The sequence below is a fragment of the Chiloscyllium plagiosum genome, unplaced genomic scaffold, assembly GCF_037043375.1.
Source record: "Chiloscyllium plagiosum isolate Xiang-an unplaced genomic scaffold, Cpla_swu_hap1 HiC_scaffold_50, whole genome shotgun sequence".
NCBI classification, from domain to species: domain Eukaryota; kingdom Metazoa; phylum Chordata; class Chondrichthyes; order Orectolobiformes; family Hemiscylliidae; genus Chiloscyllium; species Chiloscyllium plagiosum.
Genome location: NW_028270188.1, coordinates 31,486,722 through 31,558,042, shown reverse-complemented (window position 1 = coordinate 31,558,042; position 71,321 = coordinate 31,486,722).

Genomic DNA, 71,321 nt, shown 5'->3' with positions numbered 1-71,321 from the left:
TTCCAGATGCGGCCGCACCAGAGTCTTATAAAACTGCATCATGACCTCAGGACTCCGGAACTCAATTCCTCTACCAATAAAAGCCAGTACGCCATATGCCTTCCTCACCGCACTATTTACCTGGGTGGCAACTTTCAAAGATCTGTGTACATGGACACCAAGATCCCTCTGCTCATCCACACTACCAAGTATCCGACCATTAGCCCAGTACCCCATCTTTTTGTTATTCTTCCCAAAGTGAATCACCTCACACTTAGCTACATTGAATTCCATTTGCCACCTTTCTGCCCAGCTCTGCAGCTTCTCTATATCCTGCTGTAACCTGCCACATCCTTCCTCACTGTCAACAACTCCTCCGACTTTCGTATCATCCGCAAACTTGCTCACCCAACCTTCTAACCCCTCTTCCAGGTCATTTATAAAAATGACAAACAGCAATGGTCCCAAAACAGATCCTTGCGGAACACCGCTAGTGACGGCACTCCATGAAGAAACTTTGCCATCAACTACTACCCTCTGTCTTCTTCCATCCAGCCAATTCCTAATCCAAACCTCCAACTCACCCTCAATGCCATATCTCCGTATTTTCTGCAGTAGCCTACCATGGGGAACCTTATCAAACGCCTTACTAAAATCCATATATACCACATCTACTGCTTTCCCCTCATCAACCTCCTTCGTCACCTTTTCAAAGAATTCAATAAGGTTTGTGAGGCACGACCTGCCCTTCACAAAACCATGCTGACTATCCTTGATCACATTATTCCTATCCAGATGTGCATAAATCCTATCCCTTACAATTCTCTCTAAGACTTTGCCCACAACAGAATTGAGACTCACCGGCCTATAGTTACTAGGGCTATCCCTACTCCCCTTTTTGAACAAGGGAACCACATTTGCTAGCCTCCAATCTTCTGGCACTACTCCTGTAGACAACGAGGATATAAAAATCAAGGCCAATGGCTCTGCAATCTTCTCCCTTGCTTCCCAGAGAATCCTAGGATAAATGCCATCAGGCCCAGGGGACTTATCTATTTTCACCTTTTCCAGGATTTCCAACACCTCTTCTCTACATACCTCAAAGCCATCCATTCTACTTATTTGTGACTCAGTATTCACATCGACGACAATGCCCTGTTCCTGAGTAAATACTGAAGAAAAGTATTCATTCAGTGTCTCCCCAATCTCTTCCGCCTCCACACGCAACTTCCCACTACTATCCTTGACTGGACCTATTCCTACCCTAGTCATTCTTTTATTCCTAACATACCTATAGAAAGCCTTAGGGTTTTCCCTAATCCTACCGACTAAGGACCTTTCATGTCCCCTCCTTGCTGCTCTTAGCTCTCTATTCAGGTCCTTCCTGGCTACCCTATAACTCTCAATCGCCCCAATTGAACCTTCACGTCTCATCTTGAGATAGGCCGCCCTCTTCCATTTAACAAGGGATTCCAATTCCTTATTAAACCACGGCTCCCTCGCACGACCCTTTCCTCCCTGCCTGACAGGTACATAATTATCAAGGACACTCAATAGTTGCTCCTTGAACAAGCTCCACATATCATTTACACTCTTGCCTTGAAGTCTACTTTTCCAAGCCACACATCCTAAGTCATGCCTCACCGCATCATAATTTCCCTGACCCCAGCTATAACTCTTGCCCTGTAGTACACACTTATCCCTCTCCATCACGAGAGTAAAAATCACCGAATTATGGTAACTATCCCCAAAGTGCTCACCTACCTCTAATTCTAACACCTGGCCTGGTTCGTTACCCAGAACCAAATCCAGTATGGCCTCACCTCTTGTTGGCCTGTCTACATATTGTGTCAGGAAACTCTCCTGCACACATTGAACAAACACTGACCCATCTAACGAACTTGAGCTATAGCTTTCCCAATCAATATCAGGAAAGTTAAAGTCCCCCATAACAAGCACCCTATTACTGTCACTCATCTCCTGAATCACCTTCCCTATCCTTTCTTCAATGATTCTAGGACTATTAGGAGGCCTGTAAAAGACTCCTAACAGGGTGACCTCACCTTTCCTATTCCTAACCTCAGCCCAAACTACCTCAGATGGCAAGTCCTCATCCATCGTCCTTTCCACCACTGTAATACTATTGTTCTGTTGAATCTCTCAATCCAGATATTCACTCTACAGACCACTACTAACTACATCAATGAACGTGTTCAATTACTGTTTCGCTCTCTGCTCTGGCAGTGTTACTCACGGGTCTCTATGTTGATCTATTCAGTTTCAGGGGAGAACCACAATGCATTGTATCATTGCCTTTGCTGTTAAGAGCATGGAGGTCACCGTCTACTGCTCTGGTTACAAACTCCACTTCCTTCCACTGTTTCCATCCCATCCCTGGCCAATATCTGCAGCTGAAGCAGACAAGTCACAACCGTGTGTGATCCCTTTGACTATGAGCTGATTCTTGACACCATTCCCTGACCATTTCTAACTTGAAATACTCACCAGTCCAGAATATATCGCACTGGTTTATTCCATCTGCTGTTTGAACCTTGAGCTATGAAATACAGTCTTAATGACGCCAATAATCTGCTGCTGATACTCCCGGCTTCAAACCTGCTGAAGCAAATCTGATTCGACCTCACACCAAACTCCCATCCATCTGTCATTCATGTGCACGCCGATATATATTGCTATTGTGTCTGGCAATGGCTTTACTTTAACATTCTCAAACACTTTACCTCATCTGTCCATGAAACTTCCCTCATTCTCTTTGTTGACTAACAAAACTTCTGCCAGTTGTTCGTATTTAAAATAATTTCCTCAATGTGCGTTCCTTCTCAAACAATGAGTTTCGCATTCAACCACGCACACGCACACAAACACACAGGGCAAATCTTCCCATTGCAGGCAGTAATCTGATGCGAGGATAGTTAGCATATGATAGTAAAGTTTGCAATGCTCTCCATGCTGGGCAGATAGTGCAGTTTACCGAGCAGCACGCTCGCATGGTCTGCACAGCTCTCCATGCTGAGCTGTCATCTTGTCCCAGTTAATATTTGTTTGTGGTGGTCGGTGAAGCAGATTCAGAATTTGATGTAACAAACCATTTCAGCTGAGCTGACAATGCTTTATTCAATGTTATCATTCCTGTGATTTTACTCACAAAGATCTCACTTCTCCAGTTATTCCCACTGCCCTGTCTTTTCCCCCATATTTCCACAGCATCTTTTCAGTTAATTAACTGTTCGCAGGAGGCTCCCAAGCACTGATGATGTCGCCTAGCCAGGGGACGAAACGTTTGCAACAAAAACTTCCAGCTCGGCGAAGAGAACCACAATAATTAACTGTCTCTTTCTTTCTTTAATGTGACTCTTTCTGTCCCTCTGTATCTTTTCCTGGCCTTGGGTTTTGTCTCCTTAGTGTATCTAGTGCTGGCATTGTGTAGCTCAGAAATACTGAAATGGTGTGTATCAAGCTGTTATTTACTTCCCGGTATGTCCCATGTGATGGTCCATGAACAGGCGTGTTTCAGAAGTTATGAGACACATTCTTGTAACTTGGTCTGTACCTGTGGTTGTCCCTCTCAGGTGACCTTGCGATCAGTAACACGAGGGAGCCCACTGAGTGAAGGACCAGGCATCTAAATTGCCTGACAATGCTGTAATTTTTTAAATAAATCATTAGTTTCTCATTTTTATTAGTAAGAGGTCTTAAAGGACAAACTGCCTAATGAAAACGTCTCAAGTAAATAACTTACGGGGCTTTTAGGGATTTTAATAAATGCTAGTAACAATGGCCAGCTCGCACAGACCACACGTTCTAGTTTGTTTTTTTCTGGAGCTGTAACAATCACCGGGTGCTTGGGGTCCCAGAGGGGTTGGAAGTTTTAGTAAATTATCCTTAGCTGCTACTCTCTCTAAAGCCTCACTTGATGGTGTTTCCTCCTGGATTGGAGAACTGTATGCAAGAATGCATGTCTGAATGTTCCTTTTAGCCAAAGGGTATGTGTAAGTGATGTTAATAGATTGAACAGTCCATTTGTAGAACGCACTGTATCCATTATTCGGTCAGGTTTTCCAATAGGCGCCTCATCTTCCGCCTAGGAACCCTCCAACCACAAGGGATGAACTCGGATTTCACCAGTTTCCTCATTTCGCCTCCCCCACCTTGTCTCAGTCAAATCCCTCGAACTCAGCACCGCCTTCCTAACCTGCAATCTTCTTCCTGACCTCTCCGCCCCCACGCCACTCTAACCTATCACCCTCACCTTGACTTCTTTCCACCTATCACATTTCCAACGCCCCTCCCCCAAGTCCCTCCTCCCTACCTTTTATCTTAGTCTGCTGGACACACTTTCCTCATTCCTGAAGAAGGGCTCATGCCCGAAACGTCGATTCTCCTGTTCCTTGGATGCTGACTGACCAGCTGTGCTTTACCAGCAACACATTTTCAGCTCAGGTTTTCCAATAGTTAAGTTATTCTAAATTCCTCTTCACTTTGTATGGATTTTCATTAGAGGATAGTGAGGTTGAGCAACTCTATGGTAGCCAAAGGCCTGATCAGGAACTGTATAAATACATCCAAGCATTACCTAAATTTGATGAGAATGATGGGGGAGCCTTTTTAATTTCATTTCAGAAAGTGGCTAAACAAGTGCAGTGGCCAGAGAACATGTGGATTTAGTTTATCCAAACAAAGCTGATAGGTATTTGCATCCCTATCGGAGGAGGTGAAGAAAGCCATCTGAAGTGCATATGAGCTTGTGCCAGAAGCCGACAGTGTTTCAGGGATCTAAAATAGCATCCCTGGTTAAACGCACCTTGTGTTTGAAAGAATCAAACAAAGTAATTTTGAAAGGTGGGGAATGGTATTAAAAACAGAGCAAAGCTATGACACTCTGAGAGAGATTCTAATTTTGGAGAAGTTCAACAATTCACTTCCTGCAGTCGTGAGAACTCGTGTGGAAGAGCAGAGAGTTAAAACGGCAAGATTAGAAGCTGAAATTGCTGATGATGGTGATTGGGTTCAGAAATCAAAATTTGGTTTCTGTGAGGGATTGAGATGAATGTGTGAGATCTTCTGAAAACATATCCGTGTAAGAGTAAGGTTTACTGGCCTAGGCCAGGAGTAGCAGGTAAAGAGGTTACAGCATTAAGGGGTACAGAAGGATGTAACTCTTTTATGCTGAGACATGAGGAGCTATGTCATTCAGAGGGAATATTGGAGAGCTGAGAAGTGCTCCATTATGTAACGTGTGGTCAGAGTGTCCAGTGGAAATATCAACAGATTTATTCCACAGTGAGGAAGGAGGCCTTGAGCTTGGTGTTGGCATTACAACATTTCAGCAGTTAAATTGCAAATAACATACCTGAGACAAATCTTTGTCACGGATCGTGACCCCTTAAAGTTTTCGGAGAAGTTTAGTGAGAAAAATACCAGCCTGTTTCAACTGAGCTTATTATTGCTGCCATTCAATTTGAAATTATACAGGTGACAGGGTGAGAAAAAGTAAGTTTTGACACGTTGTGGAGACTTGGATGAAGAAAGACAAAAGGCATTCTGTGGCAGGAGTAAAATGAATGAAATCGAATCGAGTTGTGAACATTTGTATGCTCAGAGTCAATGTAATATATGTTCATTCCAGTCTACTAATAGAGGAAGATTAGGAGGTCTAAAATGAATCCATTTTTGTATATTGATGGATCATTTGATTAAAGGTGGAGTTGTGAGAATACTATCACTGTAAAAAGGTTATTTTTTCTTGGGTTTTTTTTATGAGAGCTTTTAAAGGCAGAGGTGCAGAACTGCTGTCTGAAAACAGTTTAAGTAAATAACTGAGAAAGCCTTTATGTTTTATTAAAACGGTGGTAACGATGGAAGGGCAGTGGCCAGCTCTCCCAGACCAGGTTTCCGCGTTTTGTTTTTAGCTGCAGCATTCAGAAGCTGTTCGGGTCCCAGAATGGTTGAAAGTTTCAATACATGATCCCTAGCTGCCTTTCTCTCTGAGATCTCTGTTGATGTTGATTTCCCCTGGATCAGAAAACTTCATGAATCGATCTGTTTTTGATTATGTCTTTGTGCCAAGCGGTGTAAACCAAGAAGGTACGGGATCTATTGTTTGTGTAAGTTTTCAAACATATAAGCCATCCTGAGATGTTCTTTTCTTTGATAGTATTTTATCTAAATCATTTGAATAGATTATATTTTGCTTAATGTCGAGTGGTTTGACCAGTCACAACATATCTGGAACGCACACTTCACATCTATATTCCAAATAACGAAAGGTTTGGGTCTAAGCGGCCTTCTTAAAATATTTTGTGGGGATCTGGTCTGGTCCACAACACTTATAGAGGAGGGGTTTCTGACAGACTCCTGTTATTGAAAGGTTCGTGGAGGGGCTGGGGTTGGTTTGCTGGAAGTTGTGATGTGAGCTGCCTCAGACATTCAGGGAGACCTGAGGATTTGGTGACCCAACTTTGGATGGAGTCTGGGGACTGTAGTTACAACATCTGGGTCTGCAACATGAACAACAAATGGAGCAGAAGCTGCAGAGAGGGGAAGCTCTGAAACCACGCAGTGAGTGTGTGTGAGGAAAGGGATCTGCTGTGTCCACCCCGTATTTTCCAGGAACAGCTTCCCAAGCTCCACTTAACCCAGGAGCAGAGTGTGAAGGGACCCTGACAGAACAAGAAGCTGGTCACAGAGCGGTGTCACCTCCTTTAACACGTCCTGCAGCTTCACACCAGGGGGAAGGACGGTGCTGCCAGTGGCTGTGACGGTCACAGTTTCATTCAGCTTCTATGTTCTGGAACTTTCCAAACAGGATTGGGTGACATATCCATCATCTCAAAGTATGTTTCCATCAATGTAACCATTCGGTGACGGAAGATGGAGCAAATCTCTCATGTCTGAACTGGTCTGAGTGAACCCCCCAGTACACAGTATCATTAATCTCTGTAATCCCTCTCCATTTCAGTAACATACTGAATTCCATTATTCCTGTAAATGATATGATAGCGTATATCATGTTATATTGCAGCTGCCAAATTATTATCCATTGCCTTTACCTCTCTGTATCTATCTGTAGACCCTCCACCCTCTCTTGATAATTTAATCTCTTGTTTATCACAGCAACATGACCAAACTCAGTATCTGTATATCTGTTCCATCCTCCTGATCATTGATATAGATTGTAAATAGTTGAGGACCCAGCACTGGTCACTGTGTGACTCCTCTGGTGACGTTCTGTCAAACTGATTTAGACTGAATTATCCGGAGTGCCTGCTTCCTGTTTGATACATCATCCTCCCCCATTACTATGTAACACAGTCGTAAAGCTGAATATGAACAAGGAGCATCAGTCAGGAATCCAACCCTTCGAACCTGCTCTGCCATGGAATACAATCACGGCTGATGTCATTGCGGCCTCTGTTCCACTTTCCTGCCATCTCTCAATCCTAAAGCTGTAGTCTCTTGTTGGAGATTGCGCCACATGAAAAAATATCCACTCCACATCGATACGTTCAATTACATTTAGCATTTTACAGACCTCAATAAGCTCTCCTTTCATTCTTATAAACTCGAGAGTATAGGCCTAAACTGCTCAATTTCTCTTCATAAGACAAACACTTCAAATATGGAATCAAACTAATGAAACTCTTCTGAATTACCTCCAATGGAAATACCTAATTCTGCAGGACACCCAAACTGTACTCCAGTTACAGCCTCACTAATGCCTTGCATAGCTACACTAATACTCCCTACCTTTCTACTCTATCCTTTTACAAATAAACGCTGAAGTTATGCTTGCATTCCTCATTACTTCAAGTACCCGCAAGCAAGTTTTCTGTGATATGCAAGCAGACACCCAGATCCCTCTGTACTTAAGCACTTTGAAGTTTCTCTCCATTTAGATAATAATTTGCCTTTTTATTAGGCTGGCCAACTTGAATAACCCCATATTTATACGCTTTAATTTTCATTGCCAAATGTTTGCCCATTCACCCAACCTATACAAATAGTTTTTAAATCTGTTGTGGTTCTGTTCGCCGAGTTGGAAGTTTTTGTTGCAAACGTTTCGTCCCCTGGCTAGGCGACATCATCAGTGCTTGGGAGCCTCCTCCGAAGCGCTTCTTTGATGTTTCCTCTGGTGTTTATAGTGGTCTGTCCCTGCCACTTCCGGTTGTCAGTTTCAGCTGTCCGATGTAGTGGTTGGTATATTGGGTCCAGGTCGATGTGTTTGTTGATGGAGTTTGTGGATGAATGCCATGCCTCTAGGAATTCCCTGGCTGTTCTCTGTCTGGCTTGCCCTATGATAGTAGTGATACATCAGGAGCATCTCGGAACTGACAGCCAGACTACTGCGACCCCTAGGACTCATAACAGCACACAAACCAACAGCCACGCTCAGACAACAACTCACCAGAACGAAGGACCCGATACCCAACATGAGCAAGACGAATGTAGTGTACAAAATACCATGCAAGGACGGCACTAAATACCAAATATGACAAACAGGAAGACAGCTAACAATCCGCATACATGAACATCAACTAGCCACGAAACGACACGACCAGCTATCCTTAGTAGCCACACACGCAGACAACAAGCAACATGAATTCGACTGGGACAACACTACTATCATAGGGCAAGCCAGACAGAGAACAGCCAGGGAATTCCGAGAGGCATGGCATTCATCCACAAACTCCATCAACAAACACATCGACCTGGACCCAATATACCAACCACTACAGCAGACAGCTGAAACTGACAACCGGAAGTGGCAGGGACAGACCACGATAAACACCGGAGGAAACATCAAAGAAGCGCTTCGCAGGAGGCTCCCAAGCACTGATGATGTCGCCTAGCCAGGGGACGAAACGTTTGCAACAAAAACTTCCAACTCGGCGAACAGAACCACAACAACGAGCACCCGAGCTACAAATCTTCGCACAAACTTTGAGTTTTTAAATCTCTTGCATCATCATTCCGACGTAATTTCCCACCAATGTTAGTGTCATCTGAAAATGGAGCTATAGTACTTTCTATCCCGTCAACCGAGTAATAATGTCGATCACAAATGGTTGAAGCATGAGAACTGAAATCTATGGCACCCAACAAATTGCATTTTCCAATAGAAAATGACACAGTTAATCCATCTTACTGCATTTTGTTGGTTAACCAATCCGCCATCCAAGCCAATACATTACTCCTAAACCGATGCTGTCTGATCTTACCACTCACTCTTTGGAGAAGCGACGTATCTGAATCCTTCACGAAGACCAGATATGTTCCATTTCCAGGATTCCCACTATCCACCTTGTTTGTCACATATTTAAATAACGCAAGAAAACACTTCAATCATGGTTTATCCTTTGTAAAACCATGTTGACTCCGATGAATTGTGGTTTACGTTTGCAAATGTCCACAACAATGGATTCTAATAATTTGCCTTAAATTACAATACTTTATTGTTACATTTTACTCCCCAATGTATTCAGTTATTATAAGTTCTTCCCTTTCTAAAACCTTTACGTTTTCTTTGAATTCCTGTTTGATGGGCAAAAGGGTTTTAAGAGGTGTGCTCCACTTGCTGCATAAGCGGTATGTGTGGCTGACAGGACCCATCCTCCTGCTGGTGCACAAAATCGATGGGATGAAGTCATTCTGGCGTTCCCATGTTATCATCTCCAAGGCCAGAATGACCACCCCCTGTTGATGCGTTAGAGGAGTGGGGGATTATGGAAACTTCCCGTTGCTGTGCAACATTTTGAGAGGCTGATGGGTCTTCTCATATTTCTCCATAACAGGTGGAGATACTGAACGGTCACCTCATGTATCCCAGTAATGGAACCGAGGGATTGATTGGTCTTCTCTTGTTCCCATACAACAGTCACGTGTCTGAATTACCTCCTCCTTTCTCATGAAATAAGTCTCAGATAATTTTTATCCTTATCCAATTCTCTTGCAACAGACTCAGTGGGTCTGAATGGCCTCCTGTTATCCCAGTGTAACAAATTTCCAGTCACTGTGTGACCGCTTTCAGTTCCTATGTTACGGACTTGAGGTGGCTGAATGGGCTGATTCTGTTGCTGTGTAATAGGATACTGGTGCCGCATGGATTACCCAGGGGCCAGTGTTATAGATTCGAGGGGCTGAATGGCCTCCTCCTGTAAATATACATTCGGCTCCAAGGGCTGAACAGCCTCGTCCTATTCTGGTGTAACAGGGTCAAAGGCCTGAATATCCTTCTGTTGGTCGTGTGTAAGAGGCTGAAGAACGGAATGGATTCCTCCATTATCTGTGTAATTCTCTTCAGTTGTTGACTCCTTCCTGTCATCTATGTTGAAATATGATCTTCTTTCATTTTTATAAACTCCAATGGCTATTGGATCAACCTGATAATCCTTTTGTTATAAGTTAGCACCTTCATTTCAGGAATCAGTTGAAGGGACCATCTCTGAGCTGTTTCCAATATAACAAATCCTTTCTTCATTGAAGAGACCAAATCTGCACACACTACTCCAGATGTGATGTCACGAAGATCCTGTACAGCAGCAGCAATACTTTACCACCCTACTGTAAGGTTCCCACCCAGGTTAGAGCAGTCTCAGCTCTCTGGGGGAAATACAGAGCATTGTTGAATGATCATTGTCCTTCTCTACTTCACCAGCATAACAGGAGATCTGGAGAAAATGTCACAATGATGCTTAAGAAGATCATAAATGATGTGGCGAGATGATCTCTACCATTAATCTCTCCAAATTCCACGTCGCTCAGATTCTACAGAATCTTGTAATGTGGAGCGTAAAAACAGCAAGAAGAAGGAAACATTGATGGGAGTTATATATCAAAGTGAAAGCTGCAATACAAATGTTGGGCAGGTTATAAAACAGGAAAATGAGATATACAACTTTGTGGCTACTGCAGTAATAATGTACTGTTTACATTATATCTAAACTGTGTTAACCCAACTGAATGCTAATGCTGGGAGAAATGGATTTCATGAGCATGGTTTGTGGAGCACTGAGCTGGAGGTCAGGTTATTTAGAAATTGATGTTGGATGATCAGAAAAGCTAATTGAAAACTTTGCTGTAAAGGACCTTTTGGGAACAGTGACCACAATGCATTGTTTTTCTTTTATGCTGTTTGAGTACACGGTAGTTTTTGTTTTATTTGAAGTAACTGTTATAAATCTGAATCATGCAAGCCCTGAAGGTGTGAGGCGAAAGTGCGCACTGCAGCTGCTGGGGATCAGTGGCGCTGGAAAAGCACAGTCAGGCAGCGTACTAGGAGCAGGAGCATTGACGTTTCGGGCATAACCCTTTATCAGGAATGAGGCTTCTGGGTCAAGGGAGCTGAGAGTTAAATGAGAAGGGGGTGTGGCAGGAGGCAGGTAGCTAGGAATGCGATAGGTAGATGAAGGTGGTGTTGAAAGTGATAGGTGATGAAGGGAGACAGAACGCCTTATCTACTGCATCCTTTAAACTCAGTGTGGTCTTCTCCACATTAGCGAGACACACGTGGATCATTTCAGAGACCATCGCTGGAACAGCCACATTGACCAACTCCACCGCCTTGTGGCTGAACACTTTAACTCTCCTTTCCACTCTGCCAAGGACATGAGAGTCCTGGGCCTCCTCCATCGCCAAACCCTAACCACCCGAAGCATGGATGAAGAAAGGTTCCTCTTCTGCCTTGGGACCCTCCAACCACAGGGGATTAATGTAGATTTCACCAGTTTCCCCATTTCCCCTAACTCCACCTTATCCTAGTCCAATATTCCAACTCAGCACACTCCCCCTTTTGAACTTTCCTATGTGTTCATCTTCCTTCCCATCAATCTGGTCCACCCTCCTCTCCAACCTAAACCTTTCAGCCTCACCTTTAAGTACTTATTAGGTCAAAGGAAGCAGCTTAGGAAAATGCCAAGTGTTGTAGTAAGCCAATGGATTCGGAGAAATGTAGGACCCAGCAACGGATGACCAAGAAACTGAGAAGGAAATCAAAAAGCGAAACAGCATGCAAACAAAAGAAAACCATAAAGACTGCAAAAGAAAAAAACATAAAGACTGCTAAAAAAAAAAGACTGCTAAAAAACAAATACATCAGTGAATGAAACAAAAGTAAAAACAAAGGTCAAATGTGGAACAGTAGGTGTACGGACAGGGTAATTTATTGAAGAGAATAGAGAAATCACAGTGGAAAGAAACAGTTTCTTTGTGTCTATCTTCAAGGCAGAATATCCAGAAATTTTTCCAGAAATACCAAGTGACCATGGGACTTCTGTAAGTAAAATCTAAGATCATTCTTATCAATGTTGAGGCCATCTTTTAAAAGGAAGCTAGATTGAGTATTTGTAAATCTAACAGATCAGATGTACTTCATACAAGAATTTCAGAGGAAACAGCAATAGACGTATTGATTGCATCTCAGATTTTCATGTTATTTTCCAATACATTCTGGAAAGATATTTAGCCAATCTGGATATGGCAAAAGTTATAAATATTATCCAACAGTTTCAGAAAGGATGAAATGGAGAGTGGTGAACTACAGATCAGTAACTTGTAATCCGCGGTCGGGTGTCTCTTGGGCAGAATTACAAAGAACGTGTTGGTGGATATATAGAAGGTAATGGGAAAACTGGGGAGGATGATCATGCATCGATGAAACTAAAATCATAAGTGGCAAACATTTTTTGGAATGGTGTGAAGATGATTCTTGTGGACGTACGCAAAGAGGAGCTAATGGATAACGTATGGTTGGATATTCAGGAGAATCATTTTTTAAGAACTCTCCCACTAACATCATAAGAAAAGTTAAAGTGAAAGGAATTGGGAAGAACGCATGCAAATAGGAAACGAAAAATTAGGTGTACATTCATGTGTATGTAATTGCAACATAGAAGATGTCGTGCACCAGCTGCATATAGTGTTGCTGAGACTAAACTTAGAGTATTGTGTACCGTTTGGAGTCCCAATCTAAGATAGAGTAACTGACTATAGAGGAACTGCAAAAGATATTTTCCAGACTAATCCATAAAATGGCAAGATTGTCTGATGGGGAAACTCAGCCTGTGGTCTCGAGTTTCAAAAGATGAGAGGTGATTGTAGTGAAACTTAGAAATTTAGAAACATAGAGGGGACTGAATAACAGAGGGACATGGAGAAGTGCAAGTAGGCGAGATTAGGGAGAATCCCACGGTATTCTACATGGACAAGTAGAACAGAATAATCAGCAAACAGTTAGTGTCCATTAGAAACCAAAGGGGCAATCAGTGCGTCAACCCGGAGAACATTGATAGATTGGTACATGTAAACATCACAGCTGTTTTACTTGGGAGAAGGAGGATGCAGGTACAGAATTCAAGAAGATGGACTGGAAAGCTCTTGAAGCGATTCATGTAAAATACGAGCAGGGGTTTGAGGCTCTGTCTGATATAAAATTCGACCAATCCGCAGGTCTGGATACTGTTGGAGTCAAGGGAGGAGTCTTTAATTGTATTCTGACCATAGGGGAGTTGCCAGAGGACTGGAGAGCAGCTAATATGATTCCACGTCACAGTAAGGGTGGTAGAGATTTGCCAAGGTAACTATGGACGAGCGAGTATTCGATCACTGTTAGGGAAACTACTGGAGAAAATAGAGAAGGAGAAAATCCAACTCCAATCAGAGTCGCAAGGTTTGATCAGGCATAATCATCATGACTTTATCAGAGTGAAGTCACACCTAATGAATTTGATTGAATTAGTTTAAGGAGGTCGCTTATTTAGTTTTGCAGCAAGATCTTTGACAAAGTTCCACATTGGAAACTGAAAAAAATAAAGTAAAATCTCACAGTATCAAAGATAACTTGAAAAGGTACAACGAAAATTGTCTTTGTGTCAGGAGGCAGAGGGTGGTGGGAGAAGGCTGTTTGTGTGACTGGAGACCAGTGTCCCCTGGTGTACCACGGGGATCAGTGCTGTGTCCCTTATTGTTTGTAGCATTCATAAATGGTATAGATGTGAATCTGGAGGGGGAGGGGGGTGGGTGGAGGGGTGGGAGTTGTGATAAGTAAGTTTGTGTTTGACACAAAGATTGGCCGTGTGGTTGGCAGTGAGGAGGAAGTTCCGATTTTACAGGAAGATTCGAGTGGAATGATCAGATGGGCAGATCAATGGAAGATGGAATGTGATCTGATAAATATGGGGTGATGTACTTTGGAAGGAGGAACCAGACATGGGGTTTACACAATGATTGGCAGCACACTAGGGAGCTCAGAGGGTGTTTCTCCACACATCCCTGAATGTGACTGAACAGGGTAATGGACAAGTTAAGAATTGAACCTTGGGTATAGCTTTTATTAATCAGGGAGTAGATTATAAGTGCTATACAGGGCTTGGTTTAGTCCATGATGGAGTACTGTATGTCGTTCTGGGAGCCTCATTACAGGAAGGATGTGATTGTACTGGAGGGGCTTGCAGAGGAGATTCACCAGGATGTTCCCTGGGAAGGAGCATATCAGCTATGGAGAGAGGCTGGATAAGCTCGGGTTGTTTACTTTGGACAGAGAGGCTGAGGGGGATGTGATTCAGAAGGATAAGTTAACAAGGGGCATGGACAGGGTGGATAGACAGTAGCTGTTCCTTTAAGACAGAGGGTCAAGAACAAGGGAGCACACCTTAAAGTGAAGGGTTTGACATTCAGAGAGGATTTAAAGATTACTTTTTTTTCACCCAGAGTGTGTTGAGGTCTGGAATGTACTTCCTGAGAGGGGAGTTATCGCGGCTAATCTCTCAACCGTTAAGTGTACTTGGAAGTGTCATAACATTCAAGGCTATGTGCCTGGTGTTGGAAAGTGGGACTAATATAGATCGTGCTGTATTTCTGTTGGTACAGAGACTATGTTCCTGTGCGTGTATGATGTGGAGCTGAGCAGCTTAAGACAGGAATTGATAGGTTTCTGAAGATAATGTTCACAAAGGTTATAAGGGTGAATTGTTATAGCTTGTCAAATTATGTCAATGTGAGAAGTATGAAAAAATAGTGTGGGTTCCTTCTAGTTTGAAACTAGAGAATGGAGAATGGGAAACAGGGAAATGGCAGAACTATGAATCCACTACTTCAGTTCTGTCTTCACAGAACGTTCTGACAATACCAGGAAAACCAAGTCTGGTGTGGGAAAACGAAATAGTACATGGAACATAGAACATAGTAAGTAAATGGTTTGGGAGAAATTATTGGACTGAAAGTAATGGTCATATACAACACTAACATAGATTTGTAAAATGGGAATTATGTTTGAGAAACTGATTGGGAGACAAATGAAAGAGAAGCAATGGAGGTAAAACACGTGGATTTTCAGAAACATTTTGGTAAAGCTCCAAGCCCAGTTTGCAAAATTAAATCTTAGTGGATTGGGGCGAATATATGGACATGCTTCTAGAATGGGACAGCTGGCAGGAAACAGTGAATAGAAATAAACAGACTTGTGAAGCAACAGCCTGACATTGTCTTTAAGGTATGATTCTGTGAGTATGACCATGTCCCAGACACCCCATCACCTTCCCTGGATATCTCCTGTTTCACCAGCAGGACAGACACAGCAGAAGTGGTGGCACAGTGGGATACAGTTGGAAGGGAATTGCTCTGGGAGTCCTCAACAGTGTCTCTGTATCCCATGAAGTCTCATGGCGTTAGTTTACACATGGGAAAAGAAACCTCCTGCTGTTTACCATGTACCAGCCTCTCTCAACTGATGAATCAGTACTCCTCCATGCTGACCAACACTTGAAGGAAGCACTGAGGGTGGCAAAGGCACAAAATGTACTCTGGGTGGGGGATGTCAATGTCCACAAAAAGAGTGGTTCAGCAGCAGCATTACTGATCGAGCTGGTTGGGTCCGAAAGGATATAACTTCTCGACTTGGTCTGCGGCAGGTGCTAAAGGAACCATCAATACGGATAAGCCATATTTGACCACAGCCTTATTAATCTGACAATTGCAGAAGTATCTGTCCATGATGTATCGGGTAAGAGTGACCACCGCATAGTCGTTGTGGAGACAAAGTCACATCTTCACATAGAGAATAACCTCCACCATTTTAGGTGGTACTATCACGGTGCTAAATAGGACAGATTAGAACAGATCTAGCAGCTCAAGTCTGGGTTTCCATAAGGTGTTGTGGGTCATCAATAGCAGCAGAATTGTACTCCAGCACAACCTCACGGCCTGGCATATCCCCCTCACAACAATTACCATCAAGTCAGAGGATCAACCTTGATTCAATGGATTGTGCAGGAGGGCAGGAGCAGCACCGGGCATACCTGAAAATGAGGTGTCAGCCTGGTGAAGCCACCAACCATGGCTACCTGTGTGCCAAACAGCATAATCAATAAGTGATAGACAGAGCTAAGTGACCCCACAAGCAACGGATCAGATCTAAACTCTGCAGTCCTTCTACTTCTAGTTGAGAATAGTTATGGACAATTAAACAAGTCATTGGAGGAGGAGATCCCTATCCTTAATGATGGAAGAGCCCAGCACATCAGTACAAAAGATAACGTTCATGCATTCGCAACAATCTTCAGTCAGAAGTGCTGAGTGGATGATCCATCTCATCCTCCTCCAATGGTCCTCAGGAATTCAGTTCCCAGTCATCAGCCAATTTGGTTCACTCCATGCGATATCCAGATTCAGTTGGAGACACTGGATACCCCAGAGGGTACATACCCTGACAACATTCTGGCAATAGTACTGAAAAGTTGTCCTCCAGCCCTTGTTACTGCCCTAGCTAAGCTGTTCCAGTACTGTTTCAACAACGACATTTCCCCAATTACATCGAAAATTATCCCAAATATCTCCCATGCATAAAAAGCAGAACAAATCCAATCCGGCCAGTTACCACCCCATCAGTCTACTCTCGATCATCAGTAAAGTGGTGGAAGGTCTCAGTGCTTTTAAGCAGCACCTGCTCAGCAATAACCTGGTCAATGACGCCCAGTTTGGGCTGCCCCAAGGCCACTCAGCTCCTGATCTCAGTACCTTGATTCAAACATGGACAAAAGAGCTGAATTCCAGAGGTGGGGTGAGAGTGATAGCCCTTTAAATCAAGGTTTCCTTCGACCAAGTGTGGCATTAAGGGGCCTTAGCAAGATGAGAATCGATGGGAATCAGGGGCAAACTTCCCGCTGGTTAGAATCATACCTGACACGTAGGAAGATGGTTATGGTTGATAAAGGCCAGTCAACTCAGCTCCAGGACAAGTCTGTAGGAGTTGCTCGGGCAGTGACCTAGGCCCATGCATCTTCAGGGCTTCTTCATCAATGGCCTTGCCTCTATTATAAGGTAAGAAGTGGGGATGTTCACTAATGATTGTACAATGTTCAGCAATGTTTGTGGCTCCTCAGATACTGAAGCAGGCCATGTCCAAATGCAACAAGATCTGGACAGTATCCGGGCTGACAAGTGGCAAGTAATATTCACGCCACACAAATGCCACACCGTGACCATCACCACTAAAATACAATCTAACCACTGCTGCTTGGCATTCATTGGTGTTACTGTCACTGAATCCACAGTGGGCTGCAGCGGTTCAACAAGGCAGCTCACCACCACCTTCTCAAGGGGCAACCAGGGACAGCCAATCACACCTAGATTGAGGAAATAAATATTATTTTAAAAAGTAACAGAAGAAGGTTGCTGGGATATCATAGAGATCGGTACTCAGGCCCCAACTGTTCACAATACTCATCAAACATTTGGTTGTGGGAATCAAATGCAATATATCCCAACCTGCTGACAGAACTAAAGGATGTTGGATTGTGAGTGGGTGAGGAGGCTGTAAAAAAGCTTCAAGCCGACGAAGACAAGTGGAGTGAATGGGCAAATACGTGGCAGATGGAGAGCAATGTGGGTAGAGGTGACGGTGTGCCCTTTGTTGGGAACAATAGATTGGAAGCCTATCGTTTGTAAAGGGATTGTTTGAAACATGTTGATATACAAAGGGACATATGCTCCTTTTTGTTGTTTCCTTCTTCGCAGCCCTCCGGGGTCCCTGCAGCACAGTGAGTTCTGAAGCCAGAAGTCAATACTGGGAATGGCATTGGCACGCTGACCAGGGTACATAGACCCACAAAGTGGGGAGCTGTAACATTGCAAAGGATCTGGATCTCCCTGTACACCAGTCACTGAAAGCAAGATTGCAGGAAAGAAAGCAGTTAGGAAGATCAGTGGTGTGCTGACCTTAATTCCAAAGGGATTTGGGTCCAGGAGTAAGGGTGTCGTACTGCAGTTATACAGGGCCTTGGTGACTCCCCATCTAAAACACTGTGCAGTATTGTGTGCGGGTTTGGTCTCTGTACCTTCATAAAGGACAAACCTGACATTGAGGGAGAGCAGCGAAGGATAACCAGACTGATCTTTGTGATGACAGGCTTGTTGTGGGAGCAGAGTTTGGGGCGACTGGGCCTGCATTCCATGGGGTTTAGGAAAATGGATGGAGATCTCAGTGAGATATATAAAGCTCTGACAGGGGGAGACGGATTGGAAGCAGCGATGATAATCCCCCAGGCTATGGTGTCTAAAACAAGGGGCCACAGTATTAGGTACAGACAGGCCATTCTGCAATGAGATGAGAATAAATGTCTGCACTCAGCGACTGGTGAACCTGGGGAATGCACTCAAACCTGGAAGCCAGGACATTGAATATAAATAAGGATTTATAGACAGAAAAGGAATGGTGGGCGAGCAGGAGAATGGTGTGGAAATAAAGGGCAAGCCATCATTATATTGAATTGGGTAGCAAACTCGATGGACCAAAGGGACTATTGCACTTCCTATTTTATAGCTTCCCAAGGTTAATCACATTAACGGATATATTCATTGTGTGGGATAAGTGCATTGTGGAGATGTTTGAACAGGAAAAATAATGAGGAAGGCTCAATGTGTTGTATGGCCTACTCCATTCCTGATGCTTCTGTATAGTCTGTGGGAAAGCTCTGTAAATGTTGAAAGGGAGAGGGTACAGTCGGAAGTGACAGCATTTCTGTTGAATAAAGGGAATTATGGAGCTATGAGGGAGGAGCTGGCCAAAGTTCAATGGTGCAATACCTTAGCAGGGATGACCGTGGAGGAACAATGGCGGATATTTCTGTGTATAATGCAGAAGTTGCAGGATCAGTTCATTCCTAAAATGAAGAAAGATCCCCTTCATAAATCCATGCTGACTCTGACCTATCCTGTTACTACTATCCAGATGTGCCGTAATTTCATCCTTAATAATAGACTCCAGCATCTTTCCCAACACTGAGGTCAGACTAACCGGTCTATAATTTCCTGCTTTCTCTCTCCCACGTTTCTTAATAACATTGGCCACCCTCCAATCCGCAGGAACTGATGCCGAATCTATCGAACTCTGGAAAATAATCACCAACGCATCCACGATTTCCCGAGCCACCTCCTTCAGTACCATGGGCGGCCGTGGTTGACGAGGGATGTTAAGAAACATATAAAGTTAAAAGAGAAAAAGTATAATATAGCAAAGATAAGTGGGAAAACGGAGGATTGGGAAGCTTTTAAAGAACAACAGAGGATTACTAAGAAGGAAATAAGCAGAGAAACAATGAGGTACGAAGGTAAACTGGCCAATAATATAAAGGAGGATAGTAAAAGCTTTTTTAGGTATGTGCAAGGCAAAAAAATGGTTAGGACAAAAATTGGTCCCTTGAAGACAGAAACAGGGGAATATATTACTTGGAACAAAGAAATGGCAGAAGAATTAAATGGGTAATTCAGATCTGTGTTCACTGGGGAAGACACAAGCAATCTCCCTGAGGTAACAGTGGCTGAAGGACCTGAACCTAAGGGAATTTATATTTGCCAGGATTTGGTGGTGGAGAAACTGTTAGGTCTGAAGGTTGATAAGTCTCCGGGGCCTGATGGTCTACATGCCAGGGTAATGAAGGAGGTGGCTCGGGAAATCGTGGATGTGTTGGTGATTATTTTCCAGAGTTCGATAGATTCGGCGTCAGTTCCTGCGGATTGGAGGGTGGCCAATGTTATACCACTTTTTAAGAAAAGTGGGAGAGAGAAAGCAGGAAATTATAGACCAGTTAGTCTGACCTCAGTGGTGGGAAAGATGCTGGAGTCTATTATAAAGGATGAAATTACTGCACATCTGGATAGTAGTAACAGGATAGGACAGAGTCAGCATGGATTTTGAAGGGGAAATCATGCTTGACTAATCTTCTGGAGGATGTAACTCTGAAGATGGATGAGGGAGATCCAGTAGATGTAGTGCACCTGGACTTTTTTTTTAGATTACATTACAGTGTGGAAACAGGCCCTTCGGCCCAACAAGTCCACACCGACCCGCTGAAGCGCAACCCACCCATACCCCTACATTTACCCCTTACCTAACACTACGGGCAATTTGTCATGGCCAATTCACCTAACCTGCACATCTTTGGACTGTGGGAGGAAACCGGAGCACCCAGAGGAAACCCACGAAGACACGGGGAGAATGTGCAATCTCCACACAGACAGTCGCCTGAGGCGGGAATTGAACCCGGGTCTCAGGCGCTGTGAGGCAGCAGTGCTAACCACTGTACCACCGAGTCTTTCAGAAAGCTTTTGATATAGTCCCACATAGGAGGTAAGTGAGCATAATTAGGGCGCATGGTATTGGGGGCAAAGTACTAACTTAGATTGAAAATTGGTTGGCTGATAGGAAACAAACAGTAGTGATAAATGGCTCCATTTCGGAATGGCAGGCATTGACCAGTGGGATACCGCAGGGATCCCTGCAGGGACTGCAGCTTTTTACAATATATGTTAATGATATAGAAGATGGTATCAGCAATAACATAAGCAAATTTGCTGATGATACAAAGCTGGGTGGCAGGGTGAAATGTGATGAGGATGTTAGGTGATTACAGGGTGACCTGGACAAGTTAGGTGAGTGGGCAGATGGATGGCAATTGCAGTTTAATGTGATAAGTGTATGGTTATCCACTTTGGTGGCAAGAACAGGAAGGTAGATTACTACGTCAATGGAATCAATTTAGGTGAAGGGGCAGTACAGAGAGATCTGGGTGTTCTTGTACACCAGTCAATGAAGGTAATCATGCAAGTACAGCAGGTAGTGAAGAAGGCTCATAGCATGCTGGCCTTCATAACAAGAGGGATTGAGTATAGAAGCAAAGAGGTTCTTCTGCAGCTGTAGGCCCTGGTGAGACCACACCTGGAGTACTGTGTGCAGTTCTGGTCTCTAAATTTGAGGAAAGACATTCTGGCTATTGAGGGAGTGCAGCGTTGATTCACGATGTCAATTCCTGGAATGGTGGGAATACCTTACACTGAAAGACTGGAGCGACTAGACTTGTATACCCTTGAGTTTAGAAGACTGAGAGGGGATCTGATTGAGACATATAAGATTATGACAGGATTGGTCACTTTGGCAGCAGGAAACATGTTTCCGCTGATGGGTGAGTGCCGAATCAGAGGACGCAGATTAAAAATACGGGGTAGACCATTCAGGACAGAGATGAGGAAACACTTCTTCACCCAGTGAGTGGTGGCTGTGTGGAATTCTCTGCCCCAGAGGGCAGTGGAGGCCCAGTCTCTGGATTCATTTAAGAAAGAGTTGGAGAGAGCTCTCAAAGGTAATGGAATCAAGGGTTATGGAGATAAGGCAGGAAGAGGATAATGATTAGGAATGATCAGCCATGATCATATTGTATGGCAGTGCAGGCTCGAAAGGCAGAATGGCCTACTCCTGCACCTTTTGTCTATTGTCTATCGTCTATTGTTGTCACAAGCTCTCCGATGTTAGGAAGGAGGTCTCTGCAGTGTCAACAGGACTGTTTCCCGTCCCCTTTTTCCGATACTGAGGCTGGGGTCAGGTTTTCTCTCCAGGTTTATCCTTTAAGACCTCAGAGCAATTTGACACAATAGAGTGTCTTGTTGGCTGATTCAGAGATCATTGAAAAGTTTTATCCCATGTCTATGTGTCTGCAGTCACAGATAATCATAGATAATCATAGATAACAAACAGCTATAGACCCAGCCTCCAGTCTGACAAGCATCCTTCCACTGAATCCTCTGCTTCCTACCAACAACCCAACTGTGTATCCAATTGGCCAGTTCCCCCAGCATTCCACGCGATGTAACCTTCCTGAGCAGCCTGCCATGTGGAAGCTTATCAAATGCGTTACTGAAATCCATAAAGACTACGTCTACCGCTCTGTCCTCGTCAACCTTCCTTGTCACTTCATCAAAGAACTCTAACAAATTTGGGAAGCATGATCTCCCACTCACAAGTCTATGCTGACTGCGCCGAATCAAACCCTGTGTAAGTAATGGGTGCAGTCAATGGTGTGCTGTCCTTCATTGTAAGATGATTCGAGTAAATAAGTAAAGCCATCTTCCTGCAGTTTTAGAGCCTTGCTGAGAGAGTATTTGAGGCACTCTGTACAGATTTGATCTCCTTTGTAAGGAATTATCTCCTTACCACAGACACGGGTGATGGTAACATGAGGATAGAGTGAAGACGCTGAGTGTTTAATCTGTAGAGCTGTGAGAGACGAAGAAATGGTGATGCTGAAACACGAGGAGTGGCAGCGATCACTTATTTCCAAAAGAGACATTGACAGGGAGAGAAATTCCATACTTTACACAGGATTAATTGGTTTGATATATTGTCACGGGTATCTCAGTACAGAGAAACACTTTATTTATGAGCAGTGGAGGCAGATCATAGTAAGCATAGCCAGACAGATCAAAGGGTGGAAATAGACTTGGACAGAGTAAGGCATACAGGTTACACTGCACAGGACATGCACTAGACAAGGTCAACATGAACACGGTCAGCATTATTTGAACATAGAGAGTCCATTCATCAGTCTAACGTGACTATCCTAATAGTTTATATGCCTTAATTAACTCTCCCCACGTTATTGTGCAGTCGGCACGTGAGCCCGTACTGAACGCCATGTTGCTTACAATTCCCAACAGCAGCCACAATACCTTCGATCTGAAACAGGTAGCCATTCCCACCAGCTTCCGCCCTGCATAAAGAACACCAGGCTGTTTTCTCAGAGATGGAAGATGCCTTCTTCAGACTTCACACAAGACATGAAGCTTCTCTGCTCACCACTAGAAAACCACGTTTTAGTCCCGCGTGTGTATCATAAGCAATGGAGCCATGAGGAACAACGTGGAACAGTCTGTATGTGAAGCCTCTGCTCCACTTGTTCATCATGTTGGAGCATCATTTAGGAGAAACTTAAGACTGCCGATGCTGGAGATCAGAGTTTCCAGCATCTGCAGTCATTGTTTTTACCTAGTTGATTTTAACCCTACTGCGAATCCTCTTGCAAGGATACCTGCCTTGAAGAAGTTTGCTTCCTCAAAGGGCTTTTGCCCAAAACGTCGATTTTACTGCGCCTCTGATGCTGCCTGAACTGCTGTGCTCTTCCAGCACCACTAATCCAGGATCAGAGTAGAGCGTCGATTGCTGGAAAAGCACAGCAGGTCAGGCAGCATCCGAGAAGCAGGAGAATCGATGTTGCATGAATAAGACATTCATCAGGAATCAGCATCAATTACCTCATTCTGCCCCCGTGTAAGTGTATTGAGGTGGGAATGGCCTCCTACTGTTCATGTATAAGTGACTCAAGGGGCTGATTGACTTCTTCCTCGTCCGATTGGACAGGGCCAAGGGCCTGACTGGGTTACCCCTGGTTCCTGTTTGATAGCTCGATGTACTGACAAGTGTGATGATGCTGTAGCTTTACGAGATTATTTTGTCCTGGTTTCTTTTAAGAGAGAGATTGAACGATCGTTACCAAGCTGGTTAGTTAAGACACTTGAGTAACAGCGAGGCATGCCTTAGGTTTATTTTAATGCAGACTGAATGGGTGTGGCCAGCTCTCACAGATTAGGATCTCTGGGTTTTGGTTTCTCAGTAACATCAAAAACTATAGCGGTCTCAACAGAGTTGGAAGCTTCAGGGAATGTCTCCTGGCTGCTACTCTCACTGAATTTTCTCTTGATGCTGTCACATTGCATCTGGAACAGACCCTTTATATTTCCTTTAAAATAATAAAACATTAGAAGCAAGGCTATTGCCTTCCAATATTTCGAGGGGCTCTGGTGTGGCCAATCACACTAGACTCCTTCTCTTCCTGAGTAATAGGCTGGAGGCACTGAATGGGTTGTCCCTGTTCTTCTCCAATAGTGTCAATGGGCTGAATGACTTCCTCATATTCCTGTGAAGTGCTGAATGAACTCTTGTTTTACTGTGGCAATAGGCAGTGCAGTTACATGAATGTTACTGACACGTTAACAGCAGAACTCTCAATGGAGTCTGGGTCTTGCTGCACATGGACACAGACCAGTTCAGGAGCTGAGGGGGGACAAAATGTTCCGGACATTGTGGAATCTTCAGTGACCATCCCCACTTCTGATCTTATTTTGGTGAGGGTGGGGACGGGAGACATTGATGAAACAGCTGAAGCTGTTTGTGAAGAGGAAGCTACCCTGAGGATCTCGCACAGAGCTGACCCAAGACTGAGATGGTGAACATCTTCCTTTGTGCCATGTTTGACCCCAAACACTGGAGAGTTTACTCTGATTCCCATCAAGTCCAGTTTTGTTAAGCTCCTTGATGTCAACAGAAGGCAACCACTGCCTTGATATCAGGGCGAGTCCACTTTACCTGAACCCTTGTCTCAACCTCTTTTATTCATATCAATAAACCATGATATAGGAGCAGCAAGTGTTTTCATCAAACAGGTGGGATTCAATGTCAATTTCTGTTCTCAAGAATGTTCGGGGAGTGAGATGGCTGAAATTATTTGAAGAGGAGTTAGATGGATATTGATCTGTCAGAGAGGTGATGGCTATGAGGCATTGGGTATTAAAGAGGATTTCAGACCGAGAGCAGATCAGCCACAATCTTAGTGAAGGACAAAGCAGGCCTGGGGAGTGAACGACCTGCCCCTGTTTCTGATGCTCTCACATTCTGTTATTAGAAAGGTAGTGGGTGTTATTTTCATGAATGTTCTGTTATTACATATTGCAGTCAGGGAGACCAGAGGATTTTGTGAGCTATCGCTGGGTGAGGTATGTGGGCTGTATTCACAGTGAATCTGGGTCTACAACATGACCAACAAATGGAGCACAAGTTGCAGAGAGGGGAAGCTCTGTAAAGAGAGATGAGGAGCCTCTTTCATAAACAGCCTGGGTTTTCCAATTACATTTCCCAAATCACCTCACATCGTGTGTGACAGTCTTGAGAGGCTGAATAGTCTCCTCTGTTTCTGTGCACCAGGTTATAAGAGTAAGTAGCCTCCAACTGCTCCTGTCTAGCAGGTTTGATGGGCTGAATGGAATACAGAAAAATGGGACTGAAGAGCAGGAGTGGGTCATTAGATACTTTGAGCCTTTTCCACCAGACACTAAGATTGTGGCTGATCAAGTTGGGGTCTCAGCTCCACTTTGCTCTCTATATCCCATTATCCGTGACTCACTTCTCTGTCAAATATTTACCTAATGCAGCTTTCAATCAATGTGAGCATGGAGGCACGATAAACTTCCAGTGAAGAGAATTCCCACTTGAAAGATCCTTTCAGAATTATTCATCATCCTTTTTATAGAATCAGAGCGTCATGCAGAACGGAAACAGACCCGTTAGTCCAACCTGTTCACTCCGATCTGATATCAAACCTGATCTAGTCCCATTTGCCAGCATTTGGCCAATATCCCTCCTCTTTCAGATACCTTTTAAATGTGCGATTGTAACTGCCTTCACCACTTCCTCTGACAGCACTTTCCATACACACACCACTCTCTGTGTGTAACATTTACCTTCAGGTCCCTTCTAAATCATTCGCCCTCTCCCCTTCAACCTATGCTCTCTTGCTCTGGACTCCCCTACACTGGGGAGCAGAACGTGGCTGTTCAGAATATCTCTGCCCCTGATGATTTTATAAATCTCTATAATGTCACCCCTCAACCTCTGACACTCCAGGGAGAAACACCTCACCCTAATCAACCTCTCCCTACAGCTCAAACCTCCAGTTCTGGAACATCTGTGTCTAAATCATTTCTGCAGAAAACCGAGTTGCATGCAGTATTTTTAAAGTGGCCTCACCAACATCCTGTACAGATGCAACATACCATCACAACCCCTAAACACAATGCTCTGACTGATTAAGGGAGATGTGCCAAATGTGTTCTGTCCAACTCTGTCTACCTGCGACTCCACTTTCAAGGAACAATATACCTGCAGCCCTATCCCTTTGTTTCACAACACGCCCCAGGACCTTACCATCAAGTGTATAATTCCTGCCCTGGTGTGCATTCACAAAATACAAAATCTCGTATTTATCTAAATTAAACTTCACCTGTCACTCTTTGCCCTTTTGTCCCATCTAATTGTGGTCTTGTTGTACTCTGAGATAATCTACTACACTGCCTTTCTGATGTAATCTGTAAACTTAGTAACAATGGCCCCAATATTCACATCTAAATCCTTTACATAAACGATGAAATGCAGTGAACTCAGTACTGATTCTTACAGCACACTGCTGCTCACAAGCCTCCAGTCTGAAAAATACCCCTCTTCCTTCAAGCCAATTGTGACTAGCTTCCTCTGTATCCCATGTGACTGAAACTTACTCATTTGTCTACCAATCAGAATGAAATACTTGCTATGAAGAGGGGCTGAGTAGGTTAGGTTTATTTTCACTGGAAAAAAAGAGATTGAGGGGGGACTTGATTGAGGTTTACAAAATCATGAAGGGTATAGACAGAGACAAGCTTTTTCCCAGAGTGAAGGATTCAATAACGAGAGGTCGTGCATTCAAGATGAAAGGTGGAAAGTTTAAGGGGGATACACACGGTAAGTACTTCACACAGAGGGTGGTGGGCATTTTGAACGTGTTGCTAGCAGAGGTGGTAGAGGCAGACACGGTAGATTCATTTAAGAAGAGTCTGGACAGATGCATGAGTAGGTGGGGAACAGAGGGGTACATATGCTTAGGAATTGACCGACAGATTTAGACAGTACATTTGGATCGGCTCAGGCTTGGAGGGCTGGAGGGCCTGTTCCTGGGCTGTACATTTTCTTTGCTCTTTGCTCTTTAAATGAACACTTTGCTGAGGTCCATATAGACAATATCTACCAAACTGCCTTCATCAATCTTCTTTGTCACCTCTTCAAAAAACTCAACCGATTTAATGAGACATGATTTCCCATGCAGAAAGCCATGTTGTCTTCCCCGATCAGCCCTTGCCTTCCCAAATGTATGTAAATGCTATCCCTCAGAATCCCCTCCAACAACTTACCCACCACTGACATCAGGCTCACCGGCCTATAGTTCCCCGGCTTTTTGGGTCAATGTTTCCTTTTCTAGTCCCACTCTTCCACTGCTCACAACAAATGTTAAATATAACCAGGTTGGTGAATTGGCCGATGATATCGGTCTCACACTGGGTCAGGGTCAGTTTTAGGAACAAGTCAGGCTAGTTACTTTAATCTGCTAAAACAACACGTTTATGATCCAGGGCAATGTTACTCAAACAATGATGGAAAGATGAATGGCAAACTGTTTGAGTATTGCAAATATATAATCAATAGCTTGGAGAGGGTGGACGCTAGGAAATTGTTTCCGCTAGGCGAGGAAACTAGGACCCGTGAACACAGCCTTAGAATTAGAGGGGGTCGATTCAGAACAGAAATGCAGAGACATTTCTTCAGCCAGAGAGTGGTGGGCCTGTGGAATTAATTGCCACGGAGTGCAGTGGAGGCCGGGACGCTAAATGTCTTCAAGGCAGAGATTGATAAATTCTTGATGTCACAAGGAATTAAGGGCTACGGGGAGAATGCGGGTAAGTGGAGTTCAAATGCCCATCAGCCATGATTGAATGGCGGAGTGGACTCGATGGGCCGAATGACCTTACTTCCACTCCTATGTTTTATGGTCTTATGGTCTAGTACTTCCCTTTCTAAACACACACACACACAAACATACAAACACACGCGCACACACAAACACACAAACACAAACACACACGCGCACACACAAACACACAAACACAAACACATGCATACACACACACACACAGATTAACAAAATTTCTGCAATTTTAATTTGAAAGAACTTTGTCCAGATATTAATGGAACTGATGACAAAAGTAAAAATTGAGGTTGTCTAAAACATTTTTCTGCTTCTGAAGATATTGTACTCACATAGCTGCTAGCAATGGGATTCCATCCTGGGAGAGTTAGATTTGGCTGCATTCCCTTTGCTTTAGGCAATGAGGAGATTCCAATGAATTATGGTCAGGGAGCACTAAATGGGTAGTACGGTGGTTAGCACTGCTGCCTCACAGCATCAGGGACTTGGGTTCGATTCCAGCCTTGGGTGACTGTCGGTGTGGAGCTTGCACATTCTCCACTTTCCTGTGTGAGCTTCTAATGGGTGATCCAGTTTCCTACCACAGCTCAAACTGTGTAGGTTTGGTGGATTGGTCATGCTAAATTGTCTGTAGTGTTCAGGGAATTCTAGGTTAGGCGCATTAGTCAGGGGCAAATATAGGGGAATGGGTTGGGAAGGTTGGTATGGATTTGTTGGGCCGAAGGGCCTGTTTCAACACTGCAGGGATTCTATAAAAATAAGAACGGTAACGATGACTGTAGAGTTTGTTTTAGCTCGCACACATTGCTGTGGTGAGGGACACTGAAGGAGGGAGAGTGCAATAGGCCGTTCCTTCTCAGGAGGATTGCATTTTCTCCCTCTCTGAGTTGAATCACATAATAATATCATCCTTTCCCAAACTGGACCCCATGTGAGGTCTCCTTGTACATTGTCGAACTATGTCTCCATCACATTCCCTGTTCCATGTAGGTGCATCATTGCTACTGTCATACACAGAGCCATATCCTTAACAGAAAATGGTCTCGGTCAATTTGAAATATGTTTACATTGCCCTGCGTCATGAAAAAAATAAAATATTTAATGTATTGAGAATACCTGTGTTAAAATGAATGCATTTTTTTAACAAATACAGAAATTGCTGGTAAAGCTCGGCAGGTCTGTCAGTACCCAGATGCCTTTTACATGCTGCAGTTTGTGGGTGGCACGGTGACACAGTGGTTAGCACTGCTGCCTCACAGCGCCGGAGACCTGGGTTCAATTCCCGCCTCAGGCGACTGTCAGTATGGAGTTTGCACATTCTCCCCGTGTCTGCGTGGATTTCCTCCGGGTGCTCTGGTTTCCTCCCACAGTCCAAAAATGTGCAGGTTAGATGAATTGGCCGTGCTAAATTGCCTGTAGTGTTCTGTACAGGGGTAAATGTAGGGGAATGGGTATGGGTGGGTGCGCTTCGGCGGGGCGGTGTGGACTTGTTGGGCCGAAGGGCCTGTTTCCACACTGTAAGTAATCTGTAAAGTTGTACCAGCCTCCACCACTTCCTCTGGCAGCTCATTCCATACACACACCACTCTCTGTGTGAAAAGGTGCCCTTTTGGTCTCATCAAACTTTTCCCCTCTCACTTTCAAACAATGCCCTCTAGTTTTGGACGCCCCAAACTGGGGTAAAACCCTGACTACTCACCCTATCCAGGACCGTTCCGATTTTATAAATCTTTACTGCTGCGAAATGTGACTTCAATCAACACGAATAACTGGACTTTCAGTCATCCTGGGCCTAAATTCTGAAATTGCAATACTGACACCTCTTCCTTCTCCATCAAGTCACAATTTTAAATCCATTTTAATCAGTTTGTTCAGATGTATCATGAGACACATCTGTGGGCTTTACACCCAGACCTTTGTGCCCAGAGGTAGGGACACTAGCAATACCCATAAAGCTGTAACGTTATTCTCCTGTGTGTTTGCTCATCAGCCTGTTTTGACATGCTGTGACATACCTCTGCAACAGGCAGGACTTAAATCCAGGCCTTCTAGCCCAGAGCTAGGAATGCTACCACACAAGTTCAGGAATTGGAATCAAATCCAGAGTTCTGGCTCAGAGGCAGGTACACTACCCACTACACTACCATACCCAGATTTTGGGTTATATTTTATGCCCACTTTCAGCTCGGTGTGGATTTATTACAATCAGGTTACCATTACTGAACTACACAAAACACTTTGTATTGTTAAGCAAATGCAAGATATTTGACTCAACTGTAGGATGTTGAGTGTTTGTGCTGTGCCATCGAAATTAACTATGAACATCTTTAATCGCTATTATCTGTAGTCTGCAATATTAGGGAAAGAAATCCTGCAGCCACACTCTGCCCAATGAAGGGTCTCAAATGGATATTTATTACTGAACAGCAGAGACGAAGGAAGAGCTTAATTTCTGGTCCCACAACACCGATCACTCTTACCCAACTCTAACGTGCGACTTCCCTCTTCCTGGCCGGTGATTACTGTCCAGCCTCTCCTCCCCACTGACTGTGTCTGCAATCTGTCCCTCCTCCCTCTAACCACACAAGGCAAACCAAGCTCAGGGTCTTTGTGAAAATGAAGGCCGGAGTGTGCAAGCATCCTGGAGAGGGGTGGGCATTTTAAAATTGAAGGGGGAGGGGGAGGTGGCAGTAATACCACATACTGGGCTGAGGGGTAGCAGATGGAGTTTTAATTGTATTTGGTAAATCAAACAAGAGCAGGACCAATACAATTAAAAGTAGAGCCTTTGGCAGTGTTGTAGGACAGAGACCTAGGCCCTCAGGTATACTTCTTTAAAATTTGCATCTTATATAGATAGTGTGTTTAAGAAGGTGTTTAACACACTTGTCTTCATCGGTCAGACCTTTGAGTATCGGAATTGGGACGTCATGTTGAGGATGTACAGGACATTGGTGAGACCTCTTCTGGAATACTGTGTCCAGCCTGGTCATCCTGCCCGCTCATACCATAGGCACACCACCCTCTGGGTGAAAAAGCTGCCCCTTAGGTCACTTTAATATTTCCCCTCTCACTTTAAGCCCATATCCTCTAGTTTTGGTCTCCCCGTACCTTAGAAAACACATTGACTATTCACTTTGATATTACTGACCTTGATATAATTAAGCTGGAGAGGGTTCAGAAGAGATTAACCTGGATGTTGCTGGGAAAGGAGGGAGTGAGCTATAAGGAGAGGCTGGATCTTTTTTCACTGAAGAATATGAGATTCTCCGGTAACTTTACACAGGTTTATAAAATAATGAGGGGAACAGATAAGCTGAAGGGCTGATGTCTTTTCCCTAGAGTTGGGGATTCAAAACTGAGGGATAATTAAGGTGCAAGGAAAAAGATTTACAAAAGTCACGAGAGGTAATTATTTTAGACAGAATCTGGCTTGGGTGTGGAATGAACTTCCAGAGGAAGTGGTGAAAGCGGGGACAGTTACAACATTTAAAGGACATTTAGATCAGTCCATGGATAAGACATCAGTTTGGATGGTGCTGTGAGCAGCTGCCCTCTCCCTCGCCCTCTCTGAATGAATCCCTGTTGGTATTCATCCTCTGCCAATGTCTGTGCAGTGGCGTGGGGGGCCAGCAGAGGGTGGCATTGCATCACTTTAAGCACCACAGAGACTGCCAGACCTGCCCCACACAAAGACACACAGATACACACACAGCAATTGTTAGGACACAACATTGAGTTCATCTGGTAATTTAAACTAAACATAAAGAAATGCTCAATTTGCCTCGTAAACTGTTAAAATATGAGGGACAGAGAACTCCCAAATTCCACTGTTTAAATAAAAACACCAATTTATTTTTTTAACCCTGAAACTGAACATTTTACATCAACTATTCACAACTCGGAGACCTCATTTCTCTTAATTGCTTATTATCCTACTCCAACTCTACAGCAATATACTGTTTCAAAAAGACACTTATTAACATTACATAAACGTAATTTCAAAACCACACAGCAGCTGACCTCACACCAATATCACTTTTTCCCAACTTTCCTGGGAAGCCTGTCTCATGATACAGGATGCTATCCAAGTGTCGACATTTCAGCATTCTGTAATCTGGGAACACATCATTCCATGACACTGTCTCTCAGTCTCCCCTTCTCTGTCTATACCCCAACCCCTCCCATGTGGTGATATTTAAACTGATTTCCCCGCCACCTCTCTGTGGCAGTGATGTTCACACCCACAGCACCCCCTTGTCAGGGCACAATGGAGATAGGGAGCTGTAAATGGGTGGGAGCTGCACATCCCGTCACTTCCAGCATGGGCTGCAAGTTTCCCCACGCTGGGCAGTGATTTATCACAGTGTTACTGAGCAATGCACTGGTGTGATGTACACAGCTCTACATGCTGGGAGCGTAACTACTCCAGGGTTACAGATCAATTCACTGGTGTGATGTACACAGCTCTACATGCTGGGAGGGTAACTGCTCCTGGGTTACAGATCAATGTACTGGGGTGGGGTACACAGTTCTACATGTTGGGAGGGTAACTGCTCCAGGGTTACAGATCAATGTACTGGGGTGGGGTACACAGTCCTACATGCTGAGAGGGTCACTGCTCCTGGCTTATAGATTAATTCATGGGTGATCACTGCGCAGGTCGCTGTGGTGGTCAGACTATCTGGTTGAGTTTTATAGATAACGCACTGCTGTGATCTGCACAGCTCACTGCCCTGGACAGATATATGGTCTGGGTTCATAGACCAATGCCCTGATCTGATCTGCGCAGGGTTCCACTCTGGACAGATCGCTGGATTGTATTGACCAGTGCAATGGATGAATCTGGACAGATTGCTGGGTTGTACTGAGCAGGACACTGGCCTGGTCTGCACAGTGTTCCACGGTGAACAGATATCTCCTCTGGGTGTATGGTGTCTGGGCTGGTTCTGTGAGGTGGATTGAGAATGTGGTATATCTAACCATTTCAGCTGATCTGGCAATGCCTTTAGTTCCCATTCCTGTGATTGGACCCTCCGTCTCTCACCCCATTAATGTTACAGTGTGTCCAGGTACAGTACATCATGTTGGTGGGGTGGGTAGGGGGGAAAGGTGATGGACAGATCAAGGAGTTACCCGGAACGTTCTGTCCCCAACATTCTATAACTGACATTCCCCGGAACGTTCTGTCCCCAACATTCTATAACTGACATTCCCCGGAACGTTCTGTCCCCAACATTCTATAACTGACATTCCCCGGAACGTTCTGTCCCCAACATTCTATAACTGACATTCCCCCCGGAACGTTCTGTCCCTGACATTCAATAACTGACATTTCCCGGAACGTTCTGTCCCCGACATTCTATAACTGACATTCCCTGGAACGTTCTGTCCCCAACATTCTATAACTGACATTTCCCGGAACGTTCTGTCCCCAACATTCTATAACTGACATTCCCCGGAACGTTCTGTCCCCGACATTCTATAACTGACATTCCCTGGAACGTTCTGTCCCTGACATTCTATAACTGACATTCCCCCGGAACGTTCTGTCCCCGACATTCTATAACTGACATTCCCTGGAACGTTCTGTCCCCGACATTCTATAACTGACACTCCCTGGAATGTTCTGTCCCTGACATTCTATAACTGACATTCCCCGGAACGTTCTGTCCCTGACATTCTACAACTGACACTCCCTGGAATGTTCTGTCCCCGACATTCTATAACTGACATACCCCGGAACGTTCTGTCCCTGACATTCTATAACTGCCATTCCCCGGAACGTTCTGTCCCTGACATTTTATAACTGACATTCCCCGGAACGTTCTGTCCCTGACATTCTATAAGTGACATTCCCCGGAACGTTCTGTCCCTGACATTCTATAACTGACATTCCCTGGAACGTTCTGTCCCCGACATTCTATAACTGACACTCCCTGGAATGTTCTGTCCCTGACATTCTATAACTGACATTTCCCGGAACGTTCTGTCCCCGACATTCTATAACTGCCATTCCCTGGAACGTTCCATCCCCAACATTCTATAACTGACATTCCCCGGAACGTTCTGTCCCCGACATTCTATAACTGACATTCCCCGGAACGTTCTGTCCCCGACATTCTATAACTGACATTCCCCGGAACGTTCTATCCCCGACATTCTATAACTGACATTCCCCGGAACGTTCTGTCCCTGACATTCTATAACTGACATTCCCCGGAACGTTCTGTCCCTGACGTTGTTTGTGAACGGCCGGACGTCAGTGAATTGAACAAACGATATGACCCCGAGGGAAGAGATCGCGTTCCAGGGAGAAGGAGACACTGTTCCGAAGGCCCCTCGGGCAGTTAAAGGGGGGAATACGTTTTCCCTGCGTTTACATTTCTCCACGACACAGGATCGACCACAATTTAGACCAAAATACAGGAATTCCCAAACTCAGTTTGCCTTCAGGAAACTGGGAGAGAATCCTTCAGGACAGCAACGTTTCCACCCTCCGTATTAGGAACTGGGAAGGAGTGACCTGTGTCTGCTCTCCAGTGATCGAGTGTGTGGGAATGTTCTAGAAACCATATGTCCTTATGGATGTGTCTCTGTGTGTTTGGGGAGGGAGGGTTTCTTGTGGTTTATGTCACATTTTTGTCAGTAATTCCGACCTTCCCATTTGTTATTCCAGCTCAGATTATTTTAATAAATCCCTGAATACAGGGACACATTTGAAAATCTCACTGGGTTCCCGATCAAACGGGTCCCTTTGCCTCCAGGCTGATGGATAATGGGTTTGTTTTCCTTCCTCACAGTTAACGTAGTGACCATCTACGTCCTGCTTTATAAAGATTGTGGATTGTCTCCATGTGTCAGACGTTACCTGGGGGCCATGGCAGCGGCGGATCTCCTGGTCATTATCCTCGACCTGATCCTGAGACACATTCCCATTGTTTATTGGGAACAGTTTTATTTCCTGTACTCCGTCCCCGTGTGTAATATCCACGCCGTCCTGCTTTATGCAGCCACTGACTGCTCTGTCTGGTTCACCGTCACTTTCACCTTTGATCGGTTTGTGGCCATTTGTTGCCAGAAGCTGAAAAGTAAATATTGCAGTGAGAAAACGGTGGCTGTGGTTCTGGGAGCAGTGACTGTGCTGAGCTGTTTAAAGAACATTTCCTGGTATTTTATGCTCACGGCTCGGTATTCGCTGGGGAACATCCCCTGGTTTTGTGATGGAACACTCGCTGTTCTATTCTCCAGTGTCTGGGGCACAATCGAGTTCCTCCACAACATTCTAACCCCGTGTGTCCCATTTCTCCTGGTTCTGCTGCTCAATGTTCTCACCGTCAGATACATTGTAGTGACCAGCAGAGCCCGCAGGAGACTCCGCGCTCACACCAATGGGGACGCTCAGTCTGACACTGAAATGAGAAACCGAAAAAAATCCATCATTTTACTGTTTGTGATCTCGGCCAATTTCATACTGTTATGGTCAATGTTAATGCTGTATTCTATATGGAACCGGATGTTGTGGATTGTGGATACCCCTCTGTCTCTCCATCCCTTTGTGCTGGAATTGGGCTTCATGCTGCAGCTCCTCAGTTGCTGCACAAACACCGCAATTTATGCCGTGACCCAGACTAAGTTTAGGCAGCAGCTGAAGAATGTGCTGAAATATCCCTTCACCCAAATCCATCCATCCATCAAATTCCCTCATTAATCAATCCATCCGGGATTTTCTCATTTCAGTTCAGTGTTTCAGCGATGGAGCAGCCTGTCGCTATGGTCACAGACTGAGGGTAGCGCTGGGTTGTCCATCCTTATCCCACAGGGGGGTTACAGGGAAACATTTCAATGTTTCTCACAACGCAGGGGCCAGTGAGAAAAGGCACCATCCCACTGACTGTATCCATCACTTCCATTTGTTACCAATAAAAATGTTGATTAAAGCGTGCCGAGCAGCAGAGTGACCGATGTTGTTGTGTGTCTTTGTGTTGGAGAAGCTGAGCTGGAGAGAGACAGACTCAGCCCCAAGTCCTGGTCCCCAGGGAGGGGGAGGGCACCGCGCCCTGAGCTCAGGAGCTGGGTTTAACTCCCTCTGTCTCCCCCCCCCACTCCAACCTGGCCTCCCCATTTCCTCACCCCCACTCTTCCTCCTCAATTCTCTCCCTCTCTCTCTCTCTGCACACTGTCTCTCTCTCTCACCTCCTCTCCCTTTCACTCTCTCTGGTCCCCTCTCAGACACCCCCCCAACCCCGGTTTCTCCACCTGCCTCCACTATTCTTTCTGCCTCACTCTCCCTCTCTCTCTCACACACCCCAACATGAGTTTCTCCACCTGCCTCCATTCTTCTCTCTCCCCCTCACCCTCACTCTCTCTCTCCTGCCATCTCTGTCTCCCTCCCGCAATTCCGTCTCTACCCCAATTTCCCCACTTCCCACATCTCTCAATCATGTCACGCCCAACCCCCACACACAGCTTCACCACAAACACCCAGTCTCTAGGTCAGAGGGAGAGGGAAGGACCAGGGAGACAGAGTGTGTCAGAGAGAGAGGAAGGGCAGGACAGGAAGGAGAGAGATTGAGTCAGAGAGAAACGGAGGGAGGTGGGGAGAGAGAGAGACACCGAGGGAGGGGGATCGAGAGTGGGAGAAGATGGAGAGAGAGCGAAGGAGCAGGGAGAGACAGAGGGAGAGAGAGAGGGAAGGGAGAGATAAGGTGAGGGAGGGAGAGAGAGAAATAGGGGAAGACATAATGAGAGAGGTGTCCGAGAGAGGGGGGACAGAGAGACGGGGACAGCGAGAGGGGGGACAGAAAAGGGAGGAGATAGAGAGGGCGCCAGAGAGAGGGACAACGAGAGTGGGGGAGATAGAGGGGGGTCAGGGAGAGAGGGGGTCAGAGAGAGAGGGGGACAGAGAGAGAGGGGGACAGAGAGATGGCGACAGAGAGAGGGTGACAGAGAGAGAGGGGGACAGAGACAGGGGAGGGCAGAGAGAGAGGGGGGCAGAGTGTGGGGAAGATAGAGGGGGACAGAGAGAGAGGGGGACAGTGAGAGGGGGGAAGAGAGAGGCGGGTGGGAGGGTGAAGGGGCAGAGAGAGGGTGACAGAGAGAGGGGCACAGAGAGAGGGGATATAGAGGGAGACAGAGAGAGGGGTGCAGAGTGGGGGGGGAGAGACGGGAGTCAGAGAGAGGGGGACAGAGAGTGGGGGATGGAGAGAGTGGGGGACAGAGAGAGAGGGGGACAGAGAGAGAGAGGGCAGAGAGAGAGGGAGCAGGGAGAGGGCGACAGAGGGGGGCAGAGAGAGGGGGACAGAGAGTGAGGGGGACAGAGAGAGAGGGGGCAGAAAGAGGGTGACAGAGAGAGGGGGGCAGAGTGGGGGAGACAGAGCGCGAGGGCGACAGAGAGAGGGGAGACAGAGAGAGGGGAGACAGAGAGAGAGGGAGACAGAGAGAGAGGGGACAGAGAGAGAGGGGACAGAGAGAGAGGTGTAGAGAGAGAGGGACAGAGAGAGAGAGGAGGACAGAGAGAGTGGGACAGAGATTGGGGGGTCAGAGAGGGCGACAGAGAGGGGTGGAACAGAGAGAGCGGGACAAAGAGAGAGGGGTACAGAGAGAGAGGGTACAGAGAGAGAGGGAGACAGAGAGAGGGTACAGGGAGAGAGGGGGGCAGAGAGAGGGGGGGTCAGAGACAGAGGGGGTCAGAGAGAGAGGGGCAGACAGAGAGGGGGACAGAGAGAGAGGGGGACAGAGAGAGAAGGGCAGAAAGAGAGAGGGGGGCAGAGGGGGGAGACAGAGAGAGTGGGGGACAGAGAGAGAGGGGCAGAGAGAGAGAGGGGGCAGAGGGGGGAACAGAGAGAGAGGGGGACAGAGAGAGGGGGGCAGAAAGAGGCAACAGAGAGAGGGGGACAGAGAGTGAGGGGAACACAGAGAGGGGGACAGAGAAGAGGAGGAACAGAGAAAGGAGGAACAGAGAGAAGGGGGGATAGAGAGACGGTGACAGCGAGGGGGCAGAGAGAGTGAGACAGAGAGAGGGGGACAGAGAGAGAGAGGGGGACAGAGAGAGGGGTCGGGTCCAGAGAGAGTGGGGGCAGAGAGAGGGCAACAGAGAGGAGGTCAGAGAGCGGGGGAGAGAGAGGGGACAGAGAGAGGGAGACAGAGAGAGAGGGGGACAGAGAGAGGGGGATAGAGAGAGGGGGACAGAGAGAGGGAGGACAGAGAGAGAGGGGGACAGAGAGAGGGGTCGGGGGCAGAGAGAGAGGGCAGAGAGAGGGCAACAGAGAGGGGGTCAGAGAGCGGGGGAGAGAGAGAGTGGGGGAGAGGGAGGGGGTCAGAGAGTGGGAGAGAGAGTGGGGGCAGTGAGAGGGGGATAGAGAGAGGGGGGACAGAGAGAGAGGGGGCAGAGAGAGGGCAACAGAGAGGGGGTCAGAGAGCAGAGGAGAGAGAGAAGGGACAGAGAGAGGGGGACAGAGAGAGTGGGGGAGAGGGAGGGGGTCAGAGAGAGGGGAACAGAGAGTGGGGGGGCAGAGAGAGTGGGGGCAGAGAGACAGGGGGCAGAGAGAAAGGGTGACAGAGAGGGGGTCAGAGAGCGGGAGAGAGAGGGGGGTCAGTGAGAGGGGGATAGAGAGAGGGGGAGAGAGAGAGTGGACAGAGTGAGGGGGCAGCAGTGAGGGGGGCAGAGAGAGGGAAACAGAGAGAAGGGTCGGGGGCAGAGAGAGCGGGGGCCGAGAGAGGGCAACAGAGAGGGGGTCAGAGAGCGGGGGAGAGAGGGGGTCAGAGAGCGTGGGAGAGAGGGGACAGAGAGAGAGGGGAACAGAGAGACGGCGACAGAGAGAGGGGGACAGAGAGTGGGGGAGATAGAGGGGGTCAGAGAGAGGGGGGGTTAGTGAGAGAGAGGGGGACAGAGAGAGAAGGGGGCAGAAAGAGGAGACAGAGAGAGGGGGACAGAGAGAGAGGGGACAGAGAGAGAGGAGGACAGAGAGAGAAGGGTTCAGAGAGAGGGGGGGACAGAGAGATGGGGACAGAGAGAGGGCGACAGGGAGAGAGGGGGCAGAGAGGGAGGGGGTAGAGAGAGAGGGGCAGAGAGAGGGGGAGAGAGAGACGGCGACAGAGAGAGGGGTGACAGAGAGGAGGGGCAGTGAGGTGGTTCAGGGAGAGGCGGGTGTGAGAGAGTGGGGGTCAGAGAGAGGGCGACAGAGAGAGGGGGACAAAGAGTGGGGGAGAGAGAGGGGGTCAGAGAGAGAGGGGGACAGAGAGAGAGGGGGCAGCGAGGGGGGCTGAGAGAGAGAGGGGGCAGAGAGCGGTGGAGAGAGAGGGGACAGAGAGATGGGGACAGAGAGAGGGCGACAGAGAGAGAGGGGGCAGAGAATTGGGGGGCAGAGAGAGGGGGCAGAGAGAGAGAGGGGGCAGAGGGAGGGGGACAGAGAGACGGCGACAGAGAGAGGGGGACAGAGAGTGGGGGAGATAGAGGGGGTCAGAGAGAGAGGGGGTCAGTGAGAGAGAGGGGTCAGAGAGAGAAGGGGGCAGAAAGAGGAGACAGAGAGAGGGGGACAGAGAGAGAGGAGGACAGAGAGAGAAGGGGTCAGAGAGAGGGGGGAACAGAGAGAGAGGGGACAGAGAGATGGGGACAGAGAGAGGGCGACAGGGAGAGAGGGGGCAGAGAGGGAGGGGGTAGAGAGAGAGGGGCAGAGAGAGGGGGAGAGAGAGACGGCGACAGAGAGAGGGGTGACAGAGAGGAGGGGCAGTGAGGTGGTTCAGGGAGAGGCGGGTGTGAGAGAGTGGGGGTCAGAGAGAGGGCGACAGAGAGAGGGGGACAAAGAGTGGGGGAGAGAGAGGGGGTCAGAGAGAGAGGGGGTCAGAGAGAGGGCGACAGAGAGCGGGGGACAGAGAGAGAGGGGGGCAGAAAGAGGCGACAGAGAGAGGGGGGCAGATAGGAGGACAGAGAGAGGGGGCAGAGAGAGGGGGCCAGAGAGAGAGGAGGCCAGAGACAGGGGGGCAGAGAGAGTATGGGGGAACAGAGAGTGGAGGAGATAGAAAGAGAGGGGCAGAGAGAGATGGGGACAGAGAGAGGGGGAACAGAGAGAGAGGGGGACAGAAACGGGGACGGGGTTCAGACAGAGGGGGGCAGCGAGGGAGGGGGCAGAGAGAGAGGGGGCAGTGAGATGGGGACAGAGAGAGGGGGACAGAGAGAGAGGGACAGAGAGGGGGTCAAAGAGCGGCGGAGAGAGAGAGGGGACAGAAAGAGGGGATAGAGAGAGGGGAACAGAGAGAGAGAAGGGACAGAGAGAAGGGTCGGGGGGGCAGAGAGAGTGGGACAGAGAGCGTGGGACAGAGAGCGTGGGACAGAGAGAGGGGCGAAAGCGAGAGAGGGGGACAGTGAGGTGGTACAAGGAGAGGCGGGTGTGAGAGAGAGGGTCAGAGAGAGGGCGACAGAGAGAGGGCAACAGAGAAAGGGGCGACAGCGAGGGAGGGCAACAGAGAGGGGGGGACAGGGAGCGGGGGAGATAGAGGGGGTCAGAGAGAGGGGGGACAGAGAGAGGGGGGACAGAGAGAGGGGTGACAGGGAGCGGTGGAGATAGAGGGGGTCAGAGAGAGAGGGGGTCAGAGAGAGAGAGGGGACAGAGAGAGTGGGGGTCAGAGAGAGGGCGACAGAGAGCAGGGGACAGAGAGTGGGGGAGATAGAGGGGGTCAGAGAGAGAGGGGGACAGAGAGAGGGGGGACAGAGAGAGGGGGACAGAGAGAGAGGGACAGAGAGAGGGGGAACAGAGAAAGGGGGAACAGAGAGAAGGGGGGATAGAAAGACGGTGACAGAGAGGGGGTGCAGAGAGAGGGAGACAGAGAGAGGGGCACAGAGTGGGGGAGAGAGAGGGGTTCAGAGAGAGGGAAACAGAGAGAAGGGTCGGGGGCAGAGAGAGCGGGGGCCGAGAGAGGGCAACAGAGAGGGGGTCAGAGAGCGGGGGAGAGAGGGGGTCAGAGAGCGTGGGAGAGAGGGGACAGAGAGAGAGGGGAACAGAGAGACGGCGACAGAGAGAGGGGGACAGAGAGTGGGGGAGATAGAGGGGGTCAGAGAGAGAGGGGGTTAGTGAGAGAGAGGGGGACAGAGAGAGAAGGGGGCAGAAAGAGGAGACAGAGAGAGGGGGACAGAGAGAGAGGGGGACAGAGAGAGAGGAGGACAGAGAGAGAAGGGTTCAGGGGGGGGACAGAGAGAGGGGGGACAGAGAGAGGGGGGGCAAAGAGAGGGGGAACAGAGAAAGGTGGGACAGAGAGAAGAGGGATACAGAGACGGTGACAGAGAGAGGAGGCAGAGGGAGAGAGAGAGAGAGAGGGGTACAGTGTGGGGGAGAGAGAGGGGGACAGAGTGGGCGGATGGAGAGAGTGGGTGATAGAGAGAGAGAGGGGGGCAGAGAGAGAGGGGGCAGCGAGGGGGGCAGAGAGAGAGAGGGGGCAGAGAGCGGTGGAGAGAGAGGGGACAGAGAGATGGGGACAGAGAGAGGGCGACAGAGAGAGAGGGGGCAGAGAATTGGGGGGCAGAGAGAGAGGGGGCAGAGAGAGAGAGGGGGCAGAGGGAGGGGGACAGAGAGACGGCGACAGAGAGAGGGGGACAGAGAGTGGGGGAGATAGAGGGGGTCAGAGAGAGAGGGGGTCAGTGAGAGAGAGGGGGACAGAGAGAGAAGGGGGCAGAAAGAGGAGACAGAGAGAGGGGGACAGAGAGAGAGGAGGACAGAGAGAGAAGGGGTCAGAGAGAGGGGGGGACAGAGAGAGAGGGGACAGAGAGATGGGGACAGAGAGAGGGCGACAGAGAGAGAGGGGGCAGAGAGGGAGGGGGTAGAGAGAGATGGGCAGAGAGAGGGGGAGAGAGAGAGGGGGACAAAGAGTGGGGGAGAGAGAGGGGGTCAGAGAGAGAGGGGGTCAGAGAGAGGGCGACAGAGAGCGGGGGACAGAGAGAGGGGTGACAGAGAGGAGGGGCAGTGAGGTGGTACAGGGAGAGGCGGGTGTGAGAGAGTGGGGGTCAGAGAGAGGGCGACAGAGAGAGGGGGACAAAGAGTGGGGGAGAGAGAGGGGGTCAGAGAGAGAGGGGGTCAGAGAGAGGGCGACAGAGAGCGGGGGACAGAGAGAGAGGGGGCAGAAAGAGGCGACAGAGAGAGGGGGGCAGATAGAAGGACAGAGAGAGGGGGCAGAGAGAGAGAAGGCCAGAGACAGGGGGGCAGAGAGAGTAAGGGGGAACAGAGAGTGGAGGAGAGAGAGAGAGGGGGGCAGAGAGAGGGGGAACAGAGAGAGAGGAGGACAGAGACGGGGACGGGGTTCAGACAGAGGGGGCAGAGAGAGGGGGGGCAGAGAGAGGGGGCAGAAATAGAGGATGACAGAGAAGGGGTTAGAGAGCGGGAGATAGAGAGAGGTGGCAGTGAGATGGGGATAGAGAGAGGGGAACAGAGAGAGAGAGGGGGCAGGGAGAGAGGGTGACAGAGAGGGGGTCAAAGAGCGGCGGAGAGAGAGGGGGGACAGAAAGAGGGGGAGAGAGAGAGGGGAACAGAGAGAGAGAAGGGACAGAGAGAGAGGGTCGGGGGGCAGAGAGAGTGGGTCAGAGAGCGTGGGACAGAGAGAGGACGACAGCGAGAGAGGGCAACAGAGAGAGGGGGGACATAGAGCGGGGGAGATAGAGGGGGTCAGAGAGAGAGGGGGTCAGAGAGAGAGAGGGGGACAGAGAGAGAGGGGGCAGAGAGAGTGGGGGTCAGAGAGAGGGCGACAGAGAGCAGGGGACAGAGAGTGGGGGAGATAGAGGGGGTCAGAGAGAGAGGGGGACAGAGAGAGGGGGGACAGAGAGAGAGGGACAGAGAGAGGGGGAACAGAGAAGGGGAACAGAGAGAAGGGGGGATAGAAAGACGGTGACAGAGAGGGGGTGCAGAGAGAGGGAGACAGAGAGAGGGGTACAGAGTGGGGGAGAGAGAGGGGTTCAGAGAGAGGGGGACAGAGAGTGGGGGGACAGAGAGGGGGGCAGAGAGAGTGGGGGCAGAGAGAGAGGGGGCAGAGAGAAAGGGTGACAAAGACGGGGTCAGAGAGCGGGAGAGAGAGAGAGGGGGCAGTGAGAGGGGGATAGGGAGAGGGGGACAGAGAGAGAGGGCAACAGAGAGGGGGGGACAGGGAGAGGGGGAGATACAGGGGGTCAGAGAGAGAGGGGGTCAGAGAGAGAGGGGGCGACAGAGAGCAGGGGACAGAGAGAGGGGGAGATAGAGGGGGTCAGAGAGAGAGGAGGGGCAGAGAGAGGGGGGACAGAGAGAGGGGGACAGAGAGAGGGGGGACAGAGAGAGGGGGACAGAGAGAGGGGGAACAGAGAAAGGGGGAACAGAGAGAAGGGGGGATAGAAAGACGGTGACAGAGAGGGGGGCAGAGAGAGGGAGACAGAGAGAGTGGTACAGAGTGGGGGAGAGAGAGTGGGGGCAGAGAGAGAGGAGGCAGAGAGAAAGGGTGACAGAGAGGGGGTCAGAGAGCGGGAGAGAGAGAGGGGGGGCAGTGAGAGGGGGATAGAGAGAGGGGGACAGAGAGAGAGGGGGCAGAGAGAGAGGGCGACAGAGAGGTGGTCAAAGAGCGGGGGAGAGAGAGGGGACAGAGTGAGGGGGACAGGAGTGAGGGGAAAAGAGAAAGGGGGTCAGAGAGAGGGGAACAGAGAGAGGGAAACAGAGAGAGGGAAACCGAGAGAGGGGGGACAGAGAGGGGTCGGGGAGGCAGAGAGAGCGAGGGCAAAGAGAGGGCAACAGAGAGGGGGTCAGAGAGCTGGGAAGAGAGGGGGTCAGAGAGGGTGGGAGATAGAGGGGACAGATAGAGGGGGATAGAGAGAGAGGGGTCAGAGAGAGAGAAAGGACAGAGAGAGGGGTCGGGGGCAGAGAGAGTGGGACAGAGAGAGGGGCGACAACGAGAGAGGGTGACAGTGACGTGGTACAGGGAGAGGCGGGTGTTAGAGAGGGGGTCAGAGAGAGGGCGACAGAGAGAGGGCGACAGCGAGAGAAGGCAACAGAGAGAGGGGGGACAGGGAGCGGTGGAGATAGAGGGGGTCAGAGAGAGAGGGGGTCAGAGAGAGAGAGGGGGACAGAGAGAGTGGGGGGCAGAGAGAGGGAGACAGAGGGAGGGGGACAGAGAGAGGGGGTTAGAGAGGGGGGGACAGGGGACAGAGAGGGGGAGACAGAGAGTGGGGACAGAGAGACGGTGACAGAGAGGGGGCAGAGAGAGGGCGACAGAGAGGGGGCAGTGAGGGGGGACAGAGAGAGGGGAGGACGAGGGGGACAGAGAGAGGGGGGACAGAGAAACTGTGACAGAGAGGGGGCAGAGAGCGGGCGACAGAGAGGGGTGGACAGGGGGGGAACAGAGAGAGGGTGACTGAGAGAAGGCAGAGAGACGGTGACAGAGAGGGGGCAGAGAGCGGGCGACAGAGAGGGGTGGACGGGGGGGAACAGAGAGAGGGTGACTGAGAGAGGGCAGAGAGACGGTGACAGAGAGGGGGCAGAGAGCGGGCGACAGAGAGGGGTGGACGGTGGGGGGAACAGAGAGATGGTGACTGAGAGGGGGCAGAGAGAGGGCTACAGAGAGGGGGGGACAGAGGTTTGGGACAGAAAGAGGGTGGACTGAGAGAGGGGGCAGAGAGACGGGGACAGAGAGGGGGCAGTGAGGGGGGAAAGTGAGAGGGCAGGACGAGGGGGACAGAGAGCGGGCGAATGAGAGGGGTGGACGGGAGGGGGGGGAACAGAGAGACGGTGACTGGGAGAGGGCAGAGAGACGGTGACGGGGGGGGACAGAGAGACGGTGACTGAGAGAGGGGGCAGAGATACGGAGACAGAGAGGGGGCAGAGAGCGGGCGACAGAGAGGGGTGGACGGGGGAGGGAACAGAGAGATGGTGAATGAGAGGGGGCAGAGAGAGGGCTACAGAGAGGGGGGGACAGAGGTTTGGGACAGAGAGAGGGTGGACTGAGAGAGGGGGCAGAGACGGGGACAGAAAGCGGGCAGTGAGGGGGGTCAGAGAGAGGGGAGGACGAGGGGGACAGAGAGAGGGGCTACAGAGAAACTGTGACAGAGAGGGGGCAGAGTACGGGCGACAGCGAGGGGGGGAACAGAGAGACGGTGACCGAGAGGGGGCCGAGAGACGGGGACAGAGAGAGGGGGACAGAGAGACGGTGACAGAGAGGGGGGCAGAGAGAGGGCGATAGAGATGGGGGACCAGAGAGCGGGGAACAGAGTGAGGGGGCAGAGAGAGGGTGTCAGAGACAGAGAGGGTTAGAGAGAGAGGGTGACAGAGTGAGAGGGGACAGAGAGAGAGGACAGAGTGGGGAGGGGGGACCAGAGTGGGGGGGCGGGGCAGAGAGAGGGGGACAGAGCGAGAGGGAACAGAGGGAGAGGGGAGAGAGAAATGGTGACAGAGTGGGGGCAGAGAGAGGAGGGACAGAGAGAGGGGGGCAGAGAGAGGGAGAACAGAGAGAGGGGGACAGAGAGAGGGTGACAGAGAGAGAGGGGGACAGAGAGAGAGAGGGGTACAGAGAGAGGGGGACAGAGAGAGGGGGACAGAGAGAGGAGGGGCAGAGAGAGAGGGGGACAGAGAGAGGGGGGACAGAGAGAGGGTTGACAGAGAGAGGGGGACAGAGAGAGGGGACAGAGAGAGGGGGGGGGCAGAGAGAGGGGGACAGAGAGAGAGGGGGACAGAGAGAGGGGGACAGAGAGAGAGGGGGACAGAGAGAGAGGGGGACAGAGAGAGGGGGGACAGAGAGAGGGTTGACAGAGAGAGGGGGACAGAGAGAGGGGGCAGAGAGAAGGGTACAGAGAGAGAGGGGGACAGAGAGAGGGGGACAGAGAGAGAGGGGGACAGAGAGAGAGGGGGACAGAGAGAGGGGGACAGAGAGAGGGGGACAGAGAGAGAGGGGCAGAGAGGGATATGGGCAGACAGAGGGGGACAGAGTGAGGGGGGCAGGGAGCGAGGGACAGAGAGAGGGGGGCAGAGAGAGAGGGGAAAGAGAGAGGGGCAGAGAGAGAGGGGAAAGAGAGAGGGGCAGAGAGAGGGTGACAGAGAGTGCGTGGATGGAGAGTGTGGGGGACAGAGAGAGAGGGGGACAGAGAGGGGTCAGAGCGAGAGAGTGAGAGATAGAGGAGACAGAGAGAGGGGAACAGAGAGAGGGGGCAGAGCGAGGGGGACAGAGAGAGAGGGGATAGAGAGAGGGGGGACAGAGAGAGAGGGGATAGAGAGAGAGGGGATAGAGAGAGAGGGGGACAGAGAGAGAGGGGGACAGAGAGAGGGGGCAGAGAGAGGGGGACAGAGAGAGAGGGGATAGAGAGAGGGGGGGACAGAGAGAGAGGGGATAGAGAGAGAGGGGAGAGAGAGAGGGGGGGTCAGAGAGAGGGGGGACAGAGAGAGAGGGGCAGAAAGAGAGAGGAGGCCAGAGACAGGGGGGCAGAGAGAGAGGCGGGTGGGAGAGAGAGGGGGACAGAGATGGGGGAAGAGAGAGAGCGGGACTGAGAGAGAGGGGGACAGAGAGAGAGGGGGACAAAGAGGGGGGACAGAGAGAGGGGAGTCAGAGAGAGGGGGGACAGAGAGAGAGGGGGACAAAGAGGAGGGATAGAGAGATGCGGGTGGGAGAGAGAGGGGACAGAGGGGGACAGAGAGTGGGGAGATGGAAAGAGTGGGGGACAGAGAGAGAGAGAGAGATGCGGGTGGGAGAGAGAGGGGACAGAGGGGGACAGAGAGTGGGGAGATGGAAAGAGTGGGGGACAGAGAGAGAGAGAGAGACAGAGGGGGACAGAGAGAGAGAGAGAGGGGGACAGAGAGCGCGGGCGACAGAGAGGGGGACAGAGAGCGCGGTCGACAGAGAGGGGGTCAGAGAGCGGAGAGATAGAGCGGACACAGAGAGATGGGGATGGGGGTCAGAGAGAGGAGGGCAGAGAGAGAGAGGAGGGCAGAGAGAGAGTGGGCAGAGAGAGGAGGCAGAAAGAGAGGATGACAGAGAGGGGGTCAGAGAGCGGGAGAGAGAGAGAGGGGACAGTGAGATGGGGATAGAGAGAGGGGGTCAGAGAGAGGGGACAGAGAGAGAGAGGGAGACAGAGGGGGGTCAAAGAGTAGGGAGAGAGAGAGGCGACAGAGAGAGGGGGACAGAGAGAGGGGAACAGAGAGAGAGGGGACAGAGAGAAGGGGGGCAGAGAGAGTGGGACAGAGAGAGTGGGACAGGGAGAGGGGCGACAGCGAGAGAGGGCAACAGAGAGAGGGGGACAGAGAGTGGGGAGATAGAGGCGGTCAGAGAGAGAGGGGGGACAGAGAGAGAGGGGGCAGAAAGAGGCAACAGAGAGAGGGGGACAGAGAGAGAGGGGGACAGAGAGAGAGGGGACAGAGAGAGGGGGAACATAGAAAGGTGGGACAGAGAGAAGGGGGGATAGATAGACGGTGACAGAGAGAGGGGGCAGAGAGAGGGAGACAGAGAGGGGGGACAGAGAGGGGGGACAGTGGGGCGGACAGACAGAGAGGGGGACAGAGAGAGGGAGGGACAAAGAGAGGGGGAACAGAGAAAGGTGGGACAGAGAGAAGGGGGGATAGTGAGACGGTGACAGAGAGAGGGGGCAGAGAGAGGGAGACAGAGAGGGTGGACAGAGAGGGGGGACAGAGAGAGGGGGCAGAAAGAGGGGGGCCAGAGAGAGAAGGGGCAGAGAGACGGTGACAGAGACGGGGCAGAGAGAGGCCAACAAAGAGAGGGGACAGTGAGGGGGGGACAGAGAGAGGGGTGGGCGAGCGGGACACAGAAGGGGGACAGAGAAACTGTGACAGAGAGGGAGCAGAGAGCGTGCGACAGAGAGGGGTGGACGGGGGGGGGGGGGAACAGAGAGACGGTGAATGAGAGGGGGCAGAGAGACGGTGACGGGGGGGACAGATAGAGGACGATAGAGATGGGGGAATAGAGAGCTCGGAACAGAGCGAGGCGGCAGAGAGAGGGGGTCAGAGAGAGAGAGAGGGATAGAGAGAGAGGGGGACAGAGAGAGAGGGGACAGAGAGAGAGCGGACAGAGAGGGGAGGGGGGCGGGACCAGAGTGGTGGTGCAAGAGAGGGGACAGAGCGAGAGGGAACAGAGGGAGAGGGGACAGAGAGATGGTGACAGAGAGGAGGGACAGAGAGAGGGGGACAGAGAGAGGGGGACAGAGAGAGGGGGGAACAGAGAGAGGGGGGACAGAGAGAGGGGGTACAGAGAGAGGAGGACAGAGAGAGGGGGACAGAGTGCGGGAGAGAGAGAGGGGACAGTGAGAAGGCGATAGAGAGAGGGGAACAGAGAGAGAGGGGGGGACAGAGAGACGGGGGACAGAGAGCGGGGGAGAGAGAGGGGACAGAGAGAGGGGGACAGAGAGAGGGGGGCAGAGAGAGAGGGGGCAGAGAGAGTGGGTGACAGAGAGGTGGTCAGAGAGCGGGAGAGAGAGGGGACTGTGAGAGGGGGACAGAGCGAGGGGGCAGTGAGAGAGGGGCAGAGAGAGAGGGGGCAGAGAGAGGGGGTGACAGAGAGGTGGTCAGAGAGCGGGAGAGAGAGGGGACTGTGAGAGAGGGACAGAGAGAGGGGACAGTGAGAGAGGGGGCAGAGAGAGAGGGCAACAGAGAGGGGGGTCAAAGATCGGGGAAGTAAGAGAGGGGAGAGAGAGGGGGGTAGAGAGAGGGAGACAGAGAGAAGGGGACAGAGAGAGGGCGACAGAGTGAGGGGGGACAGAGTGAGGGGGACAGAGAGAGGGGAACAGAGAGAGGGGAGCAGAGAGAGGGGGACAGAGAGAGAGGGGGACAGAGACGGGGACGGGGTTCAGACAGAGGGGGGCAGAGAGAGAGGGGGGGCAGAGAGAGAGGGGGCAGTGAGATGGGGACAGAGAGATGGAACAGAGAGAGAGGGGGCAGGGAGAGAGGGTGACAGAGAGGGGGTCAAAGAGCGGGGGAGAGAGAGAAGGGACAGAGAGAGGGGGATAGAGAGAGGGGAACAGAGAGAGAGAAGGGACAGAGAGAGGTGTCAGGGGGTCAGAGAGAGTGGACAGAGAGAGTGGGACAGAGAGAGGGGCGACAGCGAGAGAGGGGGACAGTGAGGTGGTCCAGGGAGAGGCGGGTGTTAGAGAGGGGGTCAGAGAGAGGGCGACAGCGAGAGAGGGCAACAGAGAGGGGGGACAGAGAGCGGGGAAGATAGAGGGGGTCAGAGAGAGAGGGGGTCAGAGAGAGAGAGGGGACAGAGAGAGGGGGTCAGAGAGAGAGGGGGGACAGAGAGAGGGGGGCTCAGAGAGAGAGGGGGTCAGAGAGAGGGGGACAGAGAGAGAGGGGGGTACTGAGAGAGTGGGGGTCAGAGAGAGGGCGACAGAGAGCGGGGGACAGAGAGTGGGGGAGATAGAAGGGGTCAGAGAGAGGGGGGGGTCAGAGAGAGGGGGGACAGAGAGAGTGGGGGTCAGAGAGAGGGGGGTTCAGAGAGCAGGAGAGAGAGAGGGGGCAGTGAGGGGGGATAGAGAGAGGGGTCAGAGAGAGGGGGGGCAGAGAGAGAGGGGGCAGAGAGAGAGGGCGACAGAGAGGGGGTCAAAGAGCGAGGGAGAGAGGGGGGACAGAGTGAGGGGGACAGGAGTGAGGGGGACAGAGAGATGGGAACAGAGAGAGGGGAACAGAGAGAGGGAAACAGAGAGAGGGGGACAGAGAGAGGGGTCGGGGGGGCAGAGAGAGGGCAACAGAGAGGGGGTCAGAGAGCGGGGGAGAGAGGGGGTCAGAGAGGGTGGGAGAGAGAGGGGACAGATAGAGGGGGACAGAGAGAGAGGGGAACGAGAGAGAGGGGGACTGAGAGACGGCAACAGAGAGAGGGGGACAGAGAGTGGGGGAGATAGAGGGGGTCAGAGAGAGAGGGGGTTAGTAAGAGAGGGGGGACAGAGAGAGAAGGGGGCAGAGAGAGGGGGACAGAGAGAGGGGGACAGTGAGAGGGGGGACAGAGAGAGGGGGACAGAGAGAGGGGCAGAGAGAGGGGTACAGAGAGAGAGGGGGACAGAGAGAGGGGGGCAGAGGGGGGTCAAAGAGCAGGGGAGAGAGAGAGGGGACAGAGAGAGGGGGATAGAGAGAGGGGAACAGAGAGAGAGGGGACAGAGAGAGGGGTCGGGGGGTCAGAGAGAGTGGGTCAGAGAGAGTGGGACGAAGAGAGGGCCGACAGCGAGAGAGGGCAGCAGAGAGAGGGTGACAGAGAGCGGCGGAGATAGAGGGGGTCAGAGAGAGAGGGGTGAAAGAGAGAGCGGGGCAGAAAGAGGCAACAGCGAGAGGGGGACAGAGAGAGAGGGGGACAGAGAGAGGGAGGGACAAAGAGAGGGGGAACAGAGAAAGGTGGGACAGAGAAAAGGGGGATAGAGAGACGGTGACAGAGAGAGGGGCAGAGAGCGGGCGACAGAGAGGAGTGGACGGGGGGGAACATAGAGAGGGTGACTGAGAGAGGGCAGAGAGACGGTGACAGAGAGGGGGCAGAGAGCGGGCGACAGAGAGGGGTGGACGGTGGGGGGAACAGAGAGATGGTGACTGAGAGGGGGCAGAGAGAGGGCTACAGAGAGGGGGGGACAGAGGTTTGGGACCGAGAGAGGGTGGACTGAGAGAGGGGGCAGAGAGACGGGGACAGAGAGGGGGCAGTGACGGGGGGACAGAGAGAGGGGAGGACGAGGGGGACAGAGAGAGGGGCTACAGAGAAACTGTGGCAGAGAGGGGGCAGAGTACGGGCGACAGAGAGGGGTGGACGGGGGTGGGCGAACAGAGAGACGGTGACCGAGAGGCGGCAGAGAGACGGGGACAGAGAGGGGGCAGAGAGAGGGCGATAGAGATGGGGGGACAGAGAGACGGTGACAGAGAGGGGGCAGAGAGAGTGGGACGGAGACAGAGAGGGTTAGAGAGAGAGGGTGACAGAGTGAGAGGGGACAGAGAGAGAGGACAGAGTGGGGAGGGGGGGCCAGAGTGGGGGTGGGGCAGAGTGAGGGGGACAGAGCGAGAGGGAACAGAGGGAGAGGGGAGAGAGAAATGGTGACAGAGTGGGGGCAGAGAGAGGAGGGACAGAGAGAGGGGGACAGAGAGAGGGGGACAGAGAGAGGGGGACAGAGAGAGGGGGACAGAGAGAGGGGGACAGAGAGGATTCAGAGCGAGAGAGTGAGAGATAGAGGAGACAGAGAGAGGGGGACAGAGAGGTTTCAGAGCGAGAGAGTGTGAGATAGAGGAGACAGAGAGAGGGGGACAGAGAGAGGGGGCAGAGAGAGGGGGACAGAGAGAGGGGATAGAGAGAGAGGGTGACAGAGAGAGGGGGGACAGAGAGAGAGGGGGCAGAAAGAGGCAACAGAGAGAGGGGGCCAGAGAGAGAGGGGGCCAAAGAGAGAGGAGGCCAGAGACAGGGGGGGCAGAGAGAGAGAGGCAGAGAGAGAGAGGGAACAGAGAGTGGGGGAGATAGAGAGAGAGGGGCAGAGAGCGATGGGGGCAGACAGAGGGGGGCAGAATGAGTGGGACAGAGTGAGTGGGCAGAGAGAGAGGGACAGAGAGAGGAGGACAGAGAGAGGGGGGCAGAGAGAGAGGGGAAAGAGAGAGCGGCAGAGAGAGTGTGACAGGGAGTTGGGGAGATATAGGGGGTCAGAGAGTGGGAAAAGAGAGAGGGGTACAGAGAGTGGGGGAATGGAGAGAGTGGGAGACAGAGAGAGGGCAGAGAGACAGGGAGAGATAGAGGGGGCAGAGAGAGGGGGACAGAGAAAGGGGGACAGAGAGAGAGGCGTGTGGGAGAGAGAGGGGGACAGAGATGGGGGAAGAGAGAGAGCGGGACTGAGAGAGAGGGGGAAAGAGAGAGAGGGGGACAGAGAGAGAGGGGGACAGAGAGGGGGGACAGAGAGAGGGGGGACAGAGAGAGGGGGGACAGAGAGAGTGGGGGACAAAGAGGAGGGATAGAGAGATGCGGGTGGGAGAGAGAGGGGACAGAGGGGGACAGAGAGTGGGGAGATGGAAAGAGTGGGGGACAGAGAGAGAGAGAGGGGGACAGAGAGAGAGAGAGGGGGACAGAGAGCGCGGGCGACAGAGAGGGGGACAGAGAGCGCGGGCGACAGAGAGGGGGTCAGAGAGCGGAGAGAGAGAGCGGACACAGGGAGAGGGGGACGGGAGTCAGAGAGAGGAGGGCAGAGAGAGAGGAGGGCAGAGAGAGAGGGGGGCAGAGAGAGAGGGGGCAGAGAGAGGAGACAGAAAGAGAGGATGACAGAGAGGGGTTCAGAGACCGGGAGAGAGAGAGAGGGGACAGTGAGATGGGGATAGAGAGAGGGGGTCAGAGAGAGGGGACAGAGAGAGAGAGGGAGACAGAGGGGGGTCAAAGAGTAGGGAGAGAGAGAGGCGACAGAGAGAGGGGGACAGAGAGAGGGGAACAGAGAGAGAGGGGACAGAGAGAAGGGTCGGGGGGCAGAGAGAGTGGGACAGAGAGAGTGGGACAGGGAGAGGGGCGACAGCAAGAGAGGGCAACAGAGAGAGGGGGACAGAGAGCGGGGAGATAGAGGGGGTCAGAGAGAGAGGGGGGACAGAGAGAGAGGGGGCAGAAAGAGGCAACAGAGAGAGGGGAACAGAGAGAGAGGGGGACCGAGAGAGGGAGGGACAAAGAGAGGGGGAACAGAGAAAGGTGGGAGAGAGAGAAGGGGGGATAGATAGAAGGTGACAGAGAGAGGGCGCAGAGAGAGAGGGGAAAGAGAGAGGGGCAGAGAGAGTGTGACAGGGAGTTGGGGAGATATAGGGGGTCAGAGAGTGGGAACAGAGAGAGGGGTACAGAGAGTGGGGGAATGGAGAGAGTGGGAGACAGAGAGAGGGCAGAGAGACAGGGAGAGATAGAGGGGAGAGAGAGTGGGGGACAGAGAAAGGGGGACAGAGAGAGAGGCGGGTGGGAGAGAGAGGGGGACAGAGATGGGGGAAGAGAGAGAGCGGGACTGAGAGAGAGGGGGACAGAGAGAGAGGGGGACAGAGAGACAGGGGGTCAGAGAGGGGGGACAAAGAGGAGGGAAAGAGAGATGCGGGTGGGAGAGAGAGGGAACAGAGGGGGACAGAGAGTGGGGAGATGGAAAGAGTGGGGGACAGAGAGAGAGAGAGAGATGCGGGTGGGAGAGAGAGGGGACAGAGGGGGACAGAGAGTGGGGAGATGGAAAGAGTGGGGGACAGAGAGAGAGAGAGAGGGGACAGAGAGAGAGAGAGGGGGGGACAGAGAGCGCGGGCGACAGAGAGGGGTCAGAGAGCGGAGAGAGAGAGCGGACACAGAGAGAGGGGGCCGGGGGTCAGAGAGAGGAGGGCAGAGAGAGAGGAGGGCAGAGAGAGAGGGGGGCAGAGAGAGAGGGGGCAGAGAGAGGAGGCAGAAAGAGAGGATGACAGAGAGGGGGTCAGAGAGTGGGAGAGAGAGAGAGGGGACAGTGAGATGGGGATAGAGAGAGGGGGTCAGAGAGAGGGGACAGAGAGAGAGAGGGAGACAGAGGGGGGTCAAAGAGTAGGGAGAGAGAGAGGCGACAGAGAGAGGGGGACAGAGAGAGGGGAACAGAGAGAGAGGGGACAGAGAGAAGGGTCGGGGGGCAGAGAGAGTGGGACAGAGAGAGTGGGACAGGGAGAGGGGCGACAGCGAGAGAGGGCAACAGAGAGAGGGGGACAGAGAGCGGGGAGATAGAGGGGGTCATAGAGAGGGGGGGGGACAGAGAGACGGTGAATGAGAGGGGGCAGAGAGACGGTGACAGGGGGATGAACAGAGAGAGGGCGATAGAGATGGGGGAACAGAGAGCGGGGAACAGAGCGAGGGGGCAGAGAGAGTGGGTCAGAGAGATTGGGACAGAGAGAGGGGCAATGGCGAGAGAGGGGGACAGTGAGGTGGAACAGGGAGAGGCGGGTGTGAGTGAGGGGGTCAGAGAGAGGGCGACAGAGAGAGGGCGACAGCGAGAGAGGGCAACAGAGAGAGGGGGGACAGGGAGCGGGGGAGATAGAGGTGGTCAGAGAGAAAGGGGGTCAGAGAGAGAGAGGGGACAGAGAGATTGGGGGCCAAAGAGAGAGGAGGCCAGAGACAGGGGGGCAGAGAAAGAGAGAGGCACAGAGAGAGAGGGAACAGAGAGTGGGGGAGATAGAGAGAGAGGGGCAGAGAGCGATGGGGGCAGACAGAGGGGGGCAGAATGAGTGGGACAGAGTGAGGGGGCAGAGAGAGAGGGACAGAGAGAGGAGGACAGAGAGAGGGGGGCAGAGAGAGAGTGGAAAGAGAGAGGGGCAGAGAGAGTGTGACAGGGAGTTGGGGAGATATAGGGGATCAGAGAGTGGGAACAGAGAGAGAGGTACAGAGAGTGGGGGAATGGAGAGAGTGGGAGACAGAGAGAGGGCAGAGAGACAGGGAGAGATAGAGGGGACAGAGAAAGGGGAACAGAGAGAGAGGCGGGTGGGAGAGAGAGGGGGGCAGAGATGGGGGAAGAGAGAGAGCGGGACTGAGAGAGAGGGGGACAGAGAGAGAGGGGGACAGAGAGAGAGGGGGACAGAGAGGGGCGACAGAGAGAGGGGGACAGAGAGAGCGGGGACAGAGAGAGAGGGGGACAAAGAGGAGGGATAGAGAGATGCGGGTGGGAGAGAGAGGGGACAGGGGGACAGAGAGTGGGGAGATGGAAAGAGTGGGGGACAGAGAGAGAGAGAGGGGGGGACAGAGAGAGAGAGAGGAGGACAGAGAGCGCGGGCGACAGAGAAGGGGACAGAGAGCGCAGGCGACAGAGAGGGGGTCAGAGAGCGGAGAGAGAGAGCGGACACAGGGAGAGGGGGACGGGGGTCAGAGAGAGGAGGGCAGAGAGAGAGGAGGGCAGAGAGAGAGGGGGGCAGAGAGAGAGGGGGCAGAGAGAGGAGGCAGAAAGAGAGGATGACAGAGAGGGGGTCAGAGAGTGGGAGAGAGAGAGAGGGGACAGTGAGATGGGGATAGAGAGAGGGGGTCAGAGAGAGGGGACAGAGAGAGAGAGGGAGACAGAGGGGGGTCAAAGAGTAGGGAGAGAGAGAGGCGACAGAGAGAGGGGGACAGAGAGAGGGGAACAGAGAGAGAGGGGACAGAGAGAAGGGTCGGGCGGCAGAGAGAGTGGGACAGAGAGAGTGGGACAGGGAGAGGGGCGACAGCGAGAGAGGGCAACAGAGAGAGGGGGACAGAGAGCGGGGAGATAGAGGGGGTCAGAGAGGGGGGGGACAGAGAGAGGGGGGCAGAAAGTTGGCAACAGAGAGGGGGACAGAGAGAGAGGGGGACAGAGAGAGGGAGGGACAAAGAGAGGGGGCACAGAGAAAGGTGGGACAGAGAGAAGGGGGGATAGAGAGACGGTGACAGAGAGAGGGGGCAGAGAGAGGGAGACAGAGAGGGGGGACAGAGAGGGGGACAGAGAGAGGGGGCAGAAAGAGGGGGCAGAGAGAGAAGGGGCAGAGATACGGTGACAGAGACGGGGCAGAGAGAGGCCAACAAAGAGAGGGGACAGTGAGGGGGGGACAGAGAGAGGGGGGGGGACGGGGGGGGGGGAACAGAGAGAGGGTGGACAGAGAAACTGTGACAGAGAGGGGGCAGAGAGGGGGGGCAGAGAGAGGGGGACAGAGAGAGGGGGAACAGAGAGAGGGGGAACAGAGAGAAGGGGGATAGAAAGACGGTGACAGAGAGGGGGTGCAGAGAGAGGGAGACAGAGAGAAGGGTACAGAGTGGGGGAGAGGGAGGGGTTCAGAGAGAGGGGACAGAGAGTGGGGGGGACAGAGAGGGGGCAGAGAGAGAGGAGGCAGTGATAGAGGGGGCAGAGAGAAAGGGTGACAGAGAGGGGGTCAGAAAGCGGGAGAGAGAGAGAGGGGGCAGTGAGAGGGGGATAGAGAGAGGGGGTCAGAGAGAGAGGGCAACAGAGAGAGGGGGGACAGGGAGCGCCGGAGATAGAGGGGGACAGAGAGAGAGGGGGTCAGAGAGAGAGGGGACAGAGAGAGTGGGGGTCAGAGAGGGGGCGACAGAGAGCAGGGGACAGTGAGTGGGGGAGATAGAGGGGGTCAGAGAGAGAGGGGGGACAGAGAGAGGGGGGACAGAGAGAGGGGGGACAGAGAGAGGGGGGGACAGAGAGAGGGGGACAGAGAGAGGGGGAACAGAGAAAGGGGGAACAGAGAGAAGGGGGATAGAAAGACGGTGAAGAGAGGGGGGCAGTGAGAGGGAGACAACGAGAGAGGGTGACAGTGACGTGGTACAGGGAGAGGCGGGTGTTAGAGAGGGGTCAGAGAGAGGGCGACAGAGAGAGGGCGATAGCGAGAGAGGGCAACAGAGAGAGGGGGGACAGGGAGCGGTGGAGATAGAGGGGGTCAGAGAGAGAGGGGGTCAGAGAGAGAGAGGGGGACAGAGAGAGTGGGGGGCAGAGAGAGGGAGACAGAGAGAGGGGTACAGAGTGGGGGAGAGAGAGGGGGTCAGAGAGAGGGGGAGAGAGAGTGGAGGGGACAGAGAGGGGGCAGAGAGAGTGGGGGCAGAGAGAGGGGGCAGAGAGAAAGGGTGACAGAGAGGGGGTCAGAGAGCGGGAGAGAGAGAGGGGGGGCAGTGAGAGAGGGATAGAGAGAGGGGGCAGAGAGAGGAGGGCAGAGAGAGAGGGGGCAGAGAGAGAGGGCAACAGAGAGGGGGTCAAAGAGCGGGGGAGAGAGAGGGGACAGAATGAGGGGGACAGGAGTGAGGGGAAAAGAGAGAGGGGGACAGAGAGAGGGGAACAGAGAGAGGGGAACAGAGAGAGGGAAACAGAGAGAGGGGGACAGAGAGAGGGGTCGGGGGGCAGAGAGAGCGGGAGCAGGGAGAGGGCAACAGAGAGGGGGTCAGAGAGCGGGGTAGAGAGGGGGTCAGAGAGGCTGGGAGAGAGAGGGTACAGATAGAGGGGGACAGAGTGAGAGGGGACAGAGAGAGAGGGGGACAGAGAGACGGCGACAGAGAGAGAGGGGGACAGAGAGTGGGGGGACAGAGAGAGAGGCGGACAGAGAGAAGGGGACAGAGAGAGGGGGACAGAGAGAGGGGGACAGAGCGAGAGGGAACAGAGGGAGAGGGGACAGAGAGATGGTGACAGAGTGGGGGCAGACAGAGGAGTGACAGAGAGAGGGAGAACAGAGAGAGAGGGGGACAGACAGAGGGGGGGCAGAGAGAGGGGGACAGAGAGAGAGGGGGACAGATAGAGGGGGACAGAGAGAGGGGGACAGAGAGAGGGGACAGAGAGAGAAGGGGACAGAGAGAGGGGGACAGAGAGAGGAGGGACAGAGAGAGGGGGACAGGGAGAGGGGGACAGAGAGAGGGGGGACAGAGAGAGGGGGACAGAGAGAGAGGACAGAGAGAGGAGGGACAAAAAGAGGGAGAACAGAGAGATAGGGGGTACAGAAAGAGAGGGGGACACAGAGAGGGGGGACAGAGAAAGGGGGACAGAGAGAGGGGGACAGTGAGGGGTGACATAGAGAGGAGGGACAGAGAGAGGGCGACAGAGAGAGAGAGGGACACAGAGAGGGGGGACAGAGAGAGGGGGACAGAGAGAGAGGCGGACAGAGAGAAGGGGACAGAGAGAGGGGGACAGAGAGAGGGGGACAGAGAGAGGAGGGACAGAGAGAGGGACAGAGAGAGAGGGGGGACAGAGAGAGAGGGGAACAGAGAGAGGGGGACAGAGAGAGAGGGGCAGAGAGAGGGGGGCAGAGAGTGGGGGGACAGAGAGAGGGGGGAACAGAGAGCGTGGAACAGAGTGAGGGGGCAGAGAGAGGGGGTCAGAGAGAGAGGGAACAGAGGGAAAGGGGACAGAGAGATGGTGACAGAGTGGGGGCAGACAGAGGAGTGACAGAGAGAGGGAGAACAGAGAGAGAGGGGGGCAGACAGAGGGGGACAGAGAGAGGGGGGTACAGAGAGAGGGGGACAGAGAGAGAGGGGGACAGATAGAGGGGGACAGAGAGAGGGGGTCAGAGAGAGAGAGGGATAGAGAGTGAGGGGGACTGAGAGAGAGGGGACAGAGAGAGAGAGGACAGAGGAGGAAAGGGGGGGACCAGAGTGGGGGTGCAGAGAGAGGGGGACAGAGCGAGAGGGAACAGAGGGAGAGGGGACAGAGAGATGGTGACAAAGTGGGGGCAGACAGAGGAGGGACAGAGAGAGGGAGAACAGAGAGAGAGGGGGACAGAGAGAGGGGGACAGAGAGAGGGGGGACAGAGAGAGGGGGTCAGAGAGAGAGGGGGACAGAGAGAGGGGGACAGAGAGAGGGGGACAGAGAGGGGGGGACAGAGAGAGGAGGGACAGAGAGAGAGGGGACAGAGAGAGAGGGGGACAGAGAGAGGGGGACAGAGAGAGGGGGGACAGAGAGAGGGGGACAGAGAGAGGGGACAGAGAGAGGAGGGACAGAGAGAGGGCGACAGAGATAGAGGCGGACAGAGAGAAGGGGACAGAGGGAGGGGGACAGAGAGGGGGGACAGAGAGAGGAGGGACAGAGAGAGGGGGACAGAGAGAAGGGGTACAGAGAGAGAGGGGACAGAGAGAGAGGGGACAGAGAGAGAGGGGGACAGAGAGAGGGGGACAGAGAGAGGGGGGACAGAGAGAGGGGGACAGAGAGAGGGGACAGAGAGAGGAGGGAAAGAGAGAGGGCGACAGAGATAGAGGCGGACAGAGAGAAGGGGACAGAGAGAGGGGGACAGAGAGAGGAGGGACAGAGAGAGGGGGACAGAGAGAAGGGGTACAGAGAGAGAGGGGACAGAGAGAGAGGGGACAGGGAGAGGAGGACAGAGAGAGGAGGGACTGAGAGAGGTGGACAGAGAGAGGGGGACAGAGAGAGGGGGGGACAGAGAGAGGGGGACAGAGAGAGGAGGGACAGAGAGAGGGACAGAGAGAGAGGGGGACAGAGAGAGGGGAACAGAGTGAGGGGGACAGAGAGATAGGGGGACAGAGAGAGAGGGGGTCAGAGAGAGGGAGGCAGAGAGAGGGGGGACAGAGAGAGGGGGAAACCGAGAGCGTGGAACAGAGTGAGAGGGCAGAGAGAGGGGGTCAGAGAGAGAGAGGGATAGAGAGTGAGGGGGACAGAGAGAGAGGGGACAGAGAGAGAGAGGAAAGAGGGGGAAAGGGGGGTACCAGAATGGGGGTGCAGAGAGAGGGGGACAGAGCGAGAGGGAACAGAGGGAGAGGGGACAGAGAGATGGTGACAGAGTGGGGGCAGATAGAGGAGGGACAGAGAGAGGGAGAACAGAGAGAGGGCGACAGAGAGAGAGGCGGACAGAGATAAGGGGACAGAGAGAGGGGGACAGAGAGAGGGGGACAGAGAGGGGGGACAGAGAGAGGAGGGACAGAGAGAGGGGGACAGAGAGAGGGGGTACAGAGAGAGGGGGACAGAGAGAGGAGGGACAGAGAGAGGGGAACAGAGAGAGGGGGACAGAGAGAGGGGGAGACAGTGAGAGGGGAACAGAGAGAGAGGGGGACAGAGAGAGGGGGACAGAGAGAGGGGGGACAGAGAGAGGGGGACAGAGAGAGAGGGGGACAGATAGAGAGGGACAGAGAGAGGGGGACAGAGAGAGGGGACAGAGAGAGGGGACAGAGAGAGAGGGGGACAGAGAGAGGGGAACAGAGAGAGAGGGGGACAGAGAGAGGGGACAGAGAGAGGAGGGACAGAGAGAGGGAGAACAGACAGAGAGTTGGATAGAGAGAGGGGGGACAGAAAGAGAGGGGGACGCAGAGAGGGGGGACAGAGAGAGGCGACAGAGAGAGAGGCGGACAGAGATAAGGGGACAGAGAGAGGGGGACAGAGAGGGGGGACAGAGAGAGGAGGGACAGAGAGAGGGGGACAGAGAGAGGGGGTACAGAGAGAGTGGGACAGAGAGAGGAGGGACAGAAAGAGGGGGACAGAGAGAGGGGGGGGCTGATAGAGGGGGACAGAGAGAGGGGACAGAGAGAGGAGGGACAGAGAGAGGGAGAAAAGAGAGATGGGGGGACAGAAAGAGAGGGGGACACAGAGAGGGGGGACCGAGAGAGGGGACAGAGAGAGGAGGGACAGAGAGAGGGTGACAGAGAGAGAGGCGGACAGAGATAAGGGGACAGAGAGAGGGGGACAGAGAGAGGGGGTACAGAGAGAGAGGGGGACAGAGAGAGGGGACAGAGAAAGGGGGACAGAGAGAGAGGGCGACAGAGAGAGAGGGGGACAGAGAGAGGGGGACAGAGAGAGGGGGACAGAGAGAGGGGGGGACAGATAGAGGGGGACAGAGAGAGGGGACAGAGAGAGGAGTGACAGAGAGAGGGGACGGAGAGAGGAGGGACAGAGAGAGGGCGACAGAGAGAGAGGCGGACAGAGAGAAGGGGACAGAGAGAGGGGGACAGAGAGAGGGGGACAGAGAGAGGTGGGATAGAGAGAGGGCGACAGAGAGAGAGGCGAACAGAGAGAAGGGGACCGAGAGAGGTGGACAGAGAGGGGGGACAGAGAGAGGGGGAAAGAGAGAGGGGTCAGAGAGAGGGGGACAGAAAGAGAGGGGATCAGACAGAGGGGGTAAGAGAGAGGGGGGAAACAGAGAGAGTGGGGGAAAGCGAGGGGGGGACAGAGAGAGGGCGACAGAGAGAGGGGGAAAGACCGAGTGAGTACAGAGAGATGGTGACCGAGAGGGGGCAGAGAGGGGGGGACAGAGAGAGAGGGGGTCAGAAAGAGGGCGACAGAGAGAGGCGGGACAGAGAGAGGGGGACAGAGAGAGGGGCAGAGAGTGGGGGGACAGAGAGGGGACAGTGGGGGGGGGGAAGAGAGGGGGGTACGAGGGGGACAGAGAGAGGGGGGACAGAGAAACTGTGACAGAAAGGGGCAGAGAGCGGGCGACAGAGAGGGGTGGACGGGGGGGGGGGGAACAGAGAGACGGTGACTGAGAGAGGGCAGAGAGACGGAGACAGAGAGGGGGGAACAGAGAGACGGTGACAAAGAGGAGGCAGAGGGAGGGCGATGGAGATGGGGGAACAGAGAGCGGGGAACAGAGCGAGGGGGCAGAGAGAGGGGGTCAGAGACAGAGAGGGTTAGAGAGAGAGGGGGACAGAGAGAGAGGGGTGACAAAGAGAGAGAGGACAGAGGGGGGACGGAGGGCCCAGAGTGCGGGGGCAGAGAGAGGAGGACAGAGCGAGAGGGAACAGACGGAGAGGGGTCAGAGAGATGGTGACAGAGTGGGGGCAGAGAGAGGAGGGACAGAGAGAGGGGGATAGAGAGAGGGGGACAGAGAGAGGGGGACAGAGAGAGGGGGTACAGAGAGAGAGGGGGGACAGAGAGAGGTGGACAGAGAGAGAGAGGCGGGCAAAGGGGGGGTGGTCAGAGAGAGGGGGACAGAGAGAGGCGGGGACAGAGAGATGGGGGAAGAGGGGGGGCAGAGAGAGAGGGGAACATAGAGAGAGGGGTACAGAGAGAGGGGGACAGAGAGTGGGGGACAGAGAGAGGGGGACAGAGAGAGGGGGACAGAGAGAGGAGGGTTAGAGAGACGGGGACAGAGAGAGGGGGACAGAGAGAGGGGGTACAGAGAGAGAGGGGGGCAGAGAGAGGTGGACAGAGAGAGAGAGGTGGCCAAAGGGGGGGACAGAGAGAGGGTTACAGAGTCGGGGAAAGAGAGGGTGTCAGAGAAAGTGGGGCAGAGAGAGGAGGACAGAGAGAGGCAGGTGGGACAGAGAGGGGGACAGAGAGAGAGGGACAGAGAGAGAGAGGGACGGGGACAGAGAGAGGGGGACAGAGAGAGGGGGACAGAGAGAGAGGGACAGAGAGTGAGAGGGACAGAGAGAGAGGGGGACAGAGAGAGGGGAACAGAGATGGGGACAGAGAGAGAGGGGGACAGAGAGGGGGACAGAGAGAGAGGGACAGAGAGAGAGAGGGACATAGAGAGAGGGGGACAGATAGGGGGGAGAGAGAGAGGGGGACAGAGTGGGTGGGACAGAGAGAGGGGGACAGAGAGAGATGGGGACAGAGAGAGAGGGGGACAGAGAGGGAGACAGAGAGAGGCGGAGAGGGAGAGGGGGCAGAGAGTTGGCGACAGAGAGAGGGCCACAGAGAGTGAGGGAGATAGAGGGGGTCAGAGAGAAAGGGGGCAGAGGGAGGGGGACAGAGGGAGGGAGGACAGAGAGATGGTGAGTGGGAGGGGACAGAGAGGGGGGACAGATAGAGACGGTGTCAGAAAGAGGGCGACAGAAAGGGGGGAACAGAGAGAGGGGGACAGAGAAGGGGGTCAGCAGGAGGGCGACAGAGAGAGGGGGACAGAGAGGGGGAGACAGAGAGGAAACACAGAGAGAGGGGGGACAGAGAGACTGTGACAGAGAGGGGGCAGAGAGCGGGCGACAGAGAGGCGTGGACGGGGGGAACAGAGAGATGGTGACTGAGAGGGGGCAGAAAGAGGGCTACAGAGAGGGGGGGACAGAGATTTGTGACAGAGAGGATGGACTGAGAGAGGGGGCAGAGAGACGTGGACAGAGAGAGGGGGGACAGAGAGACAGTGTCAGAGAGGGGGCAGAGAGAGGGCGGTAGAGATGGGGGGACAGAGAGCGGGGAACAGAGCGAGGGGGCAGAGAGGGGGGGTCAGAGAGAGAGAGGGACAGAGAGAGAGGGGGGTCAGAGAGAGAGGGGGTACAGAGAGAGAGGGGGACAGAGAGAGAGGGGGTACAGAGAGAGAGGGGGACAGAGAGAGAGGGGGTACAGAGAGAGAGGGGGACAGAGAGAGGAGGGTCAGAGAGAGAGGGTGTCAGAGAGAGAGGGGGTACATAGAGAGAGGGGGACAGAGAGAGAGGGTGTCAGAGAGAGAGGGGGTCAGAGAGAGAGGTGAACAGAGAGGGGGCGCAGAGGGGGGGGACCAGAGAGGGAACAGAGAGATGGGGATAGAGAGTGGGGGCAGAAAGAGTGGGGACACAGAGAGAGAGAGAGGGGACAGAGAGAGAGGGGGGCAGAGAGAGAACGGGCAGAGAGACGGTGACAGAGCGGGGCAGAGTGAGGCCAACAAAGAGAGGGGACAGTGAGGGGGGGACAGAGAGAGGGGGGACAGAGAGGGGACAGTGGGGTGGGGGGAACAGAGAGAGGGGGGGACGAGGGGGACAGAGAGAGGGGGGGCAGAGAATCTGTGACAGAGAGGGGGCAGAGAGCGGGCGACAGAGAGGGGTGGACGGGGGGAAGGAACAGAGAGACGGTGACTGAGAGAGGGCAGAGCGACGGAGACAGAGAGACGGTGACAAAGAGGGGGCAGAGAGAGGGCGATGGAGATGGGGGAACAGAGAGCGGGGAACAGAGCGAGGGGGCAGAGAGAGGGGGTCAGAGACAGAGTGGGTTAGAGAGAGAGGGGGACAGAGAGAGGGGTGACAGAGAGAGAGGGAGCAGAGGGAGAGGGGTCAGAGAGATGGTGACAGAGTGGGGGCAGAGAGAGGAGGGACAGAGAGAGGGGGACAGAGAGAGAGGGACAGAGAGAGGGAGAACAGAGAGAGGGGGACAGAGAGACGGGGACAGAGAGAGGGGGACAGAGAGAGGGGGTACAGAGAGAGGGGGGGCTGAGACATAGAGGGTTTGAGAGAGAGAGGGACAGAGCGAGGGGTGACACAGAGAGAGAGGACAGAGGGGGGACGGGGGTGTACCAGAGTGGGGGGGCAGAGAGAGGGGGACAGAGCGAGAGGGAATAGAGGGAGAGGGACAGAGAGAGGGGGACAGAGAGAGGAGGCACAGAGAGACGGGGACAGAGAGAGGGGGACAGAGAGAGGGGGTACAGAGAGAGGGGGGGCAGAGAGAGGTGAACAGAGAGAGAGAGACGGCCAAAGTGGGGGGGGGGGGACAGAGAGAGGGGGACAAAGAGGGGGCAGAGAGAGGGCGATGGAGATGGCGGAACAGAGAGCTGGGAACAGAGCGAGGGGGCAGAGAGAGGGGGTCAGAGACAGAGAGGTTTAGAGAGAGGGGGGACAGAGAGAGGGGTGACACAGAGAGAGAGGACAGAGGGGGACGGGGGTGTACCAGAGTGGGGGGGCAGAGAGAGGGGGACAGAGCTAGAGGGAACAGCGGGAGAGGGGACAGAGAGACGGTGACGCGGGGGGTGGGGCGGGGACAGAGAGACGGTGACAAAGAAGGGGCAGAGAGAGGGCGATGGAGATGGGGGTACACAGAGCGGGGAACAGACCGAGGGGGCAGAGAGAGGGGGTCAGTGACAGACAGGGTTAGAGAGAGAAGGAGACAGAGAGAGGGGGGACAGAGAGAGAGAGGACAGAGGGGGGACGGAGGGCCCAGAGTGCGGGGGGCAGAGAGAGGAGGACAGAGCGAGAGGGAACAGAGGGAGAGGGGACAGAGAGATGGTGACAGAGTGGGGGCAGAGAGAGGAGGGACAGAGAGAGGGGGACAGAGAGAGAGGGGGACAGAGAGAGGGGGACAGAGAGAGGGGGACAGAGAGAGGAGGGACAGAGAGAGGGGGACAGAGAGAGGGGGACAGAGAGAGGAGGGACAGAGAGAGGGGGACAGAGAGAAGGGGACAGAGACAGGGGGACAGAGAGAGGGGGACAGAGAGAGGGGGACAGAGAGAGGAGGGACGGAGAGACTGGGACAGAGAGGGGCAGAGAGAGAGGGGGTACAGAGAGAGAGGTGAACAGAGAGGGGGCGCAGAGGGGGGGACCAGAGAGGGAACAGAGAGATGGGGATAGAGAGAGGGGGCAGAAAGAGTGGGGACAGAGAGAGAGAGGGGACAGAGAGAGAGGGGGGCAGAGAGAGAAGGAGCAGAGAGACGGTGACAGAGAGGGGCAGAGAGAGGCCAACAAAGAGAGGGGACAGTGAGGGGGGGACAGAGAGAGGGGGGACGGGGGGGCGAACAGAGAGACGGTGACTGAGAGGGGACAGCGGGGGGACAGAGAGGGGACAGTGAAGGGGGGAACAGAGAGAGGGGGGACAGAGAGGGGACAGTGAAGGGGGGAACAGAGAGAGGGGTGACAGAGAGGGGACAGTGAAGGGGGAACAGAGAGAGGGGGGACAGAGAGGGGACAGTGAAGGGGGGAACAGAGAGAGGGGGGACAGAGAGGGGACAGTGAAGGGGGGAACAGAGAGAGGGGGGGACGAGGGGGACAGAGAGAGGGGGAACAGAGAAACTGTGACAGAGAGGGGGCAGAGAGCGTGCGACAGAGAGGGGTGGACGGGGGGGCGAACAGAGGGACGGTGACTGAGAGAGGGCAGAGAGACGGAGACAGAGAGGGGGGAACAGAGAGACGGTGACAAAGAGGGGGCAGAGAGAGGGCGATGGAGATGGGGGAACAGAGAGCGGGGAACAGAGCGAGGGGGCAGAGAGAGGGGGGCAGAGACAGAGAGGGTTAGAGAGAGTAGGGTACAGAGAGAGGGGGGACAGAGAGAGAGAGGACAGAGTGGGGACGGAGGGGACCAGAGTGGGGGGGCAGAGAGAGGGGGACAGAGCGAGAGGGAACAGAGGGAGAGGGGACAGAGAGATGGTGACAGAGTGGGGGCAGAGAGAGGAGGGACAGAGAGAGGGGGACAGAGAGAGAGGGGTCAGAGAGAGAGGGGGACAGAGAGAGGGGGGGACTGAGAGAGGGGGACAGAGAGACAGGGGGACAGAGAGAGGGGACAGAGAGAGGGAGAACAGAGAGATAGGGGGTCAGAGAGAGAGGGGACAGAGAGAGGGGGACAGAGAGGGGACAGAGAGAGGGGGGCAGAGAGAGGGGGACAGAGAGAGAGGGGGACAGAGAAAGTGAGGAAGAGAGGGGGGGCAGAGAGACTGGGGACAGAGAGAGAGGGGGACAGAGAGAGGGGTACAGAGAGAGGGGGACAGAGAGTGGGGGAAAGAGAGAGGGGTACAGAGTGGGAGAGAGTGAGGGGGGCAGAGAGAGTTGGACAGAGAGTGGGCAGAGAGAGGGCAACAGAGAGAGGGGGACAGAGACCGGGGCAAAGAGAGGGGGCAGAGAGAGGGGGACAGAGAGAGAGAAGGGGACAGAGAGAGAGGGGGACAGAGAGGGGGGACAGAGAGAGGGGGACAGAGAGAGAAGGGGGACAGAGAGTGGGGGACAAAGAGCGAGGGACAGAGTGCTTGGGACAGAGAGTGGGGCACAGAGAGTGGGGAAGATAGTGGGGGTCAGAGGGAGTGGGGACAGAGAGAGGGTTACAGCGTGGGGGAAAGACAGCGTGTCAGAGAAAGGGGGGCAGAGAGAGTAGGACAGAGAGAGGCAGGTGGGAGAGAGAGGGGGACAGAGAAATGGGGGACAGAGAGGGGGACAGAGAGAGAGGGACAGCGAGGGGGACAGACAGAGAGGGACAGAGAGAGAGGGGGACAGAGAGAGAGGGCGACAGAGAGGGGGGACAGAGAGAGGGGGACAGAGAGAGGGGGGACAGAGAGAGAGAGGACAGAGTGGGGACGGGGGCGGACCAGAGTGGGGGGGCAGAGAGAGGGGGACAGAGAGAGAGAGGGGGACAGAGAGAGAGGGGGACAGAGAGGGGGGGACAGAGAGAGGGGGACAGAGAGAGAGGGGAACAGAGAGAGGGGGACAGAGAGTGGGGCACAGAGAGTGGGGAAGATAGAGGGTGTCAGAGGGAGTGGGGACAGAGAGAGGGTTACAGAGTGGGCGAAAGAGAGGGTGTCAGAGAAAGGGGGGCAGAGAGAGGAGGACAGAGAGAGGCAGGTGGGAGAGAGAGGGGGACAGAGAAATGGGGGACAGAGATGGGGATAGAGAGAGAGGGACAGCGAGGGGGACAGAGAGAGAGGGACAGAGAGAGAGAGGGACAGAGAGAGAGAGGGGGACAGAGAGAGAGGGGGACAGAGAGGGGGGACAGAGAGAGGGGGACAGAGTTGGTGGGACAGAGAGAAAGGGGGACAGAGAGAGATGGGGACAGAGAGAGAGGGGGACAGAGAGAGGGGGACAGAGAGAGAGGGGGACATAGAGGGGGACAGAGAGAGGCGGGGAGGGAGGGGGGTCAGAGAGTTGGCGACAGAGAGAGGGCCACAGAGAGTGAGTGAGATAGAAGGGGGTCAGAGAGAAGGGGGACAGAGAATGGGGGACAGAGAGAGGGGGGACAGAGAAACTGTGACAGAGAGGGCGCAGAGAGCGGGCGACAGAGAGGGGTGGACTGGGGGGGAACAGAGAGACGGTGACAGGGGGGGACAGAGAGAGGGTGATAGAGATGGGGGAACAGAGAGTGGGGAACAGAGCGAGGGGGCAGAGAGAGGGGGTCAGAGAGAAAGAGGGATAGAGAGAGGGGGACAGAGAGAGGGGACAGAGAGAGAGAGGACAGAGGGGGGAGGGAGGGAGCAGAGTGGGGGTGCAGAGAGAGGGGATCAGAGCGAGAGGAAACAGAGGGAGAGGGGACAGAGAGATGGTGACAGAGTGGGGGCAGAGAGAGGAGGGACAGAGAGAGGGAGAACAGAGAGAGAGGGGTCAGAGAGAGAGGGGGTCAGAGAGAGAGGGGGACAGAGAGAGGGGGACAGAGAAGGAGGGGGACAGAGAGAGAGGGGGACAGAGAGAGAGAGGGGGACAGAGAGAGGGGGGCAGAGAGAGGGGGACAGAGAGAGGGGACAGAGAGAGAGGGGGACAGAGAGAGGGGGAAGAGAGTGGGGGCAGAGAGACTGAGGACAGAGAGAGAGGGTACAGAGAGAGGGGGACAGAGAGTGGGGACAGAGAGAGGGATACAGAGTGGGAGAGAGTAAGGGGGGCAGAGAGAGTGGGACAGCGAGTGGGCAGAGAGAGGGCAACAGAGAGAGGGGGACAGAGACCGGGTAAGAGAGAGGGGGCAGAGAGAGGGGGACAGAGAGAGAGATGGGGACAGACAGAGGGGGACAGACAGAGAGCGGGACAGAGAGAGAGGGAGAAAGAGAGGGGGGACAGAGAGAGGGCGGGAAAGAGAGAGAGAGAGAGAGAGGGGACAGAGAGCGGGGGAGACAGACAGCTGGGGGACAGAGAGAGGGGGAAATAGAGAGAGGGAGCAGAGAGTGAGGGGGATAGAAAGAGAGGGGACAGAGAGAGAGAGGGGACAGAGAGGGGGACAGAGAGCGAGGGGGACAGAGAGAGAGGGGGACAGAGAGAGAGGGGGGGACAGAGAGAGAGGGGGACAGAGAGAGGGGGACAGAGAAAGAGCGGGACAGAGAGAGGATGGACAGAGAGACGGGGACAGAGAGAGGGGGACAGAGAGAGGGGGTACAGAGAGAGGGGGGCAGAAAGAGGTGGACAGAGAGAGAGAGGCGGCCAAAGCCGGGGGGACAGAGAGAGGGCGGGAAAGATAGAGAGGGAGGGGACAGAGAAATGGGGGACAGAGAGCGAGGGACAGAGAGCGCGGGACAGAGAGAGGGGAACAGAGTTTGGGGGACAGAGAGCGAGGGACAGAGAGCGCGGGACAGAGAGTGGGGCACAGAGAGTGGGTAAGATAGAGGGGGTCAGAGGGAGTGGGGACAGACAGAGGGTTACAGAGTGGGGGAAAGAGAGGGTGTCAGAGAAAGGGGGGCAGAGAGAGGAGGACAGAGAGAGGCAGGTGGGAGAGAGAGGGGGACAGAGAAATGGGGGACAGAGAGGGGGACAGAGAGAGAGGGACAGAGAGGGGGACAGAGAGAGAGGGACAGAGAGAGAGATGGACAGAGAGAGAGGGACAGAGAGTGGGGCACAGAGAGTGGGGAAGATAGAGGGGGTCAGAGGTAGTGGGGACGGAGAGAGGGTTACAGAGTTGGGGAAAGAGAGGGTGTCAGAGAAAGGGGGGCAGAGAGAGGAGGACAGAGAGAGGCAGGTGGGAGAGAGAGGGGGACAGAGAAATGGGGGACAGAGAGGGGGACAGAGAGAGAGGGACAGCGAGGGGGACAGAGAGAAGGGGGACAGAGAGAGAGGGACAGAGAGAGAGGGGGTCAGAGAGGGGGACAGAGAGAGAGGTTGACAGAGAGAGATGGGGACAGAGAGAGAGGGGAACAGAGAGGGAGACAGAGAGAGGCGGGGAGGGAGAGGGGGGCAGAGAGTTGGCGACAGAGAGAGGGCCACAGAGAGTGAGGGAGATAGAGGGGGTCAGAGAGAAGGGGGAAAGAGAGAGGAGGACAGAGAGAGGGCGATGGAGATGGGGGAACAGAGAGCGGGGAACAGAGCGAGGGGGCAGAGAGAGGGGGGCAGAGACAGAGAGGGGTAGAGAGAGAGGGGGACAGAGAGAGGGGGACAGAGAGAGAGAGGACAGAGTGGGGACGGGGGGGACAAGAGTGGGGGGGCAGAGAGAGGGGGACAGAGCGAGAGGGAACAGAGGGAGAGGGGACAGAGAGATGGTGAAAGAGTGGGGGCAGAGAGAGGAGGGACAGAGAGAGATGGAGAAAAGAGTGGGGGGCAGAGAGAGAGGGGGACAGAGAGAGGAGGGACAGAGAGAGGGAGAACAGAGAGAGGGGGGGACAGAGAGAGAGGGGGACAGAGAGAGAGGGATAGAGAGAGGGGGGGACAGAGAGAGGGGGACAGAGAGAGGGGGATAGAGAGAGAGAGGGATAGAGAGAGGGGGGGACAGAGAGAGGGGGACAGAGAGAGAGGGGGACAGAGAGAGAGGGGTACAGAGAGAGGGGTACAGAGTGGGGGAGAGAGAGGGGGCAGAGAGAGGGGGACAGAGAGTGGGCAGAGAGAGGGCAACAGAGAGAGGGGGACAGAGATCGGGTGGGAATTAGGGAGCAGAGAGAGGGTGACAGAGGGAGAGAGGGGATAGAGAGTGAGGGGGCGACAGAGAGGGCAGACAGAGAAAGGAGGACAGAAAGAGGGGGACACAGAGAGAGAGGGGGACAGAGAGAGAGGGGGACAGAGAGAAGGGGACAGAGGGGGGGACAGAGAGAGGGGCACAGAGAGTGGGGAAGATACAGGGGGTCAGAGAGAGTGGGGACAGAGAGAGGGTTACAGAGTGAGGGAGAGAGAGGGAGTCAGAGAAAGGGGGGCAGAGAGAGGGGGACAGACAGAGGGAGGACAGAGAGACGGTGACAGAAAGAGGGGGGCAGAGAGAGGGGGACAGAGAGAGGGGGATGGACTGAGTGGGGAACGGGGGGAGGGGTGGACGGGGAGGGAGTGAACAGAGAGGGGAGGGATAGAGAGGGGGGACAGAAAGAGATGCAGACAGAGAGAGCACCGGGACAGAGAGAGAGAGTGAACAGAGAGAGTGGGACAGAGAGAGGTGGACAGCGAGAAGGAGGGACAGAGAGAGATGGGGACAGAGAGAGAGGGGGACAGAGAGAGAGGGGGACAGAGAGAGGGGGGTCAGAGAGACAGACGGGGACAGAGAGAGAGGGGGACATAGAGAGGGGGGACAGAGAGAGGGGGACAGAGAGAGAGGGGGACAGAGAGAGAGGGGGACAGAGAGAGGGGGACAGAGAGAGAGGGGGGACAGAGAGAGAGGGGGACAGAGAGAGAGAGGGACAGTGAGAGAGGGGAACAGAGAGAGTGGGACAGAAAGAGGTGGACAGAGGGACGTGGGGACAGAGAGAGAGGGGGCAGAGAGTGGGTGACAGAGAGAGGGTCACAGAGAGTGAGGGAGTTAGAGGGGGTCAGAGAGAGGAGGGAACAGAGAGTGGGGGACAGAAATTGGGGGTTAGAGAGAGGGGGACAGAGAGTGGGGGACAGAGAGTGGTGGACAGAGAGTGGGGGTCAGAGAGAGGGGGACAGAGAGTGGGGGTCAGAGAGAGGGGGCAGAGAGAGAGAGACAGAGAGAGAGGGGGCAGAGAGAGAGGGGGACAGAGAAAGGGGGGACAGAGTGCGGGGACAGAGAGAGAGGGGGCAGAGAGAAGGTACAGAGAGAAAGGGGCACAGAGAGTTTGGGTGATAGATGGGGTCAGATAGAGGGGACGGAAAGAGGGGGAGGTAGAGGGGGACAGACAGAGCAGGACAGAGAGAGAGGGGGAGATACAGGGGGTCAGAGGGAGGGGCGACAGAGATTGGGGGACAGAGAGGGTTACAGTGTGGGAGGAGGGGGGCAGAGAGAGGGGGACAGAGAGAGGGGACAGAGAGAGTGGGACAGAAAGAGGGCGACAGAGAAAGTGGTACAGAAAGAGGGGGTCAGCGGGACGCGGGGACAGAGAGAATGGGACAGAATGAGTGGGGACAGAGAGAGATGGGGCAGAGAGAGGGGGTGCAGAGAGAGAGGGGGGCAGAGAGGTGGGGACAGGGTGGGGACAGAGAGAGAGGGACAGAGAGGGGGGACAGGGAGAGATGGGGCAGAGAGACGGGGGGCAGAGAGAGGGGGACAGGGGGGGGGACAGAGGGGGGGGACAGAGAGAGAGGGATAGAGAGGGGGGACAGAGAGGGGGGGACTGAGAGGGAGGAACAGAGACAAATGGGAACAGTGAGAGCGGTGGACAGAGAGAGAGCGACAGAGAAACGGTGACAGATATGACGACAGAGAGAGGGAGACAGAGAGAGGGGTCAGAGAGAGGGGTCAGAGAGAGGGGGACACAGAGAGGGGGTCAGAGAGAGGGGGGAACAGAGAGAGAGGGGGACAGAGAGAGGGGGGACAGAGAGGGGGGGACAGAGAGCGGAGAGAGAGAGGGGGACAGAGAGAGTGGGGACAGA